Source organism: Pituophis catenifer, unplaced genomic scaffold (genome assembly GCF_029215685.1).
Source record: "Pituophis catenifer annectens isolate HBS135680 unplaced genomic scaffold, rPitCat1.0.hap2 SCAF_1, whole genome shotgun sequence".
NCBI lineage: Eukaryota > Metazoa > Chordata > Lepidosauria > Squamata > Colubridae > Pituophis > Pituophis catenifer.
The window spans coordinates 317,751,921-317,824,009 of NW_027256881.1; positions in this window are offsets into that span (position 1 = coordinate 317,751,921).

The window sequence follows — 72,089 nt, forward strand, 5'->3', positions numbered from 1 at the left end:
CCTTATATATGTCAATGCTGGGACGCTGACAGTGATTATGTAAAGAATTCCCATCATGGTTCCTTAGTCTGAGTAACATACTTGTCCATTTCTTTCTCTTCCTGCTCTGAATTTTAACTACCAGGACATCTGAAAATGTGTCATCAAATCCTGTATGCCCTTCTTTGGATTTAGACTATCAACACTGTCACCATTTTGCTTGCTTCAAATCACTAAAGGTTATAACCAGTGGTGAAATCCAATTTTTTTTACTACCGGTTCTGTGGGTGTGGCTTGGTGGGCGTGGTGTGGCTTGGTGAGCATGGCAGGGGAAGGATACTGCAGAATCTCCATTCCCACCCCACTCTGGGGCCAGCCAGAGGTGGCATTTGCCAGTTCTCCGAACTACTCAAAATTTCCGCTACCAGTTCTCCAGAACCTGTCCGAACCTGCTGAATTTCACCCCTGGTTATAACACAGGCATATCTGTTTCTGAATATTATCAGGAGAGGCAGAATTTGGAATTGGGTTGGTATTTTGGTAGCAGCTCTGTAACATGAGTTCTAATTTGTTTGTTTCCTATATCAATCATCTCCAAACAAGAGGGCACATGGAGTGTGCAGAAGATATTCCATAGGGGTGCAGGAAGAAAATGTTAAAATGTTTATTTCATGTTTATCTCATCACATCTCATTTTCTATTTTGGGCTTAGTGTTTTATACTATACATAATATATAGCACAGTAGTATATGGATATAATTTATATAGTTTTCCCCCTTTTGTTAAATTATGCCTATTGTTCGAGACTGCAGTTTTCTCAGTAAGGATTTTCAAAAGTGGTTGGCCATTGGCTACTTCTTCTACTACTACACCAAACTGGCTTTCAATTTGTATATAACTGTATTTACAGTTATATGTGTGTGGGGGGGGTGCATACTCCCTTTTTAAAAATTGATAAAGATGTACAATCAAAAAAAGGCTGGAGACCATTGCCATAGATAAATCACTGTTACCATCTAGAGAAGGAGAATGCCAATCTATGGAAGGGAAAAATTGTTTGTCTCAAGAGACCCATTCCTTAGGATTTAAAGAGATATCATTTTGCATCAAAGAAGCTTTTGTATAATGTCTGCATTCATATGAAATGAGGTAGCACTTCAGTTTTACTCAAGGATTGGTAGGGCGAATGGAAAAGAATTTCACCAAAAAGTCTGTTGGGACTTTTTATGATTTCTTAAAAGATAAACAAGAACATTTCAGTGTTCTTGTTGCATGCATGAGGCTCAGAGATGACCCCCTGACAAGATCGTCCCTCCTCAGCAGTGGTGGGTTGCCCCTGGTTCGCACCGGTTCTATAAAACCGGCGGGAGGCTCCGCCCACCGACCCCGACGTCATCAGAACGCTTCTGCGCATGCACAGAAGAGAGTGCGTGTAGTAAAGGTAAGTAAGGTAAGAGCCTTGGTAGTACAGTGAAGAGCCTTGGTAGTACAGTGGTCTAAGGCACCCTGTTATTAAGCTGGTTATTAAGACAAGCTGCCTGCAATTACTGCAGGTTCGAATCTCGCCAAGGCTCAAGGTTGACTCAGCCTTCCATCCTTTCTAAGGTAGGTAAATTGAGGACCCAGTTATGGGGGCAATAAGCTGACTTTGTATAAATATACAAAAAAGTATGAAGGCTGTTGCTGAGCACATTGTAAGCCGCCCTGAATCTCCGGAGAAGGGCGGCATATAAATCAAATTAAAAAAAAAAAAGTAGAACCCAGCCCTGCTCCTCAGTGATAGTTTCTGAAATCCCAGGAAGTTGCCAGCCACAAGGGCCTCCCAGCATACAGGTAGTCCTCAACTTAGGACCATAATGGAGCCTACCCATTATGGTCACAAGTTGTGATTGTCATAAAGGAGGTCATCAAGTGACCAACCCATTTTATGGCCTTTTTCGTGGTAGTTGTTAAGTGAATCACATGGTCATTAAATGAATCCACAGTTGTTAAGCGAACCATGGCTCTCTATGGGTGTTTTTGCTCAAAACTATAAGTAATGCCTGTTTTCGCAAAAACGTCATAAACTGTGGCCATGTGTGTGGGACACTGAACATGGCAGTGAATACAGGACAGTTGCCAAATGCCTGAATTATGATAATGTGGCTGAGGGAGGGCAGCCATCAGAATTTTGGAACCTGGTCCTAAGGGCCTTTGGGGGGGGGGGGCGTAACTTTGAATAGTTGCTAAGCAATCAGTCATAAGTTGACTCCTCATACAGTATGGCTGAGCAAATCATTTTTTTAGAAACTGCTTTAATTTTTATTTTCATTATCATTTTATTGATTAATCATTTACATATTGTTCTGATGTTTTAAACTTAAATGCAATGCTAAGAACATTTTGATCAATTGAAAGGCAGGATAGCAGCTTGAAAAATAATCGAATAACTAGATAAAAATCATCTGTTCCAGTCAATATCCTATTTGAACATATTTATATGAGTCACAAAATCTTACACAATTTTAGGCAACCGTAATGAAGTTGCCCATTTCATAGCAAGTTCACTTTTCATGGTCAGTTTTGAATTCATCCACAAGATGTCTCCCTTTGCTGCACAGAAGCCATTATGGCCTCTTACTTGGTTCACTTAAAAAAAAAAAAAGCAAAATCTCATTTTGTATAGAAAGAGTATTAGTGTTCTAAGGAAATGTGAGCTAAAAGATTATTTTGCTGCCTTTTTTCATATTTTCAAATTGCATCTCAAAATTTGTAATATGTCATCTCAAAACTGCCTGGACTCTCTTTTTCAAACAAATCTATTTGTGAGTTACAGGATTTGGTATTGGTATCCGTGTTCTGCTGCAAAACATAAACACAAATGCAGGAAATACATCTTATGTTGCCTAGGCAACTGGGAAACACTTTGGACAAAATGGTAGTCCTAACCCTGGCTGCAAATGACCACAGAAGAAACAAAACTCCCACCTCCTGACATCTCCAGTCTTCCCCCAAATATTTCCCTATTTTATATGTTAGTTCAATTTTGTTTCTAGCTCAACAGAATGGAACATTTCTCAGATATGATGAGATATGAAAAGTACCTATTTGCTGCAAGTTATTCTACATGGAGTTGCTTCCAAAACATAATAAATAAAAGATCAAGAGAGAGCAGTCTAGAAAGAGCAATAAGGACCTTTGTGAATGGAATGTCATTCTTCATTAGAAAACATTTGATTCATTTTGCTAAGGAAGGTTGAATCATCAACCCCCTGCCAGGAGAGGAATCCTCAGTCCATCCTGGACAAATGATGGTCCAATCTTTTCTTGAATGCTTCCATTGATGGAGCACCCACAACTTCAGGAGGCAGGCAGCTCCATTGTTTAAGGACTCTTAATTTGTCCTTATTTCAAATTGTGATCTCTCACAGTGTCTAGAGCTTGCATCTATTGGCTCTTGTCTTTCCCTTGGGGGCTCTTGGGAATAAATCCAGAATATCTGCCTATGACAGACATCTTCCTATGGAAGACTGTTATCATTTCTCCCCTTGATCTTCTCTTCTTGAGGCTAAACACAGCAAGTTCCTTTAAGTGATCTTTGTAGGATTTACCTTCCCAATCCCATATTATTTTTGTTGCTCTACTCTGCACCCTTTTCCAGTTGTAGGAGGTTAGCACCCACCCCTCTCCTAGAAAAATGAAATATTCTAGCAAATATTAAAAAGGCAGAATATTTCCCCTAAAAGAGAAATAGAAATTTTAAGACAGAAACTCAGCCCCAGCTCCCTACCCCCAGCAGTTACTTTGGTTATTTACAAGACAAAAGGCCGGGCCATCTTATCTACAACACAAAAGACCTTCACCCTCCGGACATAAAATGATTAGCCCTCCACCCATCTCACCACATGACACCTGGAAAGATTACATCCCCCAGCAAGATTCAACCAAGCATGGGAGTCTGACAAACAATCAGGAAACATTTCTTGCCACAGGAACAGGAAGCAAGTTCAAAGCCCAACAGAAAGTATAAATCTCTCTTCTCTCTCACCCATGCATTCATTTTGTCCAGGACCCAAAAAACCCATGTGGTCCTGTCCACCATTAAAGCATCTTTCCAAATAGCCTCCATAGGTTATTTCCAGTGTCTTCCTCCCCACTTGGAACTGAACCCAGATGGACGTTTCTTCCAACACAGTTTTTCAGAATCTTTTTTGGACAATGGTGACCAAGACCAGACACAATATACCAGGTGAGCTCTTACCACTATAATGTAGCACACTTTTATCATTTTCAGTAATCTTGACTCTGAACTGATGCAACCCAAAATTGGATTGGCTCTTTTGGCAGCTGTGGCACACTTCTGTCTAATGCTTAATCTGGCACTCAGACGATATCTCACAAGAAACTATGGGAAGCCACTTCTTTATCATTGCTGCCCCAAACTATCTTCATATTTTCATGTAGGCACTGGAAGATGAGCACAATTTAAGACGGTCTTTCGAGCTGCAATACATACATTTACAATTGTGATATATTACTTCATTTGGAATTAAATTTCTCCAAATAAATGTCCAGACTCTTGAGAAAGTAGAAGATGTGATTGCCTAGCTATGAGCATTGCTCCACCCACAGCTATCCTTCCTGCCAAACTTAAGGGCAGCCTCTCCTCCCCACCCATCCCCACCCCCAAAATTGCCCACCATCACACTGCTCTATATTTCCAATATGTTCTAGAATATGTTGATAAGAAATGTACAATACATTTGATTGGATTAAGAAATGAACTGGGAACCAGAATAGATTAAATGAAACATGCAGGTCAGGGGTGGGTTCTACTTACTTTTACTACCGGTTTGTAATGGGACTGCATGCTTGCGCTTCTGCACGTGTGCAGAAGCTTCCTGATGGGGTCGGTGGGTGGAGCCTCCCGCCGGTTTTACTACTGGTTCTATAGAACCGGTCCAAACCGGGGGCAACCCACTACTGATGCAGGTGTGTGTGTGACACCTACCTACCCACATCCATACCCACATATACAAACAGATACATGTTCAGTCACACCATTACAGCTATCTTCATTTTTTGGATCACAGCGTGCAGACACCCTTGGAGACATGGGTAATGGGATCATAAGAACAAAGAAATGCTAGAAATTAGTCTGACTGAAGTCAGCAGTCCCCACTAATCTGGCTAAAGGGCTGCTCTTGTGGTTATAAAATCTGTGGCATCATCAAATTAGAATAAAACACAAAGCCACAAAGAATAAAGATCAAAGAAAAGAAAGCCAGTCTATGGAACAACATACTAACACCTTCCTGTCCACTCCCCGCTCCCCCAAAGAAAACTATTCAAATACTTTCGAAACAGGGTTGAGAAAAGTAGAAGATAATCAGGCAAAAAAAGAATATCATCATGTACTTCTGACTTTACAGGCCTAATCTAATGGGCATTACCGTTAATGGCAATTCTTCTGATAGCCACAAGAGGCTTTTTGGATGGCTTTGCTAAGCTGCTTAAGAAAATCCTGCTGAAAATCAGTAACTTCTGTCTTGGTATTTAGTCTAATCCACAGGTTTTCTGACATCAGACATGAAAGACTGCTTTCCAGCTTTAACCTCAGCATGGTAGTGCAGGGACGCTTTCCCAAGTCATCTTATTCAAATAACTATCACGACAATAGAGTAGGGAACACACATGCTTTATCCCCAAAGCAATGAGAGGTTTTCATGGAAATAAATCATCAGGCTTAGCACATTTTAAAAGGTGGACATTTACAGAAACACAATTGAAAATGAGGTCTGGATTAGCTAATAGCTTTCTCTCCTCTGCAATTTCCTTATCTATTTCTTGGATGTTTTATTGGTCCAGTTGATTATAGGCCAATAATATAATGTGACAATGATTTGGAAATACATCAGTTCTCTTCACTAGTTAATCTAGAGTTGCTGTGTGCTGCAGAGAGGGTCACTCCAGTTTTAATATTCAGTTCAGCCCAGAAAATAGTCTCCTGTAGGCCAAACACAATTTCTGAGCAAATTCACTTCCATATACATTTCCTCCTTGTTAAAGTGTGTTTTACATGTGATAGGGTTCCATTGATTAAGATAATACATCTCATTAAAAAACAGGTCAGCTGCATTGTGAGTTTTGTCTAGATTGCTATATTGCCAAAGGAAAAACCACCAAGAAAAGAGACAGAAGAAACAGAATGATGAACATTGTATCTGCATATTTAAAAGCCATTACTTATTTAAAAAGAGGCAAATGAGATCTCCCCATAATGGGAACTAAAGGTAAAGGTAAAGGTTCCCCTCGCTTATATGTGCTAGTCATTCTTGACACTAGGGGGCAGTGCTCATCTCCGTTTCAAAGACGAAGAGCCAGCGCTGTCTGAAGACATCTCCGTGGTCATGTGGCCGGCATGAGTAAACGCCAAAGGCACACGAAACGCTGTTACCTTCCCACCAAAGGTGGTCCCTATTTTTCTATTTGCATTTTTTACGCGCTTTCGAGGTTGCCAGAAGCTGGGAGAAGTAATGGGAGCTCATCCCATTATGCGGCACTAGGGATTCGAACCACTGAACTGCTGACCTTTCAATCAACAAGCTCAGCGTCTTAGCCACTGAGCCACTGTGTCCCTTCATAGGAACTACAATATGCCTATTTAAACATTTGTCCAGGTATTCTTGAAGATGGGCGACTGGAAAACCTCCATTCTTCTTTTATAATGGTTCTGAGCCTTTGAAAAGGGCATGAACTTGTGTTGACTTTTAACAACACCACAGATATGGGGGCTAAAGATATCTTTCCTTCTACTCTGATGAAAACTGCAGCCTTCTCTGCTGAATTTTAGGACTGCAATCTTGGCGATACTGAACATCACAAAACTCTTCTGGGAAGCCATAGTCTACAAAGCATGGCAGGTTGTGAGTTATCACCCCTATTGGATGATTTCAAATAAGTAACAGTCCTCTCAAAGTCTTTCAAAGCCATTATTGCCATTGTATTTACTGTAAAACTCTATGATAAACATACAGAGACAACAATAAGTGAGAAATGCAGCAAGGCAAATGCTGTGTCTCCTTTGGCCTTAGCTGAACAGTTAATAGGAGAATAATCATATTATATCTTTTTACGTCTAAACTTTTTTTTATCTCAAAGAAATGTTTCTCAATGACTTCTATTCCTGACCTTGCATTTTTCTGTTTCTTTTAACTTCAGGTTTCCAACCATGTTGCTTCTAGTAACTTTTGTTTTGCTCATAAGGAGGATTGTTATAGAGCAGTGTTTCTCAACCTTGGTAGCTTGAAGATGGGTGGACTTCAACTCCCAGATTCTGGAAGTTGAAGTCCACCCATCTTCAAGCTTCCAAGGTTGAGAAACACTGTTATAGAGAATTGCATGCATTCAGCCCAGATTTTATTTACTCTCAGTTAACCTAATTACCTAATTCATGCTTTCCACACCAAACTGGGAAGTGAAATTAAATCTATCTATACTTCAAAAGTCCGTGCTCTGAGTTTTACGGGACAAAAGAGAGTCATAATTTTATATTAAAAAAATTACGAGAAGGCATGAATAAAAAAGTTTAAAACTGATATCGTGAATCAAACTAATGTATAGAAATACAGATTACATTATGGCAAAACTAATATAAATACATACGATGCATATGTTTACGTTTAAGTCTCATATTTCTCTTAAAATGGGATGACTTGAATTTAAGAATGCAAAAGTGAGAAAGTTGTGACAAACCATGTAAATGGCACACAGAGACAAACACATGCTCATTTTCCCATTTCCTGGAAACAAATAAACGAAAGTGCTGTCAAGTATTCTTACACTATAAAAGGGAATGTATTTATCCTTTTATAGGATGATCATACACAAGGAGAAAAACATTCCGGATGTTAACCTTTTATTAACCTTAAACTGATTTACAAAGGCTCTTTTCTATGCTCTCAGCACACTGCATGAACGTTTTTTTCCACTCAGGGTCTGGTGCTTCAAAGAAACCACACAGACACCTGGAAGATCGATGAACATCAAAGACCATGTGGGAACTATCCACTGGCTTAGAAAACGATGAACTGCCAAGTTCAGAGAAAAGTCTAGCATCAGAGAGATGCAGATTTCTCTGCACAATCTCAGTCTCTCACTCTCTCATATGCATACAAATAAACATCCCGCCATGCACAAATTAGGGTTATTATTCTGTTTCTCAAGTAAATATGGGTATCTCAGGAAATGTTAGGAGCAAGGCTGTATGACTAACAGACCATGCGGAGCTATGTGGTAATAGGATATACTGCTGCTTTTCAAATGATGATTAATCATGTGCCAGATGTGATATTCATATTCACCACCTTCTCATGAACCCTTTCATCAATGTAAGAAGGAGAGATTATGGCAAGAAACAGACAGAAGAGACAGTAACACAACCGTCTTTGATGAGTCTATGATCCTTTCTTGGCAAGTGAATCTCTTCAAATCCTCTTGCAATGCACTTATAGGTCACTGAGAACATAAAAAACTATAAACCAATGGTATGCAACCTGTGTTCTGTGGCAATATTCAGGAGTGAAATGCTCCCAGTTCAGACTGGATCACCCGATCCGGTAGTAATGGCGGTGGGTGGTTCGGAGAACCAGTAGCAAAAATCCCTGCCCCCCCCATGCCCAGCTGAGCCGCGCAATCATCAGAGGCTTTTTTTTTTTTACTTTTAAAAGCATTTTTTCTACAACCTTAAGAGGTTGCAGAAAAAAATGCTTTTAAAAGTAAAAGAAAAAAGCCTCTGATGATCGCGCGGCTCAGCTGGGATTGTCAGAGGCTTTTAAAAGCATTTTTTTCTGCAACCTCTTAAGGTTGTAGAAAAAATGCTTTTAAAAGTAAAAAAAAAAAAAAGTTGGCAACGTGCACCCAGTCACATTATCCCCCCCACCAAGCCATGCCCTCAGAACCAGTAGTAACAAATTTTACATTTCACCACTGGCAATATTGAATATATTTAATGATTATTGATTGATAGTTTTGTTTTGGTTTTGCCTGTTGCATATTGAGAGACTCGGAGCAAGTTATCACACCAATAAAACATCCATCGGAGATGTTCAACAACAATAAATTCAACAACAATAAAAGTGATAACAGTTAAAACTATAAACATAATTAAAAAAAATCAAATAACCAAGGAAAAAAGGATGACATTATTTGTGAATGAGAGGTCTCTTAAACAGTTTTGTATTAAGTAATTTTCTGAAGTCTAATAAGAAAGGAGTTGATAGAACGTCAAGAAACAAAAAGGCCCATAAATTGATGCCACAACAGAAAAATGTCTACAAACATCCATTCCTTTTCCCGCATGGGAGTGGAAAATTGCTCATAGAGTCTTTTTTGGGCTGCTCCTTATTGTGGCTACCAATAGTACTTCAAAAATGGCCTATGTTTTGTGAAATTGGGAAAGCTTTAAAGAAATTTATTAATTCCAGTTTAATTTTAAGGTCCTAAAAATGTCAGATTGACTCACGCCTACATAAATTGCAATGTGCAGGCCACTTTGGTAATATTTTCCCAGAATTAATCTGTAGAAAATACCAAAGAAAGAACATATATGAGGAATAATCAACTATAATGCCATGCATTTATTTATTTTACATTTAATTTTAACTTTTTGTCCTGGTCTCACCTTTTATTATTTGAGAACTGACCCAATGTGCCAAGTAGCACATTTAACCATTGCTGAATTACAGGAATGAAACTCAAATCTTTCTGAGAAGAATTCCATTTTTATTCTCCCACCAGCCATGTGCAAAACTCAACAGGCAGTCCACATCTCCTCTCCTATAAACTATTCCTATTGTATCTCTCTATATTTGTAGCTCTCATTTGAGTTTCCTATTTCTCATTTAAGTGCCAGAAGACATTTGTGGAACTAATGATAATGATGAAGATCTGCTGTCAAACTGACTTATAATGAGAGTGCATGGTTGAAGTATCTCACTGCCAAGAAAGAATTTCCATCTGGCCCCCACCCCCCCTCCCCCAAAACAGCATTCCATTAAGATAATTCTGTCTGGTCATATGTATTTGCATTCATTTCTTCCTCTCAATTATTTCCCAACTTCTATTCTGAAAGGAAGTAGCCCACAGGTAATTTGAATATGTATTCTGTTGAGAAAATGTGACATCTCTATTAGCAATTAGGTTACAGAGACTCACAAATCTACAGTACTGCTGAGTAGGAACTAGCTCCAGATAAAATTTTGACTAGCTTAGAAGACAGCATGATTTTAATACTGTTGCATTAATTACAACAGCTTTCCAAAGTGATTACTTCCATTTTGATTAACAGAAATCATCAGACACAACAAGCACAGCCAGTGATCAGTGATGAGGTTAGTATCAAAAAACTTAAAGGGGGCAAGTTAGGGGTTATGTGCCATCAAGTCATTTTTTACTTCTAGCGATCACGTAGATAGATTTTCTACATAACGATCAATCCCTTACCCATTGTTGCAAGTGTCCCAATGATGCACCCATCACCACTGTAACTGAGTCCATCCACCTTGCTCCTGGCCATCCTCTTCTACACTTTCATCTTCCTCAGCATTCTTCTCTATGAGAGCTGGGTCTTTGCATAAAGTATAATTTGTGCCTTGAGTGAGAACTCTGGGCTGATTTATCTCATGAACCATCAGCTTGTTTTCTTGGCTGTCCCTGGTAGTCTCAGGATTCTTCTCCAACATTAGAGTTTAAAGGTATCAATGCTGTATAGACAGGGGTGGGTTTTATCGTATTTTTTGGAGTATAAGACCCACCTTTCCCCCCCAAAAGGGGGTGAAAATTTAGGTGCATCTTATACACAGAATGTAGCTCCGCCCAGCCACTGGCCCCCACACTTTGGCCACTGCCTTGCAGCAGTTACCTCCTTGCAAGCAAACAGCAAGAAAAAACAGCTACTTTCAGCTTCAGCACAGCTTAATTAGCACAAGTTGATTGGATCAGCCTCCCGACTCTCAGCTGATTTGCTCTCAGCTGTTTTGCACAGGGCTCTGCTGCTTGCTGCAAAGAGATAAATTGCAGATTTTTTTTTCCTTGTGCTAATCAAGCTATGCTGAAAACGAAAATGAAAGTAAAGCAGGCTGTTTGCTCTTTGCTGCAATGAGGCAAAATTGCTCCGAGGCAGAGGGAGATTTCTTTTTCTTCTTTTCCTCACAAAAAAAGGTAGGTTCTTCTTATAGTCTGGTGCGTCTTATACTCCGAAAAATATGGTACTTAGCTTTACTACCGATTTGCAATGGAAGCACCAGTGGTGGGATTCAGCCAGTTCGCACCACTTCAGGAGGACCGGTTGTTAACTTTCTGAGCAGTTTGGTGAACTGGTTGTTGGAAGAAATCATTAGGGCAGAGAACCAGTTGTTAAATTATTTGAATCCCACCACTGGGGACCGCGCATGCTTCTGCGCATGCGAAGCTTCTGCACATGTGCAGATTGTCAATTATGACATCCGGGTGGTTGGGCGGAGCCTCCTGCCGCTTTTACTACCATTTCTAAAGAACTGGACAGAACCGGAGCAACCCGCCACTGTGTATAGATAGGTATAGTTTTCTAACCTTTCCAAATCTATGATGCAGAATTCTAGAATCCGAGGGCATTGAATCCCACCTTCTATTCAGTGCAGGAATCTAAATCAAAGCATCTCTGACAGGGCCACTTGGACACACCTACTAAAGGGGAAATAAATATTTATTCAGAATTGTTCTTCCTACAATTCAATCTGAACCTGCCTTCCTATAATATAAATCTATTATTTTGTATACATTACTCTTCACAGGAGTAATAGAGAACGTATCTTGATCTTGGCAATCTGATTGTAACATGTACTTGATTTTAGTCAGGATAAAATCAAAGAGTGATTGTGGAGAATTCCAAAGTAGATAATATGGGCCAGAAAATGGCAGGTGCAGTTGAATGCAAACAGATACAAAATGAAGCATATGGATGGGCATGAAAAATCCAAACTTCACTTATACTTTAATCAGTTCTGCATCTTTTCTGATTGAACAGGAGGGTCTTGGAGTCACAGGAGATATTGCAATGAAAATACCAAGATAATACGTTACTCTTGTATAAAAAGAAATTTCATATTTGGGTGTCTAGGAATGAAAGCCAATGATACATCGAGACCTCTCAGATAAGTAACTTAGAATATCCTATAGAGATTTTTAAAAGGACATTATAAAGTTAAGAAAGATGCAAAAAGAGGGCAACCAAAACCATTAGAGAGCTGGAGAAACTCCCCTGTAAGGAAAGCAATTAGTACTTTTTAGTTCAGTACCAAGGAGGGTAGGAGGAAACAGAACTGAACTCTATGAAATCATGCATAGAATAGATGTGCATAACATTCTCCTTCTTTCCCAATATTAGAATTCAAGGTCATCCATTAAAACTAAATGCAGGGAGATTTGGGACTGACAGAAGGAGCTACCTTTTTTCACTACATAATTAACCTGGAGAATTCTTAGGTTAATAGCAGCCACATTTGCATGGTTTTAAAGGAGATCTGGATAAATTTGGGGGAGAGAGGTCAAGGTTATCAGAACCTATTAATTTTGATGGCTGTTTATTACCTTCTGAATCAGAGGCAACACTATTAAATGCTGCTTTATTAAACACTTAATAAATGCAGTATGTATTAAATACTTAAATATCGGTTGCTGAGATGTGATAGTAGAAAGGGTTATTGACCTCCAGGTTTGATAACTTCTCAATGCATCTGGCTGGGTAAAATATGAACACAGAATGCAGAGCTTAAAAAAAGCCCATGGCCTAATTCAGCAAGCTCTTCTTATGTCTAACACCCATACAAATATTTGAAGAGTGAAATAAATCTTCCTTCTCTTCTGAAAGCTAATTATACCCTCTTCTTTTAATCCCTCATCATAGGACTTAGCTTCTGGTTCCTTGATCATCCTTCTTGCTCTTCTCTGATTCTATTCCAATTTCCATTCAAATGCAAGATTAAAACAAGCTGTAGAACCAACAGATAGCTCAGCTGTTCGTTAAAACTGTTTCACACATTACAGTGGCCTCCTAGGAATTTTTGAAAAATAAAAATAGCAGAAGGCTGTCAGCTATAGAATTATTTGAAAATATGATACCATATCCAGAAAGAAGGCAGTTATTTTTGTGAAGAATTAAAAATGTAATATCTGAATGTAACAAAATGAAATTTTCAAAGAAATGCATTAAATAAGTGTGATTATGATGAAAAAGTCAGAATTGTTTATGACTGATTATCCCTGATCTCTATCTGAATTGCACCATGATTCTCAGAGTTTGTAGCCCCCATGGACAGCAGGTCATTTGTCAGAGGAAGCAGTTTGCGCCTGGAAAATAACAATTTAAGGCAAGTAGGAGTAGTGAAGCAGTACTCTGTAACTTTAACAGACAATAGGTTTCTTATATGGAATGTTGGGGATAGGCAAAACAGGCAGAGAGCCAGACAGGTAGTTATCTTGGGAAGACTGGAAAGAGACATCTGAATTTATTAATCTACAAAGAATTGGCAATTGATTGATCAATTGATTATGTGTCATCAAATGATGTAGGCACATAGGGACCACATACCTTATTTTTTGGAGTATAAGACGCACCGGACTATAAGACGCACCTACCTTTTTTGGTGAGGAAAACAAGAAAAAGAAATCTGCCTCTGCCTCCCAGCAATTTTGCCTCATTGCAGCAAAGAGCAAACAGCCTGCTTTACTTTCATTTTTGTTTTCAGCATAGCTTGATTAGCGCAAGGAAAAAAAATCTGCTCTAACAGTTTACCTCCTTGCAGCAAGCAGCAGAGGCCCGTGCAAAACAACTGGGAGCAAAACAGCTGAGAGTCGGGAGGTCGATCCAATCAACTTGTGCTAATTAGGCCGTGCTGAAGCTGAAATGAGCTGTTTCTTCTTGCTGCTTGCTGCAAGGAGGTAAACTGCTGGGAGGCAGAGGCCAAAGGGCGGGGTCCAGTGGGTGGGTGGGGCTACATTCGGGGTATAAGATGCACCTAAATTTTCACCCCCTTTTAGGGGGGAAAAAGGTGCGTCTTATATTCCGAAAAATACAGTAGATAGATCTTTTCCAAGATGATCTATCCAGAGGTGGTATTCACTTAACTTTCCCTACCAGTTCGCAAATGTGAGCGCTCTCTCTCTCTCTCTCTCTCTTCACTTGCACGCGCCCCATCCATAAATGCGCCCTGCCTTTTGTGCATGTGCTTTGCTGGTGCGCGCGTCTTCCGCACATGTGCCCAGCCTCAAAAACGTGCCTAAATAGGATGGCATAGAGCTTGGGCGGGTCTGCGTGTGGGTGGGCCTACCCGCAATTTCCACTACTGGTTCGGCCGAACCGCTCCAAACCGGCTGAATACCACCTCTGGATCAATCCCCAAACTGACCCTTCAGGTTTTCCAACAGACCCCTTGCCAATATAATAAGCATCATTACCACTGCTGCTAATCGTCCTCTCCTTGTTCCTATCATCTTTCTCGTCTTCCATCTTATCATTATAGACTTCTTAAGAGGACTATGTCTTTACAAACTGGGTCCCAAGTATAATAATTGGAGTCTGATCTTTTACGTCTCAGGTGAAATTCTACATTAATTTGTTCTATGGTCTAATTGCCTGTTTTCTTGACTAGCCTTAGTATTTAGTAACTCTAAAATTTAAAAATGTCAATATATTTTAGATCCTGTTTTTTTTAAGGCAAACTTTTGCTTCCATAGAATGTCACAGTGGAAACCATGGCCTGTACAATTGTGATCTTTGTAAGTCTAGATACATCACAGCATCTGGATATTTTTTCATTGTTACTTTACCAAGTTTTAATCAATGGTATATTTCTTGAATGTTAATTTCTTTACTGTTCATGTCAGTCCCAAATGGTCAAAGCCTTTTATTTCAGTATCTTCATAGTCAAGTTTAACACTGGTTGGTCTTTTTTTTTGTTTAATCTTAGTCAAATCATTTCACTGTGCTCCTTGACTTTCATCAATAAAGCTTGCAGATCATTTGCATAACCTAAAGCAGGTTATTGATGTTTCTTTCTCCAACTTTAAAACCATGCTCATCTTTTTCCTATCTGGCCTCATTCAATATATATTCAGCCTAAAGACTGAATAAATAAGGAGAGACTATACATATTTATTGTATACCTTTTCCAACCTAGAGCTAATCTGTTTTGTCATGTTCCATTTGAAATAAATTTCCTGATCTGTGTATAGGTTTCTCATGAGGACAATGGGATATTTCGGGATTCTTATTTCCCTTGTTATGTTCCAGAGCATGGAACATAGTGGAAAGAGACAGAGAATAAAAGGTAAAGGTAAAGGTTCCCTTCGCACATATGTGCTAGTCGTTCCTGAATCTAGGGGGCAGTGCTCATCTCTGTTTCAAAGTTGAAGAGCCAGTGCTGTCTGAAGATGTCTCCGTGGTCATGTGGCTGGCATGACTAAATGCCAAAGGCGCATGGAACGCCGTTACCTTCCCACCAAAGGTGATCCCTATTTTTTCTACTTGCATTTTTTACGTGCTTTTGAACTGCTAGGTTGGCAGCACCTGGGACAAGTAACGGGAACTCATCCTGTTACGCGGCACTAGGGATTTGAACTACTGAACTGCCGACCTTTTGATCGACAAGCTCAGTGTCTTCCCACTGAGCCACCTCATCCCTTATATCCCACTGATGTTGTGATAGCTAAGTTATACATTTCTGAAGAGTCACTGTGTCTGAAGTTGCCCTTTCAACATATTTAACATGACATAATGTTCAACTATGTGTAGGAAGCAGGTACAGGAGGATGAATGAAAGAGACATGGAAAAGAATCAGCAGATGGACATACCTATAATAAAGCTAAAGAAGAAGCCACATTTTTTTTAACTTAACCAGAGAATAAACCAGAGATAGTTTGCCAATATTTTACACTAAAGCAGATTAAGAGGAATTGGCAGGCTGATTATGTAAACATGTTATTGCATAGCAGAACTGTTTATACCACCCCATTTTCTTTCATTCTGAAACCCCAAATCTCTTTTCATATAGCTCAGTCTCAAGCAGATTAAAAGAGCTGGTTCAACATTTGTGATTTTGATCAAGTATAGTAGTGGCCAAAATTGTGGAAACCTTTTGGGAAAAGTGTATTTTTGAGGTTTGATGGCTAATAACACCACTTTTTTTGGGGGGGGGGAGTTTCAAGATAATCCTATTCCACTGCTGGAATGACCTGGGAATAGTTCAGACCTTAACCCAATTGAAAATCTATAGAGCCGACTAAAGAAACTTGTTAGTCAGAAGCGACCCAGCAATAAAACCCAGTTAATAGAAGCAATCATTCAATCTTGGTTTCATATTATAACAGCTGCAGAACTAAAAGACTTGGTTCACTCCATGGGAAGACGTTGTAAGGCCGTAATTCATGCTAAAGGTTATCCAACTATTAACTGACGTGATAATTTTTGTATATCTCATTTTTTTCTATGGTGATAATTTTTGTATATCTCATTTTTTCTACGTGTTTCACTTTTCTTCTTTATACTGTAACTGCTATTCTAATAGCAAATCCTTCATAAAAGTTATTGCATTGCATTCTTGATTAAATTATCTTTCCATTGATATATAATTTTATGGTACTTCTCAAAAAGAAAAAGTGGTGTCCTTAGCTAGTTTTAGAAAATACGCTTTTCCCAAAAGGTTTCCACAATTTTGGCCACTATTATAGCTATGATATGATTGTTTGTCACCAATGGTCTCACTACCTCATTTTTAGAAAATCAAAATTTGAACTACAATGATCATATACAAATACAACCCAGGGATTTACTCCTAGTTGGATGAAGATGACAAAAGCCTGTTTCAGAATTCCATATTTCTACTCAGGTTTGCTGTCCATTTTTATTTTGTATTATAGCATGATAGCCTGAAATGCTTCACAGGATGAGTTCAGAAGCCATTGACCTTGTCTCAGCATCCCCCAACTTTTTGAAGCCATTTTCATCTGACTGCTTCTGTAAGAAGAAATCTTGTTGACAATTTCTGTGAAATCTTTAGAGCTACCTAATAGCTTTATTGATTACATTGCTGAGAAGACCGTGTTTCCCTATTTCTCTCGCGTCTGCTAAGCTCAATGCTATCTTAATGAGGTGGAATAGCTCTTCACCTGGATGCATGAATGTGGTGCTAGGGAAAAGCATTAAGCATATTTTAGCGGAAGCACTAAAAATACATTGAGACTGAAATTCCCAGGATTCAGATACGAGTTACAAATTAGAGGAAAGCAACTTGGCGTCCTCCAGCAGTTTCAGACTTTTCTGAATTCAGAATTCCCATCAGGACCAAGAGCACGGCCAGTTCCAAAGGAACTGTGGAAATTGTAATCCACTTCTTCTGGAGAACATGAAGTAGCAAGAGTAGAGAGGTCCAGCCCCCAATTATCTGGAAGGCACCAGGTCAGGAAAGACTGAACGTAACTCATGATTCAATAGGAAAGGCTATTAAATAGTTTAGAATAAAGGTTTCAAATGGTCTGAAAATAGCAGAATTTTCTATTTGCACACTATGCTTGTGTGATTTGGGCTTCCCGCCAGTTTTACTACCTCCAAACTGATAGACTGCCATTTCAATCAAGGAAATAGCCAAAATCTTCTAGACGCTTCTCTTGCCACAGATATTCTGGGGCCACTCAATGGAATCATATATTCAGTTTTACAGTTATCAGTCTTCTTTTTGCTTCAGATATCTTGCTTGGTTCAAGTCCAATTTAAAAACAATAATAAGAAAACACAGCCACAAAAAACACAGTCACCGAAGCTAACTTAGATTTTTGTAATGGTACTTTAAAATTCCCACATACTGGTAAGTAGTTTTGCCTAGAGCACAAGATTTATCTGGGGCCCAATCCATGGTAATGGCCCACCAGTTGTTCTTCTGTGCCACTAAGTGTGCACAGTATATTAGAGAAATTAAGTGCACACATCTCTTGTTCTTCAATGATTATGTGCCTTTAATCTTCAGAAGCTTGTTAATTACACTTTAAGCGGCATAAGAACTCTTGCATATTTGTCTGTTAATAAAAATTCTCACTGGGGGTTTAAATATCGCATGTATTCACAGGTCTAGCTAATGATTTTTTTTTCCAAAGAGAGAGAGAGAGGGAAAGGGACCAGTATAAGAAATTTGCCTAGGAGTTAGGATCATCTTCACATGGGAGACCCCCAAGAGTGTCTAATTTTCTTTCTAATTATCAAAATGCCAATGCCATGCTGAGGCAGCTAAATGCATGCGCATTCATCAGATGTAACATTAATCCAATCCTAATTTGCAGCAAGAGACAGCTTTGAAAAAAGCGTTGCAAGGTATATCAAAACAACCAAAGGCTGTTTTAATTCCACTGATGCTTATGGCATAATTCTGGAAGATATATGTGTGGGGGATCCACACACGTAATATTGCCTGCTTAGGCATGTTTCAAGCCTTGAAAGGATCTGTGGTGAGGGGCATGTCAGTGTCACATCACTCTAGCGCAGTGTTTCTCAAAACTCAGCCACTTTAACATGTGAGGCTGGGGGATTCTGGGAGTTGAAGACTAATGAGGAATACTCAGGGGTGGGTTCTACTTACCTTTACTACCAGTTTGCAACAGGATCGCACGTGCGTGCTCGCTTTGCTCAGGCGCCTTGCTTCTGCGCATGCGCAGATAGCTGATAATGACATCCGGGGCAGTGGGTGGGGCTTCCCGCCAGTTTTACTACCTCCAAACTGGTAGACTGCCATTTCAATCAAGGAAATAGCCAAAATCTTCTAGACGCTTCTCTTGCCACAGATATTCTGGGGCCACTCAATGGAATCATATATTCAGTTTTACAGTTATCAGTCTTCTTTTTGCTTCAGATATCTTGCTTGGTTCAAGTCCAATTTAAAAACAATAATAAGAAAACACAGCCACAAGGAATTGGAAACCAAACTGGGCCATGAGTGAATAGGTCTCCAAAACGTAACTGTAATTTCAGAGAATCACAGAGTTTGAAGAAGTGATTTAAGCTCTCCTGTACAAACTTTTGCTTAGTGCAAGAATCCAAATGAAAGCACATCCAACAAATATTTATCCAGCTTGTATTTAAAGCAAACCAGCAAATGGGATTGGATGAATACTTGTTACAAATTTCTATTAAATCATAGTTAATATCGCCAATATTAGGATATAACTTTAGAATTTTCAAATTATATATACAATTGTGCCCATTTTAAAGTGATGCATCTTTTGTTTTTCAGCCAATATGTCAGTGGCTGTTTAGCAGAGATGGGCCTCACATAATTTAACAACCAGTTTGCCCCAGTACCGAAAATGTGAGCACGCGTGCACCTTCCGCACATGCGTACGACCTTCTGCACATGCGTTTTGCTCGCACATGCGCTTGCACACATGCACGTGGCTTAAAAATGCAACTATATGGGACAGCATAGTGCCAGGGCAGGTGGGACGGCCCATCCGCAGATCACAACTACCCGATTCACCCGAACCGGTACGAACCAGCTGAATCCCACCCCTGCTGTTTAGATATTTTTTTTCACTTTCTTCCAGTGGATTGCTATTGGGTCACCTAGGGTTTTGGGCTGGCTAGTTCGACCTTCTGCCTTTATTTAACTCTTACCTAGTTTTAATATTTTGTAAGTTGTGGGGTCCTTGGTGCTCTCTAGCACTGTCTAACACTGATGATGTTACCTGCTTTGGTAATGAAACATTTGCAAGAAAACAACCGATCTCAGAGAGCACCAAGGATCCCACATTTCAACCCTGAGCTACAAAGAATCTCTTCTATCGATTTTGTAGATTGCATGATTTGATCTAAATTTGCTAACTGGAACAAAAATGGATGAAAAAGGAGCATTGCATTTGCTTAATAAGTCACAAGCACCGATGGCACAGAAAAGCAACTAATCAATGTTTTATTACCTAGAGCTGTGTCATTCAGACATTTATCAAATGTGTTTTCTCTCTCCTGCCCACCTCTGCTCTTTGTAGATATGCTTTGACATGAGTAAGGTGTGACAAGTACTGTGTAAACTGTTTTGTTTGGCTGAATTTGGAAGCCAACATATTTACTCACTGGACAATTCTCCGGAATCCCTGTTGATTTTGGCATAGAGATTAATGTCCAGGATCAACTTGTTGCTATTGAAAAGTGATGTACTGTTCTTGAAATGTACTGTCTGGATTAAAGCAAGATAGGAAAGAAGAATTGCTTCTGAGGCCAGTGACAAAGCTGCTCTTGGCATATACTAGTCATTTTGACCAAATGTGGGAAATAGGCAACACTGAGAAACAGAGACTCAGAATCAGAATAGAGCTGGAAAGGACCTTGGAGGTCTTCTATTCCAGCCCCCTGCTCAAGCAGGAGATCCTATACCAGTGATGGGGGCCCGGTAGGCCCGTTTTTCTCTCTTCCCAGCCTCCAGAGCCTTTCTAGGAGCTTGAGGAGGGTGAAAACGGCCTTCCCCATCCCCCTGGAGGCCCTCAGGAGGCAGGAAACAAGCCTGTTTCCCTACTTCCAGTGGCCCAGAAGGCCTAAAAAATCAGCTGGACGGGCATGTATGCGCACCGGAGCTGAGCTCCTGTGCCCACCGATATGGCTAAACATGCCACTGTGCCACCTGTGGCACGCTTGCCATAGGTTCGCCATCACGGTCCTATACCATTTCAGATAAGTGACTGTCCAATTTCTTCTTAACAACCTCCAGTGATGGAGCATCCACAACTTCTGAAGGTAAGCTGTCTCTCTGGTTAATTGTCCTCACTGTTAGGAAATTTCTCCTCAATTCCAGACTGCTTCTCTCCCTGATCAGTTCTCCTTTTCTCTTCTTGATTAGAAGCATTTTGGGGGATTAAGAAAAATCAAGATGAAATTATGGGATAAAAGCCCCACATTTCTGTGTGTATTGTAATGCATGTAAAAAAAGGGGTGAGCACACCCATTTTAGAAGAGAGGTGTTTTCTTCTCCTTGATGCCCATCTTAATTTATTTCAATGAATACTCCTTTGCCATGGATGACAAGGTGAAGCACTTAAACATATTTACAAAATAAATTAATAAATGAAGATTCTGTTTCAAAGGGGAATGAAAGAAATGGGCTGTCTGTTTATCACACAACAGGGAATCAGCTCACAAAATCTATGATGTCTCTATCATCCTCAACAGTCCTTTCATTAGTTGGAACTATTAATCACATAATTGCCATTACCTGCATTTTCTGCATTTAATGCCTCTGGCCTCCTATTTATTTCCACCTCCACCCTCCCACCACCTGCTTACATACATTGCCAGCTCAAAATTCATTTACTCAAATAAACAGTAGCCTACAAAAATGTTTTATGGGCACAGGTTAACATAGCTACACCTCCAGAAATTCTGATAATGCTACTTTTACATTTTCATTAGAAACTGGCCATGAGAAAAGACATGTTACTGTGAAAATATTGGTAGATTAGTGTTTTATGGGAATAATGTAGATGTAATATATCTTGATTTAAACAACACATTTGAAAAATAATTAGATCATTTCAGGAGTGGGTTCTACTTACCTTTACTATCGGTTCGCAACAAGATAGCATGCACGTGCTTCAGGGGTGGGTTCTACTTACCTTTACTACCAGTTCGCAGCAGAGCCGCGCTTGCTTCTCGCTTTGCTTGCGCGCGCACATGCTCTTCTGCACAAGCAACCCCTTGTGCATTTTGATGACGTTGGGGTTGGTGGGTGGAGCCTCCCCCCGGTTTTACTACCGGTTCTATAGAACCGGTGCGAACCAGAGGCAACCCACCATTGGACCATTTTCATTGTCACACCAACTAAGAAGATATATAATTTGTTGAAAACCTATACACCAAAAATGCTTATCCATAGTTCCTGAACAAACTAAATGGAGATAGGAAATAAGATGACACAAAGTTCAGTTCTAGGTCCTATAACATGTTGATTAATAACTTTGATAAGCATATGTAGGAAATGCTGATGAAATTTGCAATGGTGCAATTAAAATTAAATATGACCTTGATAGACAATTGGGTAAAATGACAGAATTGAATTTAATAAAGTGAAACACAAAGTTTTTATCTCAGGAAACAAAAAGTTACTGCACAAAATGGGGATTACTTAGCATGTAATAATTTCAGTGAAAAAGAACTTGGAAGGGTAGTTGAATAGAAACTAAAGTAAACAAGCAGTGTGATGTAACTCTGAAAAACAAAAACATAATTTAAGACTGCAAGACTAGAATTATAGCTTTCAAGTAGCTGAAAATCATTGAGTTATTGATTGTATGCCATTAAGATGATTAGGGGATTGGAGGCTAAAACATGTACAGTAAAGAATGGCTGCTGGATATTGGATATGTCTAGTTTAATGAAAAGAAGGACTAGGGGTGACATGAAAGTAGTGTTCCAATATCTCAGGGATATTGATATAAAGAAGAGGAAGTCAAGCTATTCTCCAAAGCACCTGAGGGCAGGACAAGAAGCAATGGGTGGAAACTAAACAAGGAGAGAAGCAATTTAGAACTAAGGAGAAATTTCCTGACAGTTAGAACAATTCATCAGTGGAACAACTTGCCTCCAGAAGTTGTGAATGCTCCAACACTGGAAGTTTTTAAGAAGAGATTGGATAACCATTTGTCTGAAATGATATAGGGTTTCCTGCCTAAGCAGGGGGTTGGACTAGAAGATCTCCAAGGTCCCTTTCAACTCTGTTATTCTATTCTATGTGCTTAAAATCTAAATCATGTGCTTAGGAGAACTCTGTAAGTCTTAGTCACCATGTAGATCAGGGGTGTCAAATTGGCGGCCTGCAGACCGGATGCATCACGCACAGACCACACCCATTCCAGGTCCACAAAGGGAAAAAACGTTGTAATACATCACATTGATGGCAACGAGATGCAACAAATTTGACACCCGTGATGTAGATAGACCATCACTACAGTCATCTGTCCCCAATCTAGACCTTCAGATCTTTCATTGCCTCTATAATCAAGTCCATCCATCTTGATGCTGTTTTCCTCTTCTCTTTTCTTCCTTCATTTCCAGCTTTATAAACTTCTCAAGAAAACTAGATCTTTGCATAATATATCCAAAATATGATAATTTTCAACCTAATCATTTGTGAGTCAAATGAAAACTCTAGATGTATTTGTCTGATGATTCATTTCCTTGTTTTCTTGGCTATCTATATTATTCTGGAACACTTAAGTTCAAAAGTATCAATACTCTCTATCCTATTTTTCAAAGTCCAACTTTTGCTTCCACAAAGGGAAAAGAGGGATTAATTAGAAAAAATGCTTTTAAAAGTAAAAAAACAAAAAAAAAGTTGGCCACGCCCACCCAGTCACATTAACCCCCCACCAAGCCACACCCACAGAACCTGTAGTAACAAATTTTATATTTCGCCACTGGATCCAGGGAGCTTTATCCATACTTTGATTTGGAGGTCTGCCTTGAGCAGCTGGAGTGGACTCAGTCATTTAAAAGGGTCTTTTCAATAACATGACTATATAACGATACTTTCTGTATAATGTTTTGCATTCATCTTCTCCTGATTTATGTACCTGTTCATGTAAACTGCCAGAGAACATTTGTTTAAAACTCAAATTGCCCCTACTTTGATATGTCAATTTCCCTGATGCAGGTTCTTTTAACATACAATAATTCCTCCTCCATAACATGTCAGCTTTTTAAAAAACATAATTACTATGGTACAACTTTCACTAGTATATCTCCTTTTCAGCCCAGCACTTTCATCATTAGAGATTTATATCATTGCCTAATTGCCTGGCTACCCCAATTTTTACCATATCCTCTTACAGTGGGCCTTGTTTCATCCTCACAGTCATGATTTAGTTGACTTTATTCCCTGATTTAATGCAAAGCACAGAAAAAAGCAAAGAGAGTTAGGATAAACCCTCACTCTGCTAACACTCTTTCAATCACCACAACAAGTACTGGATTACACTCAGGATAACTTGAAAAATATCAGAAGGTTTCACATAGATTTTGATATAGGAAAGGTAAACATATTAGCGTCCTTTGCCAAGGGCAGCATAAATCTGGTGATAACACTGATAATAGAATCCCTCCATGACAAATTTATTTACTAGCCTCCTATACAGAAAAGATTTCAGTGAAGCACATGCAAGATGTACGTTTTGTACTTCATCCAAACCCCTCGACGAATATTTTATTCAGGAGGTACTGCGAGCTCCGGAACTTAAAATTTTAAAATTTTAAAATAATTAAAATTTTATTTTACTAATCTTTCGTCATCCATCTGTTGACATCGTCAGAGTATTAAACTACCATTACAGAGATCTCTGCCTTTATATGCCATTAATCAATTTGGCCATTGCACGTGTAATAGCCCTTCCAACCGTCTCCCACTTGTAATTAGCTGTGTTATTTTTGCTGTCGTTGTGCTGGATGATGGAGGCTTAATTCCTACTGTTTCCTCCCTCCTAGCTTTCTTATCAGTGGGGGATGATGTTAGCCTATCAACCATTGCAATTTGCTGCCTTGTCTGTGACCTTGTGGTCGGCCAGGTTTGTTTCTCATTAATCCTATCTGTTATAGTTTGAGACAGCCCTGCCGGGTTGCTCTGTGTTTGGTCAGGACTGACTATGCCTTCACAGGCGCAATGGCCAAATTGATTAATGGCATGTAAAGGCAGAGATCTCTGTAATGGTAGTTTAATACTCTGATGATGTCAGCAGATGGCTGAAGAAAGTTTAGTAAAATAAAATTTTAATTATTTTAAAATTTTAAGTTCCGGAGCTCACAGGATGTCTGCTTCTTTCTTTACTACTATACCTGGAACTCATATTTTTAGAATAGTTTATAGTGTGTGTGTGTGTGTGTGTGTGTGTGTGTATACAATCAATATTAAAAGGCTGGCTTTAGGCTAAAGCGTAATAGGTATTGGACTAGGATACCAAAGTACCTTCTTTCTAAATCATTCTAGAATGGACAGCTTTGCATCCGTGAGAGGAGGCTCCATCAGTCAATATGCTCTCCAGTGCCATAAACCTTTAAACTGGATTAGTTGGTTTATCTGATATTACATGCTCTCCATTGTATACTACCAGTGGTGGGATTCAAAAACTTTTACTACCGGTTCTATGGGTGTGGCTTGGTGGGTGTGGCATGGCTAGGTGGGTGTGGATATGTGGGAGTGGCAGGGGAAGGATACTGTAAAATCTTCTTTCCCATCCCACTCCAGGGGAAGGTTACTGCAAAATCCCCATTTCCTCCTGATCAGCTGGGACTCGGGAGGCAGAGAATAGATGGGGGCGAGACCAGTCAGAGGTGGTATTCTCCGAACTACTCAACTACTCTGAACTACTCAACTACTACTCCGAACTACTCAAAATTTAGGGTACCGATTCTCCAGAACTGGTCAGAACCTGTTGAATGCCACCTCTCTATACTACATAGCATGCAGTAATATAAAATGCCCATGTTGGCACATTCAACCCAGCAGGAATACTCAGTGACAGTGGTGATGAATGCACCATTGGAAGACCTGAAAGACTAGATTAGGATCATGGAGAAAATCTATGTAAGTGTCTGCTGAGATTCAACAAAAGCTTGACAGCATCTAATCAGTTATGGTCATATTACCACAACTCATATATTGATATTGTTCAAATGAGTCCATATGTATTTCATGTAGTCACCTGGAATATCCAGAGCTTCAAAGCTCTCTCTTGCTGTTTTTGATCCCAATGTTCTTATATCCTTTAAAAAAAGGACTCTAGATGTTAACAGCTAGTAGATGGTTATGCGGTACATAAACAAAATTAAAGGTTGAGACAAAATGTCACACATTTACTTTTGTTGCAGGTAAAATATGTGATATTTTGGGCAAAGGGTAAGAATAAAAAATGTATGGTTGGATGAAGCTTTAATAGATCTAATGAAAATAGCATCAAAGAATGTTTCTCATAACTTTTCCTGGGATCAAACAGCATGTTGGCTGAAAAGGTTGGGACTGGGTTGGCAAGATATATGAACCACAAACTAATTAATTTATATAATTAGCCTTCAGAATGCTATGTGAACTCAGTTTACATGATTACTTTATGATCTATATGTCATGGAACTGCAGACAATTAGATTACTTCAGTAAGCAGTTATTCAGTTAACCATCGGTTATTATGTTTCATAGCAAACATTTCAGCAGAAATGAGGCTTGGATCATGATGAAACTGGGTAGTCCAAACTACCATTGAGTTGGTAGATAGCAATTGGCAAAGATTAATTGGAGTGGCATAAAAAGTTCCTATCTGAACCAATTGGAAGATCTGTCTGGCTTTATCTCCAGTTCCCTTCTGATGAAATCAATAGACTTCTCTATTCTTATTCTGCAAGAAATACTATTCAATAGTAAAAAGGAAAGGTAAAGGTTCCCCTCGCACATATGTGCAAGTCGTTCCTGACTCTAGGGGGTGGTGCTCATCTCCATTTCAAAGCCGAAGAGCCAGCGCTGTCCGCAGACGTCTCCGTGGTCATGTGGCCAGCATGACTAAACGACAAAGGTGTATGGAATGCTGTTACCTTCCCACCAAAGGTGGTCCCTATTTTTCTACTTGCATTTTTTTCATGCTTTCAAACTGCTAAATTGGCAGAAGCTGGGACAAATAACGGGAGCTCACCCCACTAGGGATTCGAACTGCTGAACTGCCAACCTTTCGATCGACAAGCTCAGTGTCTTACCCACTAAGCCACCGTGTGAATAGTATTATTAATAGTAATAAACAGTATTCAATAGTACATGGAAGATCCTGTAACCAGCCACAGCTACTATCCATTGATGAGTCTCTTTTTCTCTTGTTTAATCCATTTTATTCTATTAGGAAGTCAATGCTCAGCCTGGTGAAACAAACAAACACACACACACACACACACACACACACACACACACACACGATGGAACTGAACACATTTCATTATGATTCTCCAATTGGATACTTTCCCGATGTATTGAATTGAATTACTGTGGCTGAAGGGAGATGGGCTGGCTGGGGTTGATGAGGTATCCAAAATATCTGCTGATCACAGTGCTGGGAAGTATTGATATAAACAGAATGGAGAGCTGTCATATCTTTAGAACATTTTTTTCATCTTACTGTTGCTCCAATTTTTATTATGGCTCAACTCACCACCATAATTTCCTGATATCAATAGCTCTTCTGAGGAAGCAAAACAACTTTGGACAATAATGAAAAAAACCCAGCTTTTCTGCAACTCAGATGGAGTAGTTGTCACCATTATCTGGCTATGTCATGGATTGAAAAAAATGTGCTCCTTCATTGAATTATAGTATGTCTCATAGTTAACGCTTATTAATGAACAGGGCAGAAATAACCTGCGGTGAAAAGGAGGATACAGGATTCTGAAGATGTTCCATTTAGTTTGAAGCAATCAGTTGTATACCAAACAAAATTTCCAGATTCAAGGTCAACCTGCAAATATTTTCCTTTGAACAAAAATTGAAAACTATGATGTAGCTGAAGCAGAGAAGACATTACCACGGTATGTGAATGAATAAAAAAACAGCATGAGAAGAGTGATGAATGAATGCATTTGTCATAGGAGACCAAGTCTTGGCAGGTGCATAATGTTGTTTAGTCTTGGATGCTTTTCATAGTCAGTTTTTGTCTGTCTTGTTGTGGATATTTATATATTCCTTTTGATTTTTTTTCTCTTCAAAGAGGAGGCTTTGTTGCATGTGCACTTGCCTTCCTTGTGGTTTGTTGATGTCTTATACTTAGCCACAAGAAACAAGTCACTTCATTACCAGCATCTGGTGAAGGTTTTCTGCATCCATAAACAAGAAAGACATCTGTTGGCCATGCTGTGTCAACCTAGCTACTGCTAATAAAGTTCAAGTTTTAATCTAATGCTGTCCGCATGAGATTTATTAGGATACTCTTAACAAAATAAACATGCCAGTTATTCCTCCATGGAAACTTCTCTCAAACCAGTTTTTTTCTTTACAAGAGTCATTTATCTTATTTACTTCTATCAGTATCTCTTCTAGAGCTGCTTTTTATGGATACATCTTGCTGTTGCAGATGTCAATCATACTTGGCCAAGTCTTTATTTACAGAATCACAGAACTGGAAATTTATACCACTGAGTCCAACCACTTGTTTTGTCAAGCTCCCTGATCAGCACTTATCAGGAAATCTCAGACTGCCAGCTTCATTCAGTTTAACTTGGTTGCTGGACTCTGACCTGCCTTAAGTCTTTCTGACACATGGCAGGATGTGACCAAATAAAAATCTTTGTTACAGTGAAGCCCCATTGAAGAACTGAGTGTCCTCTGCCAGCATGCAGATCAGTGGTGGGATTCAAATTTTTTACTACCGGTTCTGTGGGTGTGGCTTGGTGGGCATGGCATGGTTTAGTGGGCATGGCTTGGTGGGTGTGGCAGAGGAAGAATACTGTAAAATCTCCATTCCCACCCCACTCCAGGAAAAAATTACTGCAAAATCCCTTTTTCCTCCCGATCAGCTGGGACTCGGGAGGCAGAGAATAGATGGGGGTGGGGCCAGTCGAGGTGGTATTTACCTCCGAACTACTCAAAATTTCTGCTACCGGTTCTCCACAACTGGTCAGAACCTGCTGAATACCACCTCTGATACAGATGCCCTATAGCCACATTCTTTCCCCTATAGCCCCCTATAGCCACATTGTTTAAGCCATTGCTACTCTTCCTCCTACCTGACATTTCAGCCAGTTCTTGGTCTCGGGACATTTCGTGCCTAGAAGCCAAGTGGTTACTGGCTGTTGACATAACTGACTTCATTTCCCTGAAAATTTTTTGCTCTCAGATTATCTCTCGTATGTTTAGAGCAGGAATTCAAATTAAACTATCCCCAACTGGTAGTTATCTAACTTCCATCCAAAGTCATCTAATAAAAGCAACCCCACTTCTCAGAATGACAACTGCTAGTATTGGAAAACTTTTTTCTGTGATTGTGGATTGTCACTATTATTTAATAGGAATCTACTTTCTTGTAGGATGTTACAACCCACATTTTGAAATTATGGAGAGCAGATAGCTGAAAACAGCTATCATATCCTCCTTCTGTCTTCTCTTCTAATGGCTTTGCATTCTCAGATCTTTTAACCTTCCTTCATATTCTGTCTGCAAGGAATATAAATCCTTCCATTCCCCACTATCCTATCAGAGCTGAAGAAGCTTCTTGGATGAGAAGCAAAACGTCTTCAAAGAAAAAGCAAGAAAATCCTGTTGCCTCCTGAAAAAGCACCTTTGGATGACCTCTACAGACTTTTAGCATACCTAGACTAGTAAATTTCCTTCAGGTTAATGGGGATAATTTCTAAATGAATCTGTTTAGTATCACATTGCACATTGTTGCACCGTTACACAAATATAATTTCAACTAATTTCCACCAACCTGTCCAAGAAAAGAGGTTGAGCTCTCCAGAGAACCACTTCAGCAATAATTCACATTGCAGATGTTCTTGACTGCAGTAATTCATTTAATTTCATCAACAGTTTATCTGGAATAGGTATGTTTCTCATCATCTTATTATGCTGCATTTTCATGGCTTCTATGCTGTCTGATGTCAGGCACATTAATCTTTGACAGCTTAAAAATGGCAAGGAGTGGGTGGCAACTGCTGCTGCTAACCCTTGTTGACATTTCAGCCTGTCAGGAGTTTGTTTTTGAAGCAGAAGTAATGGTGAGGAAGCCTCAGCTTTTCAAGCTAAGGAATAAGACAATATTGATTATTTCCCTAAGGTTTTTTGATCTTTCATTTATCTCAAATACTGAAGGATTCATATCCTTTTTCTCCTCTCCCCCGTCTTCCGCTTCTGTTGCCAAGCGAAATCCGATGCTACATCACGAAGTCTATTTGAAAAACTACCTGCCAGTCCTTTATTATGTCATCTACTGTGTTGCTGCATGTCAATAAATATGGCTGGTATGTTGGTGCCTGGTAGGAAATTAACTGAGGATGTCATGTCAGTGCTCCATATGACAGTCTGAATGATAAGGCTGAGGATGACAAATCTTGGAAAAGCTGATTGTAAAAGTAAGAAAATTGGTTTTAGTAAAGCAAAAAGGAGAAGAAGGCAGAAAGAAATATAGGCCGAAACAGTGTTCATTTTGGAATAATCTGGATTTGGGGGTCATCTTGGAATACTTACTCTGGAAGAATTATAATTTATAAATAGATCACAGTTTCGCTATCTCCCACCTCTGATCTTAATTTCAGGACCTTCTCCTAACTCCCCTTTACACATGTATAGTGGCAAATTTTTTTTTTTTAAAAAACAAACAAAATAAGATTTTGGCCAGCCCTTCTTTGTAATCCTCCAAATCTTTTCTTGCAAAAGGATGCCCAATTTTCAATGGCCAGGGACTGCATTTACTATGTGACAGAAGGTAAGATAATGACACCATATGGATGCATCTTTGTCACACATTGTTCATATTATCATAGCTTTCATAAATTGGGGCAGGAGAGAACTATGTTAAACCTACAGTATTTAAATCCATCCATCCATCCATCCATCCATCCATCCATCCATCCATCCATCCATCATATATCTATTTCCTATCATAAAATGGTGAATGCTTGATCTTCAGCAGCTGCAATCAGCAAGAGCTCTTGAACCAGAGTCCCAAGTTCCCATTCCATTATAGTATTTAACATCATATATCCCCATGATGGCAAACCTATGGCATGCATGCCACAGGTGGCATGCATAGCCATATCGGTGGGCATGCGAGCTCAGCTCTGGTGTGCATGCGCGCACTAGCCAGCTGATTTTCGAGCCTTCTGGGCCCACTGAAAGTAGGGAAACAGGCTGTTTCCTGCCTCCGGAGGGCCTCGGGGGAGGGGTGAAGGCCCATTTTTCTCTCTCCCCAGACTCCAGAGCCTTTGTAGGAGCTTGGGAAGGACGAAAATGGCCTTCCCCAACCACCCTGGAGGCCCTCCGGAGGCTGGAAATGGCCCATTTGCCGACTTCCAGTGGGACCAGCAAATGGGCCATTTCCAGCCTCCGGAGGGCCTCCGGGGATGGGGAGGCCGTTTTCGCCCTCCCCAAGGTCCTAGAAAGGCTCTGGAACCTGGGGAGTGAGAAAAAGTGTCTACGGTGCCCACTGTGCCATCGTGTGCCAGGAGTGGGGTGGGAGTGGGGGGGTCACGCATGCATGCGCAGGGCGGGGTGCATAGAATTATGGGTGTGGGCACGTGTATGTGTGACCCCCCCTCCTGGCACGTGATGGCAAAAAGGTTAGCCATCACTGATATATCCTGTTGCTGTGGGCTCATGCTCATATCAGAGTTCAGGGACTCAGTCTTGAAGAGGCATATGAGAATACAGCCAATGAAGCCCAGAAGTCAGCCTGTTTCACAGGAGAAACAGAGGACAATCTGATCCAGAGTTCAGGTAGTGCTTGGCAATCTTCTCAAGAAAAATGACCTCAGCCTTGAAGGTAATCTATTTCTCTGATCCAGACTTATAGAGCTGCTTCTAATCAAAGGAAATAGCGCAGAGGTTTGATGGACCAAGTCACAGACTCATTATAAGAAAAGGATATTGATCCTCATGAATTACCCTCTTAATGCTATGGACGAGTTGGCATGACTGGTAGCTCAATGCAATGTATGAGCAGAGCCAGTTAATATGATTCATTGATTGGGTCTGTACAGTGCTGGGTATTGCATGTTCTGGAAACTGAGCCATCAGATTATGCATTAATCAGGTTCATTTCTTTGAGCAAATACATTATGGTAAAATAACTTTTATTACTATAAGTTTAGAACTATTGGATCTAGGTTTCCAAAATCATCATCATAAGGGCTCACCAAGATTCATAACATGAATGCTAATCAAAGATTGGATAAAATACTTTATTGGAGCTGATCTATTAATCCAGTACTGTCCCTGTTTTAGATCATTGCATCAAAAAGGCAAAATAAATTTTATGGACATTTTCAGTCAGAAATTGAGTGGTAAATTCCATTAAAAAAATAAATGCTCCAGTTTGATGTTTTAATGAGTTTTCTCAGATAATGGTGATACTAGTCAAACCAATGTACCTGAATAGTCATAGAAATTGAACATAGATGGTGATAAAGAGTCCCACAATTTTGTGGTTTTTCTAAAGTTGAATGTTCTGTAGTTATGATGCCATTCTTTCCTCCATCCTCCATTCTTTCTTCCACCTCTACTATGTGGGGGTAATTGTATCTAATGATACTTTTAAGGGTAATTGCTTTTTTAAAAAAATTAACAATATTGTTAAGCATTTGAATTTTGGAGGAAGTCCCTGAATCAGTCTCCCCAACTATTTTTAAAACTACTCAAATAATTGATTCCAACAGAAATCCTAACAGGTGAAAAAAGAGGAGAAAAAGATTAAGATGTAAATTGTTTTTTTATGGCTGCAGAGATAAGAATGGCTGAAATAAACCCACAGGTTTCAACCATCAGAGCACTATTCACAAGGATTTTCTTCCTAGATTCTTGTTAAAAGAAGCAGGGAAAAAGTCACAGCATCCTCCAGATTGCTGCCACTGCAGCCCTCAACGTGGCTGAAAGTGGCTGGGAAGGGTGGAGAGTGCAGTTTCAACATATCCTTCCCCATCCATCAGAATGGGGAAGGCTTATCAGTAGTTTCAATGGTGAGCATAATTCTGTAGGTAATGTGGGTGTAATGGGACATTTAGGCATGGACCCTGGGTTGCACCTCCTTTGCCTCCAGCCCAGTAAAATTTTTTTACTACCGGTTCTGTGGGTGTGGCTTGGTGGGCATGGCTTGGTGGGCGTGGCAGGGAAAGGATACTGTAAAATCTCCATTCCCACCCCACTCCAGGGGAAGGATACTACAAAATCCCCATTTCCTCCTGATCAGCTGGGACTTGGGAGGCAGAGAATAGATGGGGGAGGGGCCAGTCAGAATTTTTACTACCGGTTCTCCAAACTACTCAAAATTTCTGCTACCGGTTCTCCAGAGCTGGTCAGAACCTGCTGAAACTCACCTCTGCTACAGCCACCCACCTCAGCCCATTTACAGCCACCTCCTCCGCTGGCCATTCCTCCTCCGCTGGCCATTCTCCACAGCCAATGGGCCTCTGGCCTTCCACCTAGCCCATTCACCCAAACAATGGTGTTGCGGGGGCAACGTGTGATGCAAGGTTTTTTTTAAAAAAAGTACTGAGGATGCTCGGCAAGTTTTGGGCCCTTGCAGATCTGTCACCAGGACCAGAGGGAAGGGGAGTGGTGGCAGGAGTAACAAGGAACAAGGCCGATACGACTTCTGGCATTGTGGAGGGGAGGGGGGCTGGGAGATCATGCAGGCAAACAGCAAGGCCGGCGCAGATTCTGGCATTGCAGGTGGGAGCCTGGGGAGTTGTGCAGGTGAAAGCCAAGGCCAGCATGGGTTCTGCACAGTGGTGGGTTGCTCCCGGTTCTGTCCGGTTTTATAGAACCGGTAGTAAAACTGGCGGGAGGCTCCGTTCACCCAGCACAACATCATCATTGGTGATCTGCGCATGTGTAGAAGCTGCGAACCGGTAGTAAAGGTAAATGGAACCCACCCCTGGTTCTGCAATTGCAGAATTTCACTGGAGTTGCAACTAAGTTGCAAGCCAAGCTGTCTTTGTGAAGCCCCCTTGAGGCCCCCTCCCTCCTTTCCTTTTTTTTAATTTTAAAAGCAAACTTTATTCAATATAAAAAGATAAAAGATTGTACAAAACGTTCTTAACTCTAAAAAAGAAAGTACAATACTAAATTACATATATACTAAAACTAACAAACAGTATTATCTATCTATATTTGAACATATATATATATACATTAACCTTGATTTCTTAATGACGGTATAGATTTGTTACCCTTAATTTCTTACTGTATTTGACTTTAGTTTTTTTTCCATCGATTGATCCATTCATACCATCTGTCCCATATTTTGTAGTATTGTGAGTCTTCCTTGTTGTTTAATTTTAAAGTTAATCTATCCATTTCTGCACATATAAATATTTTTTGGATTATTTGTTGTTCTGTTGGCAACTGTTCTAATTTCCAGGATTGGGCTAGGGTTAATCTAGCTGCCGTAATTATATGTAATGTGATATATTTTATTTCTTTTCTACTACTTTTTTTGAGTATGCCTAATAAAAAAATTTCAGGTTTTAGTTCAATCTCTTTTTCTGTTATTTCTGTTATCCATATTCTAATTTTCATCCAAAATTTTTGGGCAAAGCCACCAAAGATGATAAAAGGTTCCCAGTGATTGTCTGCATTTCCAACATATCGGATTACAATTTGGGTACATTTTTGCCAATCTAGCAGGGGCTAGATCCCCTCCCTCCCTTCCTAATCCCCCCAACACAGTCTCACCTGTCTGCCCCCAGAGTGGCCCTGGAGGTTGCTATTCCTGCCACCACTCCTCCTCCCTCTGGTCCTGATGACAGATCTGCAAGGCCCCAAAACTTGCCGAGCATCCTAGGTGCTTTAAAAAAAAAATCTTGCATCGCACGCTGCCCCCGCAATACCATTGCTTGTGCCTGCCACCCAATTGGTGCAGCCAAAGGCCCAGGTCAAACAGTGTTTGGGTGAATGGGCAGGGGCGGAGGGGCAGGGGCCCATTGACCATGGGAAATAGCTGGGGGAGGGGCAGCGGAGGAGGAAAGCTGGCTTTAAATGGGCTAAGCTGAGTGGCTGGTGTCAAAGGGGGAGGCCACTGTACCTCAGATAGCCGGTTGTGAGTCTCTCCTTGTGAAGTGGGGCCATGGGAGGCAGATGGGCCTGCTGGTTACGTACCTGGCTCCTTGCTGCGTGGCAGCGGCCCTGCCCGAGCTCCTCAATGTTATAGCCGGGGTGGTGGTTGATACCCCCAGGCTTTTAGTCATGGGGGATTTCAACCTGCCGTCCATCGGTGAAGCATCTGAGGCGGCTCGGGAGTTCATGGCTTCCATGACGGCCATGGACCTGACCCAGTTAATTCAGGGCCCCACTCACATAGGAGGAAACACGCTGGACTTGGTTTTCGTCTCTGGTCAGTGGTTGAATGGCTTAGATACAGGGGATATAGTTATTGAACCCTTGTCATGGTCAGACCATTATCTCCTTAGACTTGACTTCCTGACCGCTATGCCCCACCGCAGGGAGGCGGAACCAATTAGGTGGTTCCGCCCCAGGCGCCTGATGGATCCTGATAGGTTCCGAATGGAGCTTGGGCCATTTCCTGAGACTCTGGCACGCGACTCGACTGAGGACCTGGTGACCGCCTGGGATAGGGCGGCCGCTGGTGCTTTAGATCGGGTCGTGCCTTTGCGGCCTCTGACCCGGCGCCGAATCTGCCCAGCTCCTTGGTTCTCCGAGGAGCTGAGGGGGATGAAACGCCGGAAAAGATGCCTAGAGAGTAGTTGGAGGGCCAGTCGCTCCGAATCTGACCGTACACTAGTGAGGTCTTATATCAAGACCTACTTAGTGGCGATAAAGGCGGCGAAGTGTAATTACTTTTCCGCTCTTATTGCGTTGGCAGAAAATCGCCCAGCTGCCTTGTTTAGGGTGACTCGCTCCCTTCTCCATCTGGGAGCGCGGGAAGACCCCTTGCAAGGTCGTGCTGAGGATTTTGCGCATTATCTGCACGATAAAGTCGCTCAGATTCGGGAAGGCTTGGACTCCGACTGGGTAGGTACGGGCGGGTTGTCCGAGGTCTGTCTTGAGACGGTTATCTGGGATGAGTTTGACCCTGTGACTCCCGAGGACGTGGACAGGATGCTGGGGAGGTTGAACGCAACCACATGTTGATTGGACCCGTGTCCCTCCTGGTTGGTGCTGGCTACCCGGGAGGTTACACGAGGCTGGCTCCAGAGGATTATAAACGCTTCCTTGAGTGAGGGGTTCTTGCCTCCCGCCTTGAAAGAGGCGGTGGTGAGGCCCCTCCTCAAGAAGCCCTCTCTGGACCCAGCTGTTTTAGCAAACTATCGTCCAGTTTCCAACCTTCGCTTTCTGGCGAAGGTTGTTGAGAGTGTGGTTGCGCGACAGCTCCCCCAGTACCTGGAGGAAACCGTCTATCTAGATCCGTTCCAGTCCGGCTTCAGGCCCGGGTACAGCACGGAAACGGCATTGGTCGCGTTGGTTGATGATCTCTGAGGGCTCGGGACAGAGGTTGCTCCTCTGTTCTGGTCCTATTAGACCTCTCAGCGGCTTTTGATACCATCGACCATGGTATCATGCTGCGCCGGTTGGAGGGGTTGGGAGTGGGAGGCACTGTTTTACGGTGGTTCTCCTCCTATCTCTCCGACAGGTCGCAGTCTGTGTTGGCTGGAGGGCAGAGGTCGACCTCAAGGCACTTGGTTTGTGGGGTGCCACAAGGGTCGGTCCTCTCGCCTCTCCTGTTCAACATTTATGTGAAGCCGCTGGGCGAGATCATCCGTGGTTTTGGGGTGCAGTGCCATCTGTACGCTGATGACACCCAGCTGTACATCTCCACCCCAGACCACCCCAACGATGCCCTTGAAGTGATGTCCCGGTGCCTGGAGGCGGTGCGGGTCTGGATGGGGCGGAACAGGCTCCGACTCAATCCCTCCAAGACTGAGTGGCTGTGGCTGCCGGCGTCCCGATATAGTCAGCTGGTGCCATCGCTGACTATTGGGGGCGAGACATTGGCCCCCACGGAGAGGGTGCGTAACTTGGGTGTCCTCCTGGACGCACGGCTGTCCTTAGAAGAGCATTTGACGGCCGTGGCCAGGGGGGCTTTCTATCAGGTTCGCCTGATACGCCAGTTGCGCCCCTTTCTGGATCGGGACTCCCTATGCACGGTCACTCATGCCCTCGTTACTTCCCGCCTTGACTACTGTAATGCTCTCTACATGGGGCTCCCCTTGAGGAGCACTCGGAGGCTCCAACTGGTGCAGAATGCGGCCGCGCGGGTACTTATGGGGGCGGCATGGCGCTCCCACGTGACACCTCTCCTGCGCGAGCTGCATTGGCTTCCGGTGGTCTTCCGAGTGCGCTTCAAGGTGTTGGTTCTCATCTTCAAAGCGCTCCATGGCTTAGGACCCAGTTATTTACGAGACCACCTTCTGCCTCCGATAACCTCCCACCGGCCAACACGCTCCCACAGAGAGGGTCTCCTCAGGGTGCCGTCTGTCAGGCAATGTCGGCTGGCGACCCCCCGGGGAAGAGCCTTCTCTGTGGGGGCACCCGCCCTCTGGAATGAGCTGCCCCCAGGGATACGACTAATCCCGGATCTCCGGACCTTCCGCCGGGCCCTGAAGACGTTTTTATTTCAGCAAGCCGGGCTGGGTTAAAAAATTTTTTAATTGGTGAATTTTATGGGTAATGGGGTTTTAAATTGGAGAAGCCTAAGATAATTTAATTCTGTTTTAATGTATTTTAATATTTGTATTGTGTGTTTTTAATTTTGGCTGTTCACCGCCCCGAGTCCTTCGGGAGAGGGGGCGGTATAAAAATTAAATAAATAAATAAATAAATAAATAAATAAAGGAGGCACAGCCAAGGGTCCGTGCCTAAACGTGCCTGTTTTTCACTGCAAGGTTTTAATGGAGAAAGCAATTTGCAGAGGAAAAGGAGTGGATCAGCAGTTTTTCCTCTGCCAATCACAGCCTTTTTATGCATCCTGCCTTAATTTCATTAGGGAGAACCACAGATATAGAGATGCAGTGGGGCAGCACTGCGCTTTCATCTAAATAGCACTCTGTCCCCCCCCCCACCCACACATCACTTTACAGGGGAACCATATTACTTAGGATTCATTTGCTGTTAATCAGCTCTTAAACTGCTGCCAGCTTCTTAGATTCATTTGCTGTCCTCAGGTGACCCCAGAGTAATAACCCTTCTAGAATCCATGAAAGTCACGCTCAGTACTTTGCCTATTCCATCCTTTTCTACTTTCTCTTTTTCCTGCACAATCAGCTTTTTCCAAACTTTTCTTACATTTCTTTAGATTGTCCTAGGAAAAGATGCTTCCCTGCTTTGTTTTATAGATATTGTTCTGCTTAAGATACAAATTTTTATATACTTTTATCTAATACAATGCAATTCTATGTATTGTGTGGGTGGGTGGGTGGGTATTCACACTTTTGGAAGGTCATATATTGGTTTGGCATTGCAAAATTAGGTAGGTTTGCATTACAATGTGAACTACTTGATGTGCCCCCAATTCATGTTTTATAAGCATTATTTATACTTTATATATTACACTTTTCCTCCTAAAAAAGGCAGAGCAGTATACAAAAGTAACACTTTTTGAATAAAAACAACTAGATGTTTTCATTAGGTTTTCTGTATCATAAAATAAATGAATAAAACCATAAGAATACAATTTTAAATGAATTTTTTCAAAATCTCCATGGGAGCCAAATGTACATCATTTCTTCACTAACTGGGGTATTGCCACCAGGAAAACCCTACTTCTAACCTCCCAAGAAGGCAGAGACCACAAGGCCCCTTATCTTACCAAATGGGTTGGTTGAGTTTAGAACTCAAACTTTTAATTATTTGTGTTAGGAATTTATTTAAGATTTATATGTGTAGGTCTTAAATTGGATCTAGTGACTCACAGGCAGCCAGTGAAGAGCAATAACAATAGCAATAGCACTTAGTCTTATATACAGCTTCACAGTGCTTTACAGCACTCTCTAAGCAGTTTACTGAGTCAGCATATTGCCCCCAACAATCTGGGTCCTCATTTTACCCACCTCGGAAGGATAGAAGGCTGAGTCAACCTTGAGGCTGGTGAGATTTGAACTGCCAAATTGCTTTAGGTTTCACATTTAATGATCACAAGATCACACAGCTCTATTTTAAAGTTCCAGTTCCAGGACTATCTTCAAGAAAGCTATACTTAGACCACATTGCAGTGAACCAGTTAGGAGAATCAGTGATATTAAGCTATTCCAGCCCCTATAGTGTGAAACCAGCAAACTGCATATTACAACAATTTACTGGAGGAAACAAGTGATTACAAATAAACAACAGCAATAGCAATAGCACTTAGACTTATATATTGCTTCATAGTGCTTTACAGCACTCTTTGAGCAGTTTATAAATGTCATTATATTGCCCCCACCAATCTGGGTCCTCATTTTACCAACATCAGAAGGATAGAAGGCTAAGTCAACCTTGAGCCAATCAGAATCAAACTGGTGGCAGTTGTCAGAATTAGCCTGCAATACTGCATTCTAACCACTGCACCACCATAGCTGCTCATGTTCTCTTCATATATTTAATAATATTCTTCTATTCAATTTTCATACTAAAAAACATATTTTAGTAACAACTTTAGGGGGACTATTCTCAATCCTCCTTATGTATGTTCTTGGTCCAAGCTTTGTCTAGCAATCTACCCAAATTCCAAAAGATTGGATCTGCCTCTTTCAGATCTTGAACAGAGACTGAGATTTACAGAAAGGCTGCTAACTTTTTCTTGGTCCTAATATATTCTTAATGATATTTTTTTCCACTCTTCTTGAAGGAGAATACATATTGTTATCAACCTGTTTCAGAGTTTTTCAACTTTAAGATCAGAGGTGGGTTTCAGCAGGTTCTGGAGAACCAGTAGCAGAAATTTTGAGTAGTTCGGACAACCGGTAAATACCACCTCTGACTGACCCCGCCCCATCTATTCTCTGCCTCCCAAGTCCCAGCTGATCGGGAGGAAATGGGGATTTTGCAGTAACCTTCCCCTGCCACACCCACCAAGCCATGCCACGCCCACCAAGCCACACCCACAGAACCGGTAGTAAAAAATTTTGAAACCCACCACTGTTTAAGATGTGTGGACTTCAACTCCCAGAATTCCCCATCCAGTCTTTTAAGAAATCCACATATGTTAAAGTTGCCAAGTTTGAAAAACACTGATCTATATCTTCCCCAGTCTGGTTAGGTATTATGGGAGCTAAAGTCCAACACTTCTGCAAGGCACAACGATAGTTAATGAAATGAGGCTCTGCTTGCATATAAGGGGAAAGAACAAAGAAATATAAAGTGGGAGAGAGCCATTTAATCTGCTCTAATTAACGGAAAATTATTTTTAAGGCTTGCCTGAAACTCTCAGCAGAGCATCAGTGACGGCATTGCTGCCAGTAAATACCTCGCACCTGGTTTCTGACAGGCTCTGACAAAACATAAAACTCCAGAGAGGGACCATAGCATTTCTGGCAGCTTTATCTTCCCCTTGGCATGCAGAGTTTTGAGCAAATAGCAGGAGAGAGGGAGGGAGGGAGGGAGGGAGGGAAGGAAGGAAGGAAGGAGAGAAGTTAACTGCCAGTAAATAGAATCAATAATAGTGACATTTAATACCTCGCTGTCACTTCTAATTGGCAGTGAAGTGGCTCTTTGAGAAGATGTGTTCTGCAGGTGAGGAGCCCATGTCCCAGCACAACTCACTGTATCAGGGTCACTAATGTAAGACTGTAGGATAATATCCAGCTTCAACTACCGATATACTTTTCAAGTAGCGATTTTCCAGATTTAATGATGTAATGCAAGTGCTGTTGAAGTTCTTTAAGACAAGTAGACTAATGCAGACTTTGAAAGAGCAAAGGAATGCGTGTGATATATACCCTTCATGTAAATCCATTAAATCTGTTGTTTAAAACTTTCTAAAGCATGGCAGTGGTGTAAACGAGCCTGGGCAAAAGAAGTGGCTGAATACTTGGGATCCAAAATGCCATCTTCATATGTGGAACACTGCAGGCACAGCACCTGCCCTATTCTGAAGATCAAGTTACACAGAGTTTATTTTAAGATCAGTTGTGGCAGGCTCTGTGGCTTACTTAGCATAAGTGCACTTGTCTCAAAAGGGAAGTACAATTAGGGATACTACATTCATTTCTAAAATCAGACATACTAGGACAGCGGTCACTAACTGGTGGTCCGTGGGCCACTGGTGGTCTGCGAGAAAATTTTGGTGGTCCACAGAAAAATTATTTGCATTTTTTATATTGCACCAAATCGGGGTCCTCATACTACGGCCCCTGGGCTGAATACATGCAATGAACGTTTGTGTTGCTGCAGAGAGTCTTCCCCTTCGGGGTCTTCTTGTGTGGGTTGGAGGGGGGCAGAAATTCTGACATGGGGTCTTCTTCAGCCTCCTGGTGAGGAGCTTTGGGAGAAGGCTGGAGGGAAGTGCTGCTGATGGCAAAGAGCCAGAGGGCCTTGTTCCAGTGGGACTGCATCATGGTTTGGAACTGGCTGACCATCTCAGCCCGCTGAGCCTCCAGGCACTGATACCTGGCCTTGTACTCCTGCAGGTCTTCCCTCTGTTTGGAAAGCCTATGCTCATAGTTCTCAATGAGGTGCTTCTGCTGAGCCTCCTTCTCGATCAGATCCAATTTGAACTGAGCTGTTTTGCTAACTCTTTCTTGTGGTGGCTGCTTAGTTCCAACAACTGCTTCCTGTTGGGGCCCTAAGGAGCCCGGTGGGGAGGCAAGGAGTGACTGGGTGGGGAGGAGCAAGTAGAGGCTGGCGAGGCGCCCCCCGATGTGAGTGACATTGAGTTGACCACATCCACCCAGTCACATGACCACCTAGCCACGCCCACCCAGCAGGTTATTAGGCAGATCATATTAGTGGTCCGTGGGATTTAAAATTATGAATTTAGTGGTCCCTGAGGTCCAAAAGGTTGGTGACCCTTGTACTAGGATACAGGTAGTCCTCAACTTATGACCATAATTGAGCCCAAAATTTATGTTGCTAAGCGAGACATTTGTTAAGTGAGTTTTGCCCCATTTTATGACCTTTCTTGCCCCAGTTGCTAAGTGAATCGCTGCAGCTGTTAAGTTAGTCATATGGTTGTTAAGTGAATCGGGTTTCCCCATTGCCTTTGCTTGTCAGAAAGTCACCCAAAAATGATCATGTGACCCTGGGACACTGCAGCGGTCGTTAATACGAGTCAGTTGCCAAGCATCTGAATTCTGATCATGTGACTGTGGGGATGCTGCAATGATGGTAAGTGTGAAAAACTATCATAAATCACTTTTTTCAGTGCTGTTGTAACCTTGGTCACTAAATGAACTGAGGTAAGTTAGTGCATACACTTAAATGAAAGTCACTCTTTGGAAATGAAAATTCTCAACTATCCTCTCAGGTGTGGAAAGGCTTAAAACTTTTTTTCCCCCAGCCAATCCATTTGCCTGCTCAATTGAACACATGTACATTGACTGGGCAGGACTCCATCAGGCAGAAATCTGGAATCCTTTCCAGCTAATACTTCAGCATCTGAACAAAGGTTCCAGCAAGATGGTTAAGCTCTTTGCTTGACTAAATTGGTTTGCCAGGGACACAACTTTAGCCTCTTCTTCCAGGAGGACAAGTAGCTCTTCAGCTGAGAAAATATTTGATTCATCAATTCCAGGAAGAACTTTGAGGTTGCCAATAGATCTAGAATCCTAGGACATATATTAACTTTTTTAAAAAAAATTCCAAAAGGCTGAGAACAACTTCATGTGGGGGTGGGAAAGTAGAGATGTGAATGTCCATCTATTCATAGTGAAAAAGGGGAAAAGATGGAATAGGAATTTTTATGCAGGCTTTTGTTTTGTTCCCAAATCCACAAGCTGATTTGAAAATGGACCAAAGTGCTCCTCAATAAAATATGAACCCGGGGGAATTAAAATGCCCATTTTTACTGCACCTATTTATTTATTTGTGTTACTCTCTCTGCCACTTTCTCCTTTGGTGCTCAAAGCAACATTTCGGTACCTCCCAGGAGATCAGTAATCTAGCAGTGGGCTTTCATTTGCTTTACTATATCATGTGTTTTCAATTTGTCAGAATTCAAAGCATTTGGTGGAGGGACTATGGAGTTTAAAGCAACTTTCTTTAATTCCTAATGAAAGTTATGCTTCTAGAAGAAGAATTGGACAGCAGTGCTGTTAGCGTCTGACTCGCTGAACTCTCAGATGCCTATAGATAAGTTATTGTAAGACAGACAAGTCCAATGATGGCTTTTGCAGATACAATAAAGAGAGTGGTTAAAATTACACAACCAGTTAATATCCAGCAGAGAAACCCTTTTAGAATGGATTGAATTTTGGACTGTTTTGATCGAAACAGCTCTTAACTAAACAGGATGGATTCTATTAAGGAATCAGTGTCTGATGGAGGCAGAGGGACTAGCATTATCCTGCACCTTGGGAAGTTTTGTTGAATTAAACTCCCAAAGCAGGAGAGCTTCAAAGGGAAATGGATTTGAAGTTTGATTAAAGAGAATTAACACTGGGACTTGCTCTTTTTCTCCAAGAGAGAAAAACCTCTCCATTATTTTTAGTTTTATAGTTTCATTCTTTTGCTGAGAAAAAGTCATATTTACAAAGAAATAAATGCGAAAATTGGAGATTGAGCAGCTTAGATTCCCTGACCTTTGCTGAGGTGTGTGGATAGGTCAAGAGTTGGTTTATAAATTCTGTTTTATTCATAATAATAATAATACTAATAATACTAATAATACTAATACTAATACTAATACTAATACTAATAATAATAATAATAATAATAATAATAATAATAATAATAATAATAATAATAATAATAATTTTATTTCTATACCGCCCTTCTCCCGAAGGACTCAGGGTGGTGTACAGCCTATTTAAAAACACAAGGCAAAACAATGATTAAAAATTAAAATAATTAAATAGATTTGGCCCGGTTTAAAACCCTGAAAATTTAAAATACCCCAATTTAAAATTATGTTGATAGCCCGGCCTGGCGGAACAATAGGATCTTCAGTCCGCAGCGAAATACCCGGAGGTCGGAGATCTTACGTATTTCCGGGGGCAGTTCATTCCACAGGGCTGGGGCTCCCACAGAGAAGGCCCTCCCCCTGGGTGTCGCCAGCCAACATAACTTGGCTGATGGCACCCTGAGGAGACCCTCTCTGTGGAAGTGAACTGGCCGGTGGGAGGCTATTGGTGGCAGAAGTCGGTCTCGAAGGTACCCGGGTCCTGTGCCATGGAGCATTTTAAAGGTGATGACCAACACCTTGAATCGCACCCGGAAGACCACTGGGAGCCAGTGCAGCTCGCGCAGGAGGGGTGTCATGCGGGCACAACGAGTTGCGCCCATAACCACCCACGCGGCTGCATTCTGGACCATTTGGAGCCTCCGAGTGCTCTTCAAGGGGAGCCCCATGTAGAGAGCATTACAATAGTCCAGCCGGGAGGTGACAAGGGCGTGAGTGACCGTGCGCAAGGTGTCCCGGTCCAGAAAGGCTGCAACTGGCGAATCAGGCGAACCTTATAAAAGGCCCCCCTGGCCACGGCTGTCATATGCTTTTCTAAAGACAGCCGTGCATCCAGGAGTACACCCAGATTGCGAGCCCTCTCTGTGGGGGGCAAAGATTCACCCCAATAGTCAGCGATGGCACCTGCTGACTATATCGGGATGCCTGCAGCCACAGCCATTCGGTCTTGGATAGGTTGAGTCTGAGCCTGTTCCTCCCCATCCAGACCTGCACGGCCTCCAGGCAGCGAGACATCACATCAAGGGCATCGTTGGGGTGGTCTTCATGTATCTGAGCTGTTTTTAAAAATGGGATCCGAATGGAAATTCACACAGAAATGTGACAATGCTTTTAATGCATTGCCCACACTTGGAATACTTCATTCAGTTTTGGTCACCACAATGTAAAAAAGATGTGGAGACTCTAGAAAGAGTGCAGAGAAGAGCAACAAAGATGATTAGGGGACTGGAGGCTAAAACATATGAAGAACGGTTGCAGGAACTATGTCTAGTTTAATGAAAAGAAGGACTAGGGGAGACATGATAGCAGTGTTCCAATATCTCAGGGACTGCCACAAACAAGAGGGAGCAAAACTATTCTCCAAAGCACCTGAGGGTAGAACAAGAAGCAACGGGTGGAAACTAATCAAGGAGAGAAACAACTTAGAACTAAGGAGAAATTTCCTGACAATTAGAACAATTAATAAGTGGAACAACTTGCCTGCAGAAGTTGTGAATGCTCCAACACTGGAAATTTTTAAGAAGATGTTGGATAACCATTTGTCTGAAGTGGTGTAGGGTTTCCTGCCTGGGCAGGGGGTTGGACTAGAAGACCTCCAAGGTCCCTTCCAACTCTGTTATTATATTATATTAAATGCATATCTATTGCATCTGTAGCTGCCTTTTTTTTTTCCTGGGAGCTCAAAGCAATGTACACTGTATCCCTATGATGTAGAATGGTCTGGGCGTGTACTCAGTGTCAGAGATAACTGCTGGAGAGGGCTAAAAAGTTGAGTTGATGGCCATTTTTCATGTGTGACACATACAAAAGGGGTGAGACTTGGAACACGCAAATGGGATCGCCATTATGAGTCTCCTGTGGAGACTCATGCTCAACAAGAAGGGGTGTTTCTAAATATATTTTCTTTTACTGTCTCCATTCCTAAAAGTATTTTATCCAAATACCTTTGGGATTGGCCAAGAGTATCAACATTTAAAGAAGTGGAAAAATCCAAATGAGAGTTTCATCTTGATCTGCAGAGTGAAGAGAATCCTCAAAGAGCCACAGACAAAGGGTAGCAGCCCAGTGACAGAGGTCACCTCTTTTCCTCTTGCCCTTCTCATTTCTATTCAGACAAGTAACACAGAGCACAAAGAGACACTTGTCACACAGACAAGGAGGGGGAGTACCATTGTAGTCCACAGTGCTTTTCTTAAAAGGATCAGAGCCACGGTGGCTCAGTGGTTAGAACGCAGTACTGCAGGCTACTTCTGCTTATCACCAGCAGTTTGGTAGTTCGGGCCTCACCAGGCTCAAGGTTGACTCAGCCTTTCATCTTTCCAAGGTGGGTAAAATGAGGGCCCAGATTGTTGGGGGCAAGAGGCTGACTCTGTAAACCACTTAGAGAGTAAAGCACTGTGAAGTGATATATAGGTCTAAGTGCTATTGCTATCATCTAGCAAGGAAATAATTAGATATGCCAGATTTCTACAGGTAGTCCTTGGTTTATGACAGTTCATTTAGTGATGGTTTGAAATTACAAAAGAACTGAAAAAAATGAGTTATGACTATTTTTCACACTTATGATCTTTGTGGCATCCTCATGACCATGGGATGAAAATTCAGATGCTTGGCAACTGACTCATATTTATGATGGTTGTAGTATCCTGGGGATCATGTCACTTTTTGTGACTTTTTGACAAGCAGTCAATGGGGTAAGCCAGATTCACTTAACAACTCTGTTGCTAACTTCACAAGTATAGTGATTTGCTTAACAATTGTGGCAAGAAAGGTCATAGAATGGGATAAAACTCACTTAATAAATATCTCATTTAGCAACAGAAATTTTTGGGCTCAGTTGTGGTCATAAGTGAAGGACTACCTGTACATGTATGTGTGGATGAAGCTGAGATAATGTAAGACTAGAAGGAAAATCAGTATAGTACATCACATTCCTTTCCTCTCGTTTATTTTTCAACTCCTCCCTTCCCTTGCCTTTTTTAAAAATCATACCATCAGAGTGCATTAATGTGCTTTCATCTATCCATTTAAATGAACACATAGAAACTTATGAAAATATGAATCCAATTTTGGCTTCACTCAAGTTAATCTGTGGTCCAAGATTAACTTTCAACCTTGACTTTCAACCTTGGAGACATCTACATGGCCTTTTCTGTGGTGGCACCAAGCCGTAAAATGCCCTCCTAGCTGAAATTGGGATGTGCCTGAGCACTCAATGGCCTGAGCCTGACTAGAAAAACATTTCTCTTCTCATATGATTATTGCATTCTATGGATTTTTTTTCATTCCCTATATATTTTATTTTAAGCTGCTTTGAGTGTCTTTCTTTCTTTAAAAAAGTTAGCTATATGTATTATTTCAATATTAAAGCAGCAAGTAAGCAATGTGTTAAAATGGAGACTGCTCCCATATCTCAAGGCTCTCTGAAATTCCATGATTTGGCCTTAGCAGCTATGCCTCGTATTACATCCTTTTTTTCCTAGAGTATTGAATGACGATTAATCAGTTAAATGAGAAAAAAAAACCCCACAAAAACAAGCAAACAAAAGACTGTTGTTTGGAAGGAGTCTTCATCAATTTCCAACTCTTACTGCTCCAGTGATCTAGCTACTAACAACACTGCTGAGTTAAGTGCTATTATCCACCTATTCTTGAGTCAGCAGAATCCTACAAAAGCAAGAAATCTGCTGCCCCATTGCTGATCCCTATCCTGCCTCCATTGCATCTGTTCTGATTCACTGCCGAATGCTCCTATCCTAATTATTAGTGTGCAGCATCTGATAGGCAAAGTAATTGTTTGGTGATTCAGCTTTCCTGTCCTCCTTGTTCTGCAGGCCACCCAGCTGGTAGGCAAAGTATCAGGCACAGGGCAAATCTGCTTGCAGGACCATATCTAGGCTTCTTTCTAGGTTCCAAGCAGAGTTGAACACAACTGGAAACACTCCAAGTCACACACACACAAAAGATGCTGAATTATTAGCAGCACTTTCTGTTCCTACCCATTCCTTTTTCATATAGACAAGAAATGCTGACTGCCAAGTTTCCCAGCTTTCTAGCTGATATTTTTTGCTATATATTTTGCTATATCTATACCAGGGGTGAAATGCTCCCGGTTCGGACCAGATCGCCCGATCCAGTAGCGATGGCAGCAGGTGGTTCGGAGAACCGGTAGCAAAAATCCCTGTGCACACCCCCCCATGCCTAGCTGAGCTGCATGATCATCAGAGGCTTTTTTTCTTTTTTACTTTTAAAAGCATTTTTTCTACAACCTCTTTCAACAAAAAAATGCTTTTAAAAGTAAAAAAAAAAAGCCTCTGATGATCGCGCAGCTCAGCTGGGATCATCAGAGGCTTTTCAAAGCATTTTTTTCTGCAACCTCTTGGCCGAAGAGGTGGTAAAAAAAATGTTTTGAAAAGTCTCTGACGATCCCAGCTGAGTTGCCTGATTGGCAGAGAGGTATTTTTTAAAAAGCCTCTCTGACCATCCCAGCTGAGTTGCCTGATCAGCAGAGGCTTTTCAAAGCATTAGAAAAAATGCTTTGAAAAGTTTTTTTAAAAAAAAAGTTGGCCACACCCACCCAGTCACATTACCCCCCGCCCACCAAGCCACGCCCACAGAACCGGTAGTAACAAATTTTACATTTCACCCCTGATCTATACCTATATGGTAAAAAGGATTATGAGAAGATAATCAGACTTAGGCGCTTCACATACTACTGTATAAGAAATGCCCATTCACAAAACTGTTCTTGGGTGTGAAATAGACATTTTTGCACTGGTGACTTGAATAACTGATTTTGTGTCCCCATAAAAAATGACCCCCTGGGGAGGGGTGGGTTGAACAATAATCAAACCATAATAGCCTAAGATCACATACTAGTCTAGACATAAAACTAATCAAATTTAAACTTATGCAAGATTAGCATGCTAACCAAATAAAACAACATTCTCATCTAGTTAAGTGTTGTGTGAATATAGTCAGAATGTGAAAACAAATGGTTTCAGTCAGCGGTGAAATCCTACCGGTTCATACCAGTTCGGGTGAACCGATAAGTGATAAAAGTTACCTGTTCGGTAAAACGGTAGTAAAAAAAAAGCTACCGATTGGTCCGAACTGATATTTCCAACAATCAGCTGTGCCGTGCGATTTAAAAGCAGGAAATCCTGTTTTCTAGTGAATCTAAATCTCATGGCACAGCTGTTCCCCCCCTCGCAGTTCTATTATCTTCCCAAGCCTCTTTGTTCCGTGTGCAGCATGCATTTGGCGCATACTGCACATGCCCACACGCACAGTATTTGGCACGCACTGTGCATGCGTGCATGCAAGATGCATTTGGCATGCACTATGCCTGTGTGGGCAGTGAACTGGTGGCAAACCGGGAAAGTTTTCACCACTGGTTTCAGTTCAATTTTTGTGAAACATGATTAAAAAATCAAGTCTCCATTGAACTGAGCTTGATTCCTGGTGACTTTGTGGACACATGCATGCCATTTTCTTGGCCCTTCTCATTGCCTTCTTTTGGGGAGATTTTATTTTTTACTTCCCAATCTAACCTACAACCTCACTGTTCCTGATAATCTCCCATTCAAATACCAACCAGGCTCACAATCCCAGATAAGCTCAGCCGAACATTTCCATCTGATAAATCTCCTAAATATTCCAGCATAGCTGTTTCTCCACCAAGATAGCTTTTGTAAATTCTTTGCCCAAGGCAAACTGTCCTAAGGCAGACCTGGGGAATTTCTATATATTCCTGTTGCTTTTCTAATATTGTCCTTTTTGGATGCCATTTCTGGTTATCATTTCAGATTTGTGTTTATTGGGAGAGGGGCAGTGGATTGAAAAGTTTACCCTGTATGATTGTATATTGAAACTCCTGGCTTTTTAATAAAGGGAGATACTATTAGCCCAAGAGTTTTCATAATCAAGAGCCTTTAGTGATTAGATCATACTTAAAGCTTCTTATTAATTAAGCATAAGGAGCACATATCACACACATGGCCACACACATCAGTGCCAATGCAGCTTCAAAACTATAAAATAAATTGCAAATCAAGGGAATTTTTTAGTTCAAAGGGATAGAATTGCAATGTTATGGATTAAAAATCAAACTTCCTAACCCAACTTTCTTTGCTTAGTCACCTGTATGTAACTGATTCAAATAATCTCTGATGGACATTCTAGTACATTTTTTCATGACTAATTGAATTAGCAATTGATTTGTATAATGTGACCTTTTTGAAAGATGAAAGCATAATCAGCAACCCACCAGGGGATTTGGATTACTCAAAGTTCAGAGCACTGGAATAGAACAGAGAATCCTGGCTATTTTTCTGCATGCATGCGTGTCTACTCAGTTGCAGGGAAGACTGAACAAACACAATTCTAGGGTATTTTTGTGAAACGGTCAGAAGTGCCCAAATGTCTTCTTTTTCCAGGTATGTCTGGTACAATGTAGCTATAGTAGTAATTAAGATCTTGGATTAAAACTAGGAAAATTGAAGCCTACTAAGTAACTGGAAGCCAGGCACTATCCTTTTACTCAACCCATCCTACAGAATTTTTGTGGTAAAAAGTGAAGGAATAATAGCTATCTACATCATCCTGGAAGAAAGGAGAGGTATAAACTGAATGAATGACATATTGCTTTGCTCTAATTTTTCCCAACTTGGCATGAATTGAGAATTGCAATGTTTGTAACTCTATAGCCGTGATGGCAAACCTATGGCACACATGCCACAGGTGGCACACATAGCCATATCAGTGGGCATGCCAGCTCAGCTCTGGCATACATGCGTGCACCGGCCAGCTGATTTTTGGGTCTTCTGGGCCCACCAGGAAGTGACGTTTTTTGCTGTCCCCAGCCTCCAGAGACTCCTAGAGGCTCTGGAGGCTGGGGACAGCAAAAAAATGTCACTTCCTGTCCAACCGGGAGTTGGGAAATGGGCTGTTTCAGGCCTCCAGAGGACCTCCGAGGGGGTGGGGAAGGCTGTTTTCACCCTCCCCAGATGCATAGAGAGGATCTGGAGCCAGGTGAGAAAGAAAAACGGGCCTACCGGGCCATCACGTGCCAGGAGCGGGGGGAAGGGGGTTGTGCGCACATGCACAGGGTGGGGCGCATAGAATTATGGGTGTGGGCACACATGCATGCAAACCTCCCCCAGCCCCTCCCTCCTGGCATGTGATGGCAAAACGGTTAGCCATCACTTCTCTATAGGGTATCAGATTGAGAAAAGCTGGCATATCCATAGCTATCCTGAATGGGGTTTTTTCCATTTGTCTTCAGGGCCATAGACAAATCTGATTAGTTAGGTAGCACTGTGACTGTTCATTATACATGAACTTCTCTCTGATTAGGTTGCATCACTTGGTTGATCCAGAAAGGAAGAAGAAGAAATATCAAAATGGAAACAGGAAGGCACACAATCAGGTAATAGTGTAGCAGGCTAGAATGGTGAACATATATTTTATATTTTTCAGACAAATATTCCACCCCACCAAAATTGATAACTTCAATCCCAAATTCGAGAGGAAACAAATATTATCTTTCTTACTATAGATCATATTCTCTAGTGGTACCTAACCTAGTTTGTCTTCTTGTACAATCCATGAGCCGCCCTGTAAAAAAATGGCAATCTCTGCTTGGAGATAGTCATGCTATACGATATTATTTTACTTATTGAAGGACTGATAAAGAAGACTAAATTTTAGAGGGTATTCTTTTTAATCATACACAGTGGACTTGAGAAAAAGCAAAGAAATTTTGGATGCAGATCCATACAATAATGCCAACGATATTAAGGATTAACATAATGATGAAACCAGAATTATTCCTATTAAGTTTTATGGACAAGGAACTGGAAAAGCAATGTGTGAAATTTATATTGTATATGGTAACCATGACAAGATTACTGTATGCAAAAAGTTGGAAAAGCAATAAAATACTTACAGTGAAAGATTGTATATAAAATTATCTGAATTTGCAGAAATGGCAAAACTGACCCATTTGGTTAGGAAAAAAAAGCAGTATTTTATCTGAAGGACTGGAAATATTATACAGAATTTTTGTTGAAAGAAGAAAAGATCAAATTGATATTTTCTAGATTTGAGATTTTTAAAAAAAGGATGAAGAGGATGGGAAAAAATTAAGGTGAAAATTATTCAATAGAGAGAAGGGCAGAAAGCATAATTGTATATTTAATTTCCTTTTTAATTTCCTTCCCCCCACTTTTTAAATCTACTATCCTTTTTTGTTTTATTTTGTTTTGCATACTTTTACTGCATAAAGCATGTTTCTCATGGATCTTTTTTTCCTACCTTTTTCCAGCTGGCAACTAACAAGTCACTCTACAGACATTGATTTATAGGGGTCCTCAAAATAACACATGAGAGGGCTATGCATTGAAAAGCAATACACTGACCTATGTGATAAGGATAAGGCCAACTGGAGATGGGGGAGAAAGGTTAAAGGTCAGAAGTTGAACTTCTCTCTGGGTGTATGCGAGTGTTCCTGAAAAAAAAAGGGGGGGGGGCAAGCGAACAGATTACTGAAGTAGCTTCTATTAATATAACACAAAAAGCATTTATTTAGAGGACATGCTTTATACCATTAGGTAGAATCAATAAAAGTAATTTTCTTATGGAGTTGATTCTTAGGCTGGTCTACATTGTGGAGCTGATAGTTAGTGTCTTATTATTGATCTTGCAAATGTTTTCTCCTAGAACTTTCTTTTGATTTCCCATAGTTTAGAGACCCTAAAGTCCTGTTATTACTTGGTGGTCACCTATCTAAGTACTAACCAGACCCAACCCTACTTAGCTCCTGAGATTAGACATGGTCCATAAGGCACTGCACCTGGCGGAAATGATCATCCCACCAATGCTTAGAAGCCTCATTTCAAATAGGAGAGCATGACTTGTCAATTTTTTGGCCTCCCAAAATGATCATTCTATAACACCTAGCTGAAATTGCTTCCCCAATACTCCAGGTGGAAGATTATAATGTCTGATGGCTTGTACACAGAATAAGCATGAGGAAAGTCCCATTGAAACAAAGGGACAAGCAAACCAAATCTTGGAGAGAGAAGAGAGAGAGAGAGAGAGAGAGAGAGAGAGAGAGAGAGAGAGAGAGAGAGAGAGAGAGAGAGAGAGAGAGAGAGAGAGAGAGAGAATGAAATCCTGTTGGCTTTCCTTCAGTTGAAGAGAGGCAATATATGGGCCCAATAAAGACCACTGTTTGTTGTTGTTCAGTATCTGGAATCAGAGAGGGTCAGTGTTAGTAGACAAAAATGTAAAGATGCTGAGATAGCCATAGTAAAGCCATCCCATCATGTTCCCATATATTCATTCTGCCTATAAAGGTCACAATTTGATTTACATTGTTTTCTTTATCATTTCTATGTAATCTTTCTGGGGTATAAGGTAACAAGGTCACCCTATAACCTTTCTTAGTTTGGGGCTCTTTTGTATTCTTTTGGTTGGGACTCCTGTACTCTGTTCAGTGCAATAAAGATACTTTGAGGCATCTAACGTTAAATGCTTTAGATTCTCATTTGACATTTTCCCTACAACATGTCTTCCCCCAGCATTACCTATCACTGAAATTCAACTGCAGGTTCAGAGTACGGAAACCTCTTTCTACCATGGGCACAAAATTATAGGTAAACTTAAAAGAACAACCATCACCACATTTCATGCATGTGCCCCTGCATGTCAGATCCAGGCACTGAGCATATATATCATGATATTTAACATGCCATGATATTCACCATATGAAAGACCCATATCATTGGCTCTTTCATAGTTTTAAAGCAAATTAGCATTAAGTATCAAACACTAATTGGAAGACATTCCATTCAGAAGGGACAATATGACAGATGTAATGTTATGTACACATTGTAGTTCAGAAAAATGGAGACTAGGGGGCAATAGTGCCCTAGCTAGGTCAGTTTTGAAGCACATTTATGAAGGTCAGCAATATAAAGATGCATTAAGATACTTGATTTGATTGGTTGCCTGTGATGTCAGTTAAGCCTCCGAACAGCAACTAGAGGCAATCATTAGAGGCAAACTATGTGTCTCAATGTTCTAGACAAAAATGTATAATCAATGGCATGCTTGGACTAAGAGCATCTGCCTAAGAGATCAGCTGGGTTTGCAGCAGGTAGGTATTATTAACAGGCTGACTTAAGACAAGGTGCGTATGTGTGCTCATGTGTCTATGAATTTGTGTAAGTACGTATCTGTACGCATAGTATGATTTCAAACAATGCCCCAGAGTTCAGTTGCCACAATTCTTATTGCACAACATACATTGTACAAACCAGGGGAGGGTTCTACTTACCTTTACTACTGGTTCACAATGGGGCCGTGTGTGCATTTGCAGAAGCTTCCTGATGACGTCGGGGTCAGTGAGCGGAGCCTCTCACCAGTTTTACTACCAGTTCTTGAGAACCAGTCCGAACCGGGGGCAACCCACCACTGGTACAAACTCTGCTCGTGACAAAGTTAAAATAATTGAATATAGATAAGATTTATGTATATAGGAAACTGAGATCCAGCCCAAAGGATTTTCTGCAGGCTTCAGAAAATAACACCAGTGACAAAACTTTGGTGCTAATCATCATTACAATAGTGATCACAGTCAAATGAGGGTAGTAACACACTTTGGAAGAATAATGATCCTGTACATTCCACGCTGAAAACTGACCTCCTCTTTTACTCCCCCCACCCCCCAGTTCTGTCTCTTACATTTTAAGCATTTTAAATGCTTAAGCATTTAAGCACTTACCTTTTAAGTTCATAATTTGGTAATTCTAAATGGTAGAACAAGAAAAGACTTCCCCACTCTTAAGAGCAGGACTCCTGACACTTCTATTTTGTAAATACACAAAAGTAAATAGAAATAATAATAGCAGACACTCAATTCAGCTGAATCCACAATTCCAATGAGTGTTGATTTTCCTAGCTGGCAGGTTATTTTTGTAAAATTATGTGAAGTGAGAGGAGGAGAAGGAAAGAAATAATTGGGTTTCAGTGATTGATAGGTCTACTCCCAAATCAGAATAATTCTTGTAATTATCTATCTTTGATTTCAAATGAAGAGCTTGTGGGAGAGCAGAGATCTTTAGTTTTATTCTTTGCTCTACCAAGTCATTCTTTAATTGATCATTCTTTAACTCTGAATGATATCTGAGGATTCTATTATTTATTCAGTTGGCAAGTATGTCTATTTTAGCTACTAATCTATGTCAGAAAATCAGGATATCATTGTTTTTGCAGCCCACATTTATCAGCACTTAATCTCTTATACTGTATATATGCTATATCACTGCTTCAACTTCAACAATCAGCTCCTATATTCAGGAAGGAGCATTATATTCCTTATGAACAATCCTTCAATTTGCACTTCTGTTTCAATTAGCTAATTTGTGTTTCTCACAAAAAGGGCAAAAGTGCATTATATTTTGTTCCACAGCAACTTTACAAAAGCAATCCATTTAAGGGAGCCTTGGTAGTACAGTGGAAGAGCCTTGGTAGTACAGTGGTCTAAAGCACCCTGTTATTAAGAACAGCTGCCTGCAATTACTGCAGGTTCGAATCTCACCAAGGCTCAAGGTTGACTCAGCCTTCCATCCTTTCTAAGGTAGGTAAATTGAGGACCCAGGTGTGGGGGCAATAAGCTGACTTTGTATAAATATACAAAAGAATGAAGGCTATTGCTTAGTGCATTGTAAGCCGCCCTGAGTCTCCGGAGAAGGGCGGCATATAAATCAAATTAAAAAAAAAAAAGGGATGGCTGCATTAAACAGAGCCTAGTAGGATCTTTCACATTAAGAGCCCATTGGTTGGAGTAGATGCATCTAAAATAGGTGCCTCTCCTACCTACCCATATATCCTATCCTATCCTTTCCTACATACCTGTGCTTATTATTTATTATTTATTTATTTATTATTTGGACTTATATGCTGCCCTATCTCCGAAGGGACTCAGGGCGGCTCACAACAATAAAACACACAAAGTTCAATTTTTTTTAAAAAAATACCCAATAAAACTATAAAAACCATTAAAATCTCCTCTAAAACCCCTTCAGTCCAAGCCGGCCAGGCGAAATAGCCATGTTTTAAGGCCACGGCGGAAAGAGCTAAGGTCAGGGGCCACCCGGAGCCCCAGGGGGAGCTGATTCCACAGGGTAGGTGTGCCCACAGAGAAGGCCCGCTCCCTAGGGGTCGCCAGCCGACATTGTCTGGCTGACGGCACCACAAAGAGGCCCTCCCTGTGGGAACGCACTGGGCGATGGGGAGCTGTTGCTGACCGCAGATGGTCCACCAAATACCCCGGGCCTAAGCCATGTAGGGCTTTATAGGTGATTACCAGCACCTTGAATCTCTTAACCTGTTTCTCATCCTTGGCACCTTGAAGATGTGTAGACTTCAATTCTCAGAATTCCCTAGCTAGTGATGTTGACTGGGGAATTCTGGAAGTTGAAGTCGACACATCTTTAAAACTACCACGGATGAGAAACACTATGGACACTGGAGCAGGGGTATCAAACTCATAGCCCGCAGACCAGATGTGTCACGCGCTGGCCATGGCCACCCCGGTTTAGTGAAGGGGGAAAAAGTTGTGATACGTCATGTGATGACAACCTGTCATTTGAGTTTGACACCCCTGCACTAGAGCCTCTCCATCTTCTACCTGTTTGCCTTCTTCCAAGTGACCCATACAATCTCAGCTTTTCTCTCTCTTACCCATTAGGCATGCTCAGCTTGTTTTTCCGAGCTGCTGTGCATGCTTGTCCTATAAAATCAACCTGCCGGATGGCTTTTCCCACTCATCACTTCTTCACTCTTTCCTAGACATCTATTCACTATGCACCCATCCATTATGCATTCTGCCCTTTCCTTCTAAAATGCACATTGGACACTGTGTGATGTGTACAAATGTACTGTTCACATGCGCTTTCTCCCTTTGACCCACCTGCCATGTATACTCAGCCTCCACTTGTCTACCTGTTGAATACTTTGGCTGCTCCCACTTCCACTAACACCATTCATTTATCTTCACCTGACCTATCTCTTCCAATCCACCCTGTACTCTTTTGAAAGGCATCGCATGTTATGAGCAAAAATGATGCAGATTAAAAAAAAAAAAGACTCTTTCTTGATTTATGCTCAGTTCCTGGAGATTGACATAGAGGCACCCAATATATTTTGCTTGGCAACAATACAGAAGTAGTTTTTCATAAGTTTCTTCCACTAACTTTTTCTTTTTAACTTCTCACTTTAGTCTACATTATTATATTTTCCATAAGTCTCCTATCCAAGTACTAACGAGACCTGACCCACCTTAGCTTAAAACTTACCATATATCAATCACCACATTTCTAGGAATATTTCTATTTAAAAAGAAAGGTTTCAGAAAAGTGCACTTTGCAACGTCTGCACCAGATTGGATGACCATTGATAAACTTCATTTTAAATATAAACTTCTAGCATTCTGCTAGTGAAAAAGAAGAAAAGTTGCAGTCATTTGTGCTTTCCCAAGATAGACATCAATTCCTTTACAGCCAGAAGACATTCACTGGCCCTGAAGGTGTCTAATCCTGAGCTTGCAGGAAAGGAGAAGGGTGTGTAATTTAAATATCATCAGCAGATTAATTGCAACTAGCTCCAGACCTACAAATGATACTTCCCAGAGGCTTCATATAGATCTGTGATGGCGAACCTATGGCACACATGCCAGAAGTGGCACGCAGAGCCATCTCTCCGGGCACGTGAGCTGTCACCTGTTGCTCTTCCGGGTTCTGGCACGCCAGCCAGCTGGTCTTCATGCGCGAGGGAGCACCGGAAACAGAAAGAGCAACCACCCGGAATGCATGTGCGGGCTGGGCGGCTGCTCTTCCAGTTTCTGGTGCGCATGCACACCTGCCAGCTGGTCTTCATGTGCATGCATGCCAGAAATCGGAAGATCAGGTGGCCGGTGTGCATGCACGTGCCAGAAACCGGAAGAGCAGCTGCCTGGCACGTGCATGCACTGCTCTTAAAGTTCCCGCCTCAGCACTTGGTGCCGAAAAGGTTCGCCAACACTGATATAGATGCTTCCCAGCTTCCCATATTATAAGGAAAACAAGACTGCAGAATTCCTAAGAATTGGGGTTGGGTGACGGGATAGATGGGACAGATGGGAATCAGTGCTCAGCTTTTCCAAATCCCCAACATGAGATCCCCAACAGGCTTCAGCTGATGCAGAATGCGGCCGTGCAGGTAGTGATGGGATTGTCCCAACACTCCCATGTTACACCTCTCCTGCGTGACTCGCATTGGTTGCCGGTTGCCCTCCGGGTGAGATTCAAGGTGCTGGTGATCACCTATAAAGCCCTACATGGCTTAGGCCTGGGATATTTGGCGGACCATCTGCAGCCAGCAACAGCTTCCCATTGCCCGGTGCACTCTCACAGGGAGGGCCTACTCAGGGTGCCGTTGGCCAGACAATGTCGGCTGGTGACCCCCAGCTTTCTCTGTAGGCGCACCCACCCTTTGGAATCAACTCCCTCTGGAGCTCCGGGTGGCCCCTGACCTTCACTCCTTCCGCTGTGGGCTGAAAACGTGGCTATTTCATCTAGCCACCCTAGACTGATGGGGTTTTTAATAGAACTTAATGGGGTTTTATTGGGTTTTTTGTCAATTTTGTCATGGACTTTGTTTTTAACGGTCTGTTTTGTTTATTGTTGTGAGCCACCCTGAGTCCTGTGGAGATAGGGCGGCATATAAGTCCAAATAAATAAATAAAAAATAAAAAATAAAAAATAAAAAATAAAAAATAAAAAATAAATAAATAAATAAATAAATAAATAAATAAATAAATAAATAAATGAGATATAGTTAATGGCATCAATAACATACTGGGAGATCCCAGAGTCTTTCTCCAGGTATGGAGCATCATCAAAATAATTAAGGCTGTCTCCTTATCAAAATAGAACTAAACCCAAATCTAAATTTCCAAGCTTATGAGCCCAACAAGCTGCTCATAATATCATATCAACCAAAGCCCACATTGGAAAAGTCTTGCTCGGTTCTATTTAAGCAATTCTAGTTTCAACAATTTCAAATAGGCAGCCAAAGCAGAGCTCCGTGTCAAACTGTGTGCCCTGTCAAGATTAGCCTCTCTCTCTTTCTCTTTCTTAGGCAATAGGTGTCTGCTTAAATTTTAAAGTTTTGGCTGAAAGATGTTGTGTTGATTTATCACCGCAAAGGCTGCCAGAAGTCAATCGAAGGGTTTCTATTTAATTTGGCAAAAACCACAGGGTTTCCTTGAACATTAGAAAGGCCTCTTTTCCCCACTGCCAAGATGGAGTAGAAGCAAAAGGAAAAATCTGCATTCTGAACATGTTTTCTCCAAGGGTACCCAAATGTCGCCACTTTGATGTGAAGCTTATGGGTAATTAAGACTCAACATTATACCCTTAATTCGCCATCAATGTTAGAAACAGAGGATGACGAAAAAATTCAGGAGCAGCAGCTGCTCTTTTCACAGTGATACAATAACTATCATGTTAATAGGAAGGGGTGAGGGGGTGGAAGGGAGAGAGGGAGGGAGGGAAGTAGAGTGGAAAAGCACCTGCTTCTATAAATGGTGTTGATACACGGTGCAGCTAATCTTCTGCTGCTTGTCACATTAATTGTTAGAAAGCTACAGTTGATATAAATCTATTTGTCCCTTGACTAAAATTAATCCAGTTTTAAGCACAGCATTTATCTCAATGTACTTGTAGCGGGGTGGGTGGGTGGGTGGAGCAGGGGAGAGAATGCTTTGGCAAAATTTATGCCATGGGAACTGGCCATTAGGACAGCTGAGATATTTATGGTGGTCAAATCTTTTCGTGTGTGTGTGTGTGTGTGTGTGTGTGTGTGTGTGTGTGTGTGTGTGTGTAAGGATGGGGAGAGTCTTTGCTGGAATCTACCAACAGAATATTAAAGCAATCTGTTCATCACCTTGATCCAAAACAAAAATGCATAGGGATATCGATCACTGTGTAGGCCTTTACACTGTTCTTTCATCTCACATTGTCTTCTTCTCAACGTCCTTCTGAAAATCACTTTTCTTTTCAACAGGATCATTAAAGATCCCATCATCCTCCATTTGTCACTGTCTCCAAATGAAGAGAGAAAGAGGGAGGGAGAGAGGGAGAGAGAGAGAGAGAGAGAGAGAGGTTCAAATATTCCTGAAGTTGAGATCAACTTCTGGTGGCAACATGGACATAGCTACAAGAAATCCTCAACTTACAACCATTAATTCAGCAACTGTTTGAAATTGCAACGGTGCTGGAAAAAAAATGCACCGATGGCCTATGTCCAAATTTGCAGCCATTACAAGTGCCCTCATGGTCACATGATCAAAATTTGGGCACTTATCAGCTTGCCTGCATTTACAATCCCAGGCCTACTTTGACTCCCACTCCCACACCTATCTGTTCTGCCCCAGCTCCGAATTCCCGAGGATATTGACACACACCAACGGTCCTTATCAAATTTATTAAGTAGCAAAAATAAACCAAAGTCCAGCAAAGGTTGGCAACCAGCCCAGAAAACAAGATATGATAAGACTTTTCCAAAAATGCTCTGATGATAATTACAAGTTGTTCTAGCAAGAAATTACTAACTGTGTGTGACTTAAATAGGCTAAGGGAGTGGCCAATTATCCTCAAACCTTACTCTCGAGGAGACCTCCTCCTCCTGAGTAGCCACTCCTGCCTTTTGGCAGCCCTGCATGCTCGAGCTTTGAGGAGAGGCTCCTCCACTTGGCTCTCTCCACTTGAAGGAGCCTCTGGAGGTTCTGAAGGCCCTGGCTGAGTCTCTGCCTCTGGCACCACATCCTCTTCAGCCTCCTCGCTGTCCGATGCGAGCGCTGGCTGCGCAGGCTGCTGGCGCAACCCCACACCAGCCTCCTTGTCGTCGGGATCAGCCACGATCCGCGCAGGCGCTGGTGGGCCACAACACTATCTCCCTCCCACCACTGCCCTTTTGGCTACTCTGAATCCTGCCTTGAGGGGCCCGCACGCAGCTCTAGAAATGCATGGCTCTGTGGCTGCTTGCCCTGCCATAGGAAGCCTCAGCCACTCCAGCAAATGCCAGCAAGATTTTCTTTTCTGCGCATGAAAATGTTCTTGGGAGAAGCTGGCTCTAAAAAAGAGACAGCAAAGGTAGTGAAAATCTTTCCAAAGCACAGCACAGCCTTAGCCATGTTTATGGGAAAGGCTCTGCCCAAGGCAGACAGCAAAGAGAGTGAAAAGGATGTGAGAAGGAGACAGTAAAGGCAACGAGGCACTTCTGCTTTGGCTATGGTGGGATTTCTGCTGGTTACTTATAAAGACACTTTTGTGTATGCAATTTACCCAAGATATCAACAGAAAAGCTCACTTTAAAATATAGCCCTTTATAACAATTCATTTTGCTAGATTTTGTGGTTATCTTTAAAGGGTCCTTTAAAGTTGATGTACTGTATGAGAAGAAGGGCTCATAAGGATATAATGCCAACATTATGAATATTAGAAACTTTTGAGAAGAAGAAAAAAATCCTATAGAAATCCAAAGGATTTCTTCAGTATGAAGCTTAAGTGCTGATTTTGCAAAGCTTTGAAGCATAACATTTCCCCATAAGGTTCAATATTAAGCATAATCTTTGTTGCTATGCTGAATGAAGGCAAAACACAAAAACTACACACTACAAGTTGCAAATGATGTATATTATAGTAAAAAAAAAAGGCAGATAAGAGACAAATTTTCCAAGGAAGACACAGCAGGTAGGAGGCAATAATGTGCAATCACCCAGCTTGATTGTAGAAAACTGACATTTGCATATGCAAATTGGGTTGCTGCATAAGCAAATCAGGCTGCTGAATTTTTCAGTCTTTCTCTCCCCTCTTTCTTTCCTTTCTTGAAAGTTTGATGGATTCCATGAATGTACATTTCCCTTTGACAAAGCAACAGTCACAGACCTGATATTGAAATTATAAGCAGCCACCACCTGGCCAGAACAATTGCTGGGCATTATGCACTGTGTTGTATAATAAGTAAATACTTAGAGCACTGTTTTGCTAAAGTTCACCTGTAGAACTTTATCTATTTCAATGGGAAAATTTAAAAGTAGATTTCCCAAATAGTACAGAACATTTTTTTTCTATGTTAGACTATTGCACTGGGCTTCAGATATGTTATGGGAATACATTGGCTCCAGTGGTGGATTTCAAAATTTTTTACTACCAGTTCTGTGGGTGTGGCTTGGTGGGCATGGCATGGCTTGGTGGGCGTGGCTTTGTGGGCGTGGCAGAGGAAGGATACTGTAAAATCTCCATTCCTACCCTACTCCAGGGGAAAGATATTGTAAAATCTCCATTTCCTCCCCAATCCAGGGGAAGGTTACTGCAAAATCCCCATTTCCTCCCAATTTCCTCCCAATTTCCTAAGAGCCTTGGTAGTACAGTGGTCTAAGGCACCCTGTTATTAAGCTGGTTATTAAGACCAGCTGCCTGCAATTACTGCAGGTTCGAATCTCGCCAAGGCTCAAGGTTGACTCAGCCTTCCATCCTTTCTAAGGTAGGTAAATTGAGGACCCAGTTGTGGGGGCAATAAGCTGACTTTGTATAAATATACAAAAGAAAGAAGGCTATTGCTTAGCGCATTGTAAGCCACCCTGAGTCTCCGGAGAAGGGCGGCATATAAATCAAATTAAAAAAAAAAATCAGCTGGGACTTGAGAGGCAGAGAATAGATGGGGGCAGGGCCAGTCAGAATTTTTACTACCGGTTCTCTGAACTACCCAAAATTTCTGCTACCGGTTCTCCAGAACTGGTCAGAATCTGCTGAAACCCACCTCTGATTGGCTCCCTTTGGCAGAATACCTCTGTCTTAACTGCAGTTTCACTCTAGTGCATTGACCATGGTATCATGCTGCACCGGTTGGAAGAGTTAGCGGTGGGAGGCACTGTGTTGCAGTGGTTCTCCTCCTTTCTCTCTGACCGGTCGCAGTCTGTGTTGACAGGGGGGCAGAGGTCGACCCCCAATGTCGACTGGCGGCCCCCAGAGGGAGAGCCTTCTCTGTGGGGGCATCTACTATCTGGAACGAGGATCCCAGATCTGCGCACCTTCCACCGCGCTCTTAAGAGCTTTTTATTCCACCAGGCGGGCCTGGCCTAATTTTCTCCCTCTTTTTAAATAAATTTTTAATATTTTTAATATTTTTTAATATTTTTAACATTCAAAGTTTAATTTGTTTTAAATTGATTGGTTTTTTTTTTTATATAAATATTTTTTATTTATTTTTTCCAAATTTAAACATAAAACATAACTTTCAAGAGCAAAAATCTCGATCCGGTCATAGATGGTTAACACGCTTACATTCCTTTCACAAGCTCAATTCACAATTTCCATTACATCTTTTATAGGTAAACAAAAAAGAAAAGAAAAGAAGTTAAAAAAGAAATTCAAAACTTAAAAAAAACCAATTTTAACTCAAATTTAACATTTTCATCTATATAAATCCATTATATCTATTCAAAATTAGTTTCAAATTCACTTTCACTCATTTTTACATCTGCATAACAATTCTAAACATATCTTTATTCTTCTTTACCTTATATCTTATACAAGTCATATCCAAATAATTTTTACAATATTCTAACCTCTTGTTAAGTGTTTACTTTACAATTTTATCACCATTTATTCTTAATTTCAATTCAATACCACTCCATTTTTATTATATTTTATAAAACAACATTTTGTCTAATTTTAATCCTTTGACCCTTATCCTCAAATCAGTTTACCTTAGTTTTTTGGGGTTTTTTTAAATCTGTCTGGGCCAAACTATTTAATTCGATTTTATTTCTGCTTTTTAAATTTTGTATGTATGCATTTTATTGTTGGCTGTTCACCGCCCTGAGTCCTTCGGGAGTAGGGCGGTATATAAATCAAATAAAAGTAAAGTAAAGTAAAGTAAAGTAAAGTAAAGTAAAGTAAAGTAAAGTAAAGTAAAGTAAAGTAAAGTAAAGTAAAGTAAAGTAAAGTAAAGTAAAGTAAAGTAAAGTAAAGTAAAGTAAAGTAAAGTAAAGTGTTTCAAGGTGGGTTGTCCTTTCCCCAAATCTCTCCTGGCCAAGAGACTCTAGGAAGTAAAACAGTCTTTTTTACTGCTAAGGACAAACTATTCACTGGAGTACTTTTATTCCACTGAGATGGAAGCCAGATAAAGGATGTATTTACAATTATAGCATATATGGGGATATGTCAATTAGTGGTGCACATTTTGTGTAGAGATACCAGCTGATTGATTTGAAAACTTTTGTGAGCTAATTCCCCACTATTGCTCTAAGGCAGGGGTATCAAACTGGCAGCCCATGGGCCGGAGGGGTCACACACAGGCCATGCCCATCCCAGCTCTGTGAAGGGTAAAAAGTCACAAAATGTCACATAATGGCAACGTGATGCTGCGGGTTTGACACCCGTGCTCTAAGGGATAGTGTAGGCCTTAAATTTCCAAGGATCAAATTAGTCCCTTCCTTTCCACATCTGGATTTATAATATTCCTGTTTTCAATCAGAGTTTAGGCTTTGAGTAATCAAAGTTAGTGATGATTGTTTAGCGGGACACTCTCTCAGAACCTCTCTAAGCAGTCTTCCTTCTTTTAAATAGTAAATAGCACTGTTTCTGGTGGGGGGGGAAGGCAGAGAAACATAACATACATACGTATCTAAATACACACACACACACATGCAGTACATACATGCAAATAGAAGGTACCTCCAAGCTATTCAGACTAGATCAAATTAGAGATAGTAAAGGCCAACTTGTGAGGCAAAGGGAACTGTAGAAGTAAAGCAAACAGATTATCTCGTAGCATCACTACCATATTTGATTATAGTTGAAAAGAGAAGAAGGGTGTTTTGTTTTCCATTATAGTATTCACAGCAAATATAACTTGGAATGTTTTTACATGTTGACCCTCTTGGAATTGTTCTTCAGGCAGAGTGCAGACAATATGGTTGGAAAGGTTATGTTTCATGATTCAGGTAGTTGTATTTCCACCTTTATTTGCAAAAAGGCAAATGCAGTAATACTTATCTAAGGCATCCCTGCCTTGAGCTCATTACAGAAAACAAAAGGCACAAATCAGTATGGCCAGATTTACCTTCTCCAGGAAAAAGCACAGCCTAAACACGACGCGCGGTGACTAAATAGCTAAGATGCTGAGCTTGTCGATCGAAAGGTCGGCAATTCATTAGTTCAAATCCCTAGTGCCACATAACGTGGTGAGCTCCCGTTACCTGTCCCAGCTTCTGCAAACCTAGCAGCTCGAAAGCAAGTAAAAAAATGCTAGTAGAAAAATAGGGACCACCTTTGGTGGAAAGGTAACAGCATTCCATGTGCCTTTGGTGTTTAGTCATGCTGGCCACATGACCACAGAGACGTCTTCAGACAACGCTGGCTCTTCGGCTTTGAAACGGAGATGAACACCGTCCCCTAGAGTTGGAAACGACTAGCACAAATGTGCAAGGGGAACCTTTACCTTTATTTAAACACGACTATGGTCAAACATCGGTTCTTTTTATAATCAATTATACAATCGATGGCACAGACTTTTTATTTTGTGTGACATCTGTTCTGGATTGAAGCACATTCTTTTTTCCTCTTTACTGGTGTGTAGCTGAAAGCTGCACTGCGAAGCTTTTTTTCTATCATTAACAAAATAGTGCAGACTGCACAGCCAGGCACACAAAGAGAAGTTTCTTTAAAACAGCTGGATCCTCATTCATTCTATATGAGAGATGGGGAAATCTCAATAGGCTGCAGTTAATGTTAGAGAACTGACAGAATGGGAAGACAGTTGCAAAGTGTAAGGAGATGATGGAGACAAAACCAATACCAAGTTTTGGAGGTATACTAGTAGTAGGGACATTCTGTTTGCATATATATCTGGATTAGAAAAAAATGGGGTTGACAGCCATGGAGAGCACCAGGCTTGATAAGTTCGATTACATGAACTGCAACAGCTACATGAGAGGAAGCCATATGCTCAGACTTTCTCAGTGCCCACAGAAAGAATAGAATAGAATAACAGAGTTGGAAGGGATCTTGGAGGTCTTCTAGTCCAGCCCCCTGCCCAGGCAGGAAAGGATAGATAGCTGAGGTATTCACCCTTCTGGTAGCATGTCCAAGAAACCTGAGTGAAAATAGATTATTACTATGAAATTCTGTATTTAAGTGGCCATGAGGTATAAGAGCCCATTAGTACAATAGGATTTAGGGAATCTTTAGATCTGTCTTTCAGCTAGTGACATTGGGCCAGTCACTCACTCTCAGCATAAACTCACCTCACAGGGGAAAATAGAAGGAAGAATGTGTGTTTGATAGGTTTGCCCCTTTAAGTTATTTGTGAAAATAACAAAGGTGGGATATAAATAAATGAATAAAAATAAATAAACCTGGGTCTCTCAGCCTTGGTCCAGTACTTTAACCACAATATTATAATGTTTGTTCTAATTCTGCTTCTCTTCCATTCTGTTTGTATACAATTCACAACATGTCTGTGAGCCAGACGTAGATGAAGGAGTAGGTGTAACAGCAGTACGGTAATCTTCATATCTCTTCTCTTCTCCTTCTGGGAGATTTTGATCCGGTCTAGCGGAAAAGATTGGAGGCAATAGTAAGGATGGACAGACCTGAGCACATTTAGGGAGAGAGAAGCAAATTAAAGAGACAAGCAAACACTAGTCCAAAATGAACAATGCATATTACATCAGTGTATCTAGGCTCCTTCTAAATATTTCTGCAAGGAATCTGATCTGACATTTAGAGAACTCTGGAACCAGACACAAAGGAGAATTTAAGAACTAAAAATCCATTTAACCACTAAACCTTTTTTTTTAAAAAGTCTGCTCTGTTGACAGCAGAGTGGTTTAAGCATTCCATGGTCCAGAAATGGCCACTTGCAAAAATTCATCAAAAGAGACCACATTCAATAAATCTTACTCATCAGATCCTTGTTCTCACCTGGACACCATGGCTTTGAAGTCTAAAGCCCAGACTGGGGCTTTAGTGCATAGCAACCCAACCACAAAACATGCCAGCAAAGCTAAGACCTTTTCACTTCTATTGTCTCTTTGTTGTAGTTTATCTTACTAGTGCCATAGATCATGTCTTTAATAGTATGTGACTGGAGCCATGTTTCCTGTAAGCTATCCCTCCCCTATGAACACTGGGCAGGTCAAACATCTGCTCCAAACAGCTGACTCCCCCATTAAAATGATTATTTGCTGCCATGCACTCAACTTAGTTAAGTTTCCATTGTCTCTCCCATCACAGTTGAATTGCTAATGTGTCTTAGCAGGAGGTACAACCTACTCAGTCAAAGGGTTTATATAGGCTCTCATGGCCATATTGTATTCTGCATTGCACTCACATAACATTATCTCTCTCTCTCCCCCCACCCTCTTTCACACACACCCTTACTAATGATTGAAAAGGGTCTGGCTAACAGTTTTCTTTGTGAACTGCAAGCTTTTAATTCTGTGAGTCATTAGATGGCCTTCAAAAGTTTGCCATCATCCAGGGCAGAGAACTCAGATGACACAGTCTGAAAAACCAAGTGTCAGTAGAAATGTGGTAGCATCTTTTTGCACTAATAAATCTCACTAAAAGGCATAAGTTTTAGTCTAAAAAGATATTTTGAAATTCCTCCTTTCGAAGTATATATTGTAAACGCCTTTCTTGCTTTGCCACTTTAAAGTATATAAATAATAGGTAATGCATATCCTATCTAATATAGCATACAGTACTCTGAAAGCAAGGCCAGTTAAGAATCATTAGAATGGGGAGCAGGGACTCTTATTGAATTTGCCTGTCAAAACTTGGTATCCAAACAGAAAAAGATGCAGAGAACTAGAATAACAAAATAAGAGAGTTGGAATGGACCTTCGAGCTCTGCTCATTGATTGGGTGTAAAATTTAGTTTGTGTGCTCAATGCATTTCATGTGTCTTGAACTCAAAATGAGAAGTTTGCTCTAATCTACAAACAGAACTTGACCATTTTAAGTAACATCTTGAATGCTTGTTCATGTAAAATAGCCTTAAAATTGGTGGTTGCATCCTCAGAGTGGACTCTTTTGAGTTCTTTAAGGCCCCCCTATCTATAAATGCATATATCCTGCAACATAGGTATTCATTTTTTATCACAGCTTCATTATTTTTCTAAATAACTCCAGACAGCAAGCCTATCCAATACTTCTTCACCTCCTATTTTCCCCAACAACAATATCATGAGCTGAGGTAGGCTGAAAGAGAGTGACTGGCTCAGAATCATCCAGCTGAGGAAGGCTATAACTTACAATTTCCTGGTTTCTGGCCTGATTTCTTAAGTATTTTGATAGCAGCATAAAATGCTAGAGCCATTTCAAATTTAGTTCTAATGAAGGACAGTGAAACTGACTGTTCAGAAGTTTACCACTTCACTTCAGGCTTTTGAGTTTTAAACAAAATTGGTTCCTGCCTCATGCCTAATCACACTTTTCTCTGGTATGCTCATCAATTGGAAGGTATTTCAATTGTCTGTGTCTGTGAAAGACCATCTGGTTTGGGTTTATTACAAATATAAATATCCATCAAAGAAATATAGGAGCCTTAAAGTCATTTTCTTATTTATTTATTTATTTATTTATTTATTTACCAAAAATTTATATGCCGCCCTTCTCCCTAAGGACTCAGGGTGGCGAACACAAGTTAAAAACATACAATAATAAAAGATCAAAATGATTAAAACCCAGTTAAAACAACGACAATCAAAACAAGAAAAACCCAAGGATCAAGGTCAACCCATTTGTTGAAACAGCCAGGTCTTTAAGTCCCGACGGAAGGAGCGGAGATCAGGCGCCATCCAAAGCTCAGTGGGTAACTCGTTCCAGAGGACAGGGGTGCCCACGGAGAACGCACTACCCCTGGTAGATACATGCTGAGATGTATCATATTTTATTTAAATTCTGTCAATGAAGACTATGACAAGATAAATATGAAAATAGAACATGGACTAAGCAGACTAAATCAACCATACCAACCAAGGATTTCTTTAACTAATGCTTAGTGAGTTTAAACAGTCTCTTCCCCATAAGTTGACATTCTTAAACTGAGTCTAGGAATTGTGTCTGTCAGATCTAACCTGTCCATGAGCCAAGGGACCATATCTTTATGCCATCCATGCATCTCAATCTGCTGTATTTAGTTAAATATACATTAAATATACATATCCTTCCTTTGGGTCAATCATTCTTTCTCTGACCTCACAGAATTCCTGTATGGGGCTTGAAGAAACACCCTATCGATGGATGCCTTCTTGGGTGATTAGAGAGATTTCAGGTGGCCACACTGCTTTCTTATGTCCTTCACTCAGTTTTTATTTCTTTCAATGCATAAAGGTCATTTTAATTGCCTTATAGTACTTTATTCACTATATTGGGCCAGCTTTCTTTTAAACCAACCAAAAGTGCTTTTTTTTTTTTGCTTGACTACATTTACACAATTTGTTCTTCTATCTTCCTTTGATCTCAGCCTGAATACCTTAGAGATTTATCTAATTTATGCTTGTGTTCTTTTACATGTTTCATCTCTGATTTTCACTTTAAATTCAATGCATTTTCAAGCTGAGAACTCTTTATTAAATGGGCCCATAGTTGACAGTTCTAAGAGAGGTTTCTGCAATTCTTATCATGAATCTTTGTTAGCTCAGGCATTCTGCCAACTGAAGGGTGGTTTCCTACTTTGGATGAACAATGACACAAATAACAGTGCTCTGGTTACGTTTCTTTCATTGTTCATTTGTGAAATTGCAATCTACACTTCAGACTATAGCTATCAACTTTGTACTTTATTTCCTCCAGAAAGATCTAGAATGTAAGAAGGGTAAAGATAAAAATAGGGCAAAAGAACATTTTGCTTGTTCAAAACAATGTGTAATCAAGTACACAGAATTCCTATAGTTATAATAGAAGAATAAAGTGAATTCTACACAAAAATGATGGGAAAATGTAAGAGATTGGATTTATTTATTAAAGATTTATTATTTGGATTTTTCTTATTTTCAATTAAGGAAGCACTACAGCATTTAGAAGTAGGAATAATATCATACATGTTTACTGAGAAATAAATACCATTCAATTCAGTCTGAATTATATGCCAATAAGTCCCTGACTCAAAGTTTGCTTTTACCCTGAACTAAGGATCATTCTCCACATGCAAACAATTCATTTCCCCACCTTTTAAGAATTCTCCTTTTTCAGAATACAGATTTATTTTATTTATTTTATTATTCATATTTCTATGCCGCCCACTCTCTGGGGACTCTGGGCGGCTTACACCAAAAACAGTATACTAAATAGCATATTGCCCCCAACAATCTGGGTCCTCATTTTACCCACCTCAAAAGGATGGAAGCTGAGTCAACCTTGAGCCAGTGAGATTTGATCCGCTGATCTAGCAGTCAGCTAAAGTAGCTGCAGTACTGCACCCTAACCACTGCGCCACCTCAGCTCTTTAGATAAATAGCAGATAAATAACACAGCCATCTCTTGATAATATCTCTAACCTTCTGGAAAGAGAAGATTGTCTTTTCATAAATTATACTTTGACTGCTAAGGTTTCCGAAAGCAAGATGAATATTTTTTAATTTATTTATGTACGTATCAAATTTAGATACCACCTATCTCACTCACAAGGTGGTGAAAATGACAGATTGATTCCTTTGGGAGCACACAAAGTTAGGAAATACTGGAGCTGGAAGTCTTAAGAATTTTAACAGGCAGTGCCAGGCTGCATTTATTTGTTAAATTTGGAACCAGGATATTTATAGGATCCCATCTATCTACACGAGGAAAGCTCCCTGCTCATTTCCTTTGGGTTCTGCCTGGGGGATGTAAGGAGCATGATTGGTTACATCACAATATTGTCACAGTGAGGAAGGCCAAAATGTTCTGCCTCTTCTTTTAAAGCTTACAGGTTTTAGCTTTTTGGGGTGGAATCACCCAATTCTGAGAACTAAAAAGGCCTTTTTGACCCTTGACACCACCCCCAAGTGCAGAAAACATAACAAAATAATCAATCTTGCCTACTTGCAGATATGCCGGGGGTGGGGGGTGGGGTTGCACGCAATCTAAATGAACACAGATTGTTCATTCTATTCTATGTTTACTTACATGTAGTATAAAATAGTATTTGGTGGCACTTCAAATACCATCATTAAGCAAGATGTGACCAAATCTGAAGGCTCTTTTCCATGTTTGATGCCTGTTATATGAAATGCCCTCCCTTCAGAGATTCATCCGAAGATGACTTTGGGATAATTTATTTTGCCATGTTTTGCCTTTTCATTTCTCAGGAAGTTTAAACTATTTTTTTTAAAAAAAAAATTGTATGCAATTTGTATCTTTATGTTACATTACTTTTAATCCTGATTCATTACTGTTACAAGTAGCCCTCAATTTACGACTGAGCCTGTAATTACAGACATAAATTGTGATGATGATGGTTAAGCAAGTCACCATGTGACATGACTGATTTTGACTTTTTTATGACTTTGTTAATTGAATGCTGCAGTTGTAAAGTGAATGGCGTGGTTCTTAAGCAAAACCATGAATGTCTTCTTCTTCTTCTTCTTCTTCTTCTTCTTCTTCTTCTTCTTCTTCTTCTTCTTCTTCTTCTTCTTCTTCTTCTTCTTCTTCTTCTTCTTCTTCTTCTCCTTCTTCTTCTTCTTCTCCTTCTTCTTCTTCTTCTTCTTCTTCTTCTTCTTCTTCTTCTTCTTCTTCTTCTTCTTCTTCTTCTTCTTCTTCTTTTATTTATTTATTTTTTTAATTTGATTTATATGCCGCCCTTCTCCCGAGACTCAGGGCGGCTTACAATGCGTTAAGCAATAGCCTTCATACTTTTGTATATTTATACAAAGTCAGCTTATTGCCCCCACAAACTGGGTCCTCAATTTACCCACCTTAGAAAGAATGGAAGGCTGAGTCAACCTTGAGCCTTGGAGAGATTCGAACCTGCAGTAATTGCAGGCAGCTGGATTTTAAATGCTGCCTTTAGGAGGCATTAGCCTCCTACGCCACTCAGGCTCTGGAAACCAGAAGTTAACACCTGTTTCTGGCAAAAAAAATTGTTGTAAATTGCAGTCATGTGACCATGGACTGCTGCAAATGGCAATAAATGTGAACCAGTTGCCAACCATCCAAAATGCAATCACATGACTGTGGGGGGTTGTGATAATAGCAGCTGTCACAATTTTGACAGCTGGGTTGTAAATAGCCCTGGAAAGGTCTGTCGTAACTTCAAACAGTCACTAACAATTGATCATAAGTCAAGGACTACCTGGATGGAATTGATTTATTTCCTGCAATAAGCTATCTTTTAGGGGAACGAACGAATGAATGAAATCTACTTTGGCAAATCATTATTCTCTTAACACCTTTCATCCCATTAACTACTATATAGGGATACTTGGTGATTGTTAGGAATATGACTATTACCTAACTTGTTG